Below are 72,089 nucleotides of genomic sequence, written 5' to 3'. Positions count from 1 at the left end.
AGAGGCGTGTCAACCAAGACAGCCCTACAACATCCAGAGCCTTCAGGAACTCAGGGCGAATCTCGTCCACCCCAGGGGCTCTGCCACCAAGGAGTTGTTTAACTACCTCAGTGACCTCACCCCCAGTGATGGTCAAGTCATCCCCCTCATCCCCAGACTCTGCTTCCACTACAGAAGGCGTGTCAGTGGGATTCAGAAGGTCCTCCAAGTATTCCTTCCACCGTCCGACTATAGCCTCAGTTGAAGTCAGCAGCACCCCCCCCCCCCCCCGCACTATAAACAGTGTGAGTGAAGCACTGCTTTCCCCTCCTGAGTCGCCTGACGGTTTGCCAGAATCGCTTCGATGCCATCCGAAAGTCTTTTTCCATAGCCTCACCGAACTCCTCCCACACCCGAGTTTTTGCTTTGGCCACTACCCGAGCTGCTTTCTGCTTGGCCTGTCGATACCTGTCAGCTGCCTCCGGAGTCCCACAGGCTAACCAAGCCCGATAGGACTCTTTCTTCAGCTTGATGGCTCCCTTCACCTCCGGTGACCACCATCTGGTTCGGGGGTTACCACCACGACAGGCACCAACCACCTTGCAGCCACAGCTCTGAGCAGCAGCCTCAACAATGGAGGTGCGGAACATGGTCCATTCGGACTCAATGCCCTCAGCCTCCCTCGGAATGCTGTCGAAGTTCTGCCGGAGGTGGGAGTTGAAGATCTCCCGGACTGGGGCTTCTGCCAGGCATTCCCAGCGCACCCTCACAATACGTTTAGGTGTGCCAGGTCTGTCCAGCATCTTCCCCCGCCACCTGATCCAACTCACCACTAGGTGGTGATCAGTTGACAGCTCAGCTCCTCTCTTCACCCGAGTGTCCAGAATATATGGCCGCAGCACTGATGATACGATTACAAAATCGATCATCGACCTGCGACCTAGGGTGTCCTGGTGCCATGTGCACTTATGGACATCCTTGTGTTCGAACACGGTGTTTGTTATGGACAAACTGTGGTTTGCACAGAAGTCCAATAACAAAACACCATTCGGGTTCAGATCGGGCAGGCCGTTCCTCCCAATCACGCCCCTCCAGGTCTCACTGTCATTGCCCACGTGAGCGTTGAAGTCTCCCAGCAAGACTATGGAGTCCCCAGATGGAGCACTCTCCAGCACCCCACCCAGCAACTCCAAAAAGGGTGGGTACCCTGAACTGTCATTCAGTTAAACTAAATAAACAAATAATTTTTGTGAAATTCTATATAAATAAACATGAAGATAACAGGTAGAGACAACTGTAAATACTATTAACAAAGAATTGGCATTTTTACACTTGCTATTCCAGAACACCACAAACGCCAAAGGTTGTGCCATATCAATCTGTTAAAACCTTACCGTGTCCTTGAGTCTCAGGAGCAAAGTTCTCCAGTCAATTTTTTGCATCCCACTTGTGTTCATGATACAGTTCCTTCAAGTAGGATACAATGTGATGAGGTTTAATTGCCTAACTGTGTTTATATTTTCAGGAAAATGCATCAGTACTTAGCTCTCTGATTTTAATGTTTTTTGTTGAAAGACCCTACAGTAATTACAGAGGAAACCCAACATTCAAAACAACCCTCTATAAGCAAGCACTTGGTAAGAGTAAGAAGGAAAAACTGCCTTTTAAAAGGGGAACAAACCTGGATGCAACACGGTGGTTTATAGTCTCTGCTCAGATTCATACAAATGCTGTAAAACTGATCCAAATGAGCTTCACAGTGCAAATGGATAATGACTCAAAGCAAACTGCAAAAGCCACCCTAGAGTTTCTCAAGGCAAACAAATGGGATATTCCTCAACAGTCAAGTCAGCCACTTGATCTCAACCCAATAGAGCATGCTTTGCCGTTATTAAATACAAAACTGAAGACTGGGAGACCCACAAACAAGCGGCAACTGAAGGTGGCTGCAGCAAAGGCCTAGCAGAGTATATCAATAGAGAAAACACAGCATTTGGTGATGTCAATGGGTTGTAGACTTCAGGCAGACATTTTTTAATCAAAGTATTAAATTCATTCTTATATTTGAAATTATGTTACTTTTGAGCCTTTGAAAATACACACAGGTGGCTGTAATTCCTAAATAGTTAATGGGATACTAATAATCAAAATTTTTGGTCCATACTTTAATCAGACCTTGAATCCATTATGGTGGTGGAAGACTGTTTTATTTACACTCTTCTGGCTGTGAGTTTTAAAAGCGCCAGTTGTGTGCATGTGTGTGTGTGTGGGGGGGGTCCCTCATGGTAGCCAAACCTCCAAAAAAAATTGTTGATGGTAAAAATAAAGGCCCAGTGTTTTAGTCATTCATTACCACTTGTTGCACATTTCCTTGAATTATAACTTGACCTTTGTTTCGGAACAAAATGACTTTGAGGTTTTCACTTCCACTCAGGATCATGGGCTGCCCTTTCTCTCTCCTTCAGTTTGATTGTTTTTATCAACACAATGACCAGCCTATTAAAAATGTCTCAAGAATTCTCATAGGAAAAGCCAAAGTCATAATCCTCACTGACAAACAGCTCTAAATTGTGTATCATCTATACAGTACAAGGATTCACACACGGACAAGGACTCACACACATCACACAATAATAAAGTTAATTTAGGACAATGAGTGTCAAGGGAGAGAGGAAGGAAAGGCACCAGATCACTGATGTTGGAGCCCAAATGAGTCACACGGAATGCAGTGTTTACTCCTGGGAAACATTAACATCTTTCATATAATTGTGTTCTGTGTCAAATATCTGAAGTGTAAAATGACACAATGTAGTGACTGGAATCAGTGAATATGGATGCTTTGTGAAAAAGAAATTGATGGTGGCTCAGAGCTGCCCTTCCGTTGAATTTCACCTATGACATAAAGCTTCTGAAGATAGACTGTAAAATTGATTCTCAAAGATCAAGCTGGTTTAATTTTTATCTTACAGACATTGGAATGAACTTTGAACTATTAAAATTCATACCAACTTCTAAATTTTTCTACATAATTTTTAAAGGTACAGTCAGTAATTTTTCCATCCTTCCATCCATCCATCCATCCATCCATCCATTCTCTTCTGCTTAGTCGGTGCAGAGTCGCGGGGGCAGAAGCCTAAGCAGAGAAGCCCAGGCTTCCTTCTCACCAGCCACCTCCACCAGCTCATCCGGAGGGACCCCAAGATATAATCTCTCCAGCGTGTCCTGGGTCTACCCCGAAGCCTCCTCCCCTGGACGGGCACAGCCTGAATAGATGACATGAACCTGAACCTCGTGTAGACCCACCAGCCGTAGGAGACGTTGTCGGGGGTCGGGGGCAGTGTGTGTCGGGTGGTGGCCAAGGGCAGAGGCCCTGGCAGACCGATCCCTGGCTATCGAGACTGGCTCAGAAATTTTTGAGGTTATCTAATAGAAAAAATGATATTACACTCAGATTAGTGTGTAATTTCATCTTCCAACAATTGATGCATTCTCAATAACTTATAATTAATCTATTATATTTGAACAAAATGACTGTGGCTGGAAAAGACATCTCCCTTTCAATTAATCACGTGGCTAGAGACCAGTCACATACATAGTACGCCCAATGTGGAAAAGAGAAGTTGTAGGTGTCCACCTGCTTTCCACAGCCTTTTAAATTTGTGCCTGCACCTTCAGGCTCAAGATATGAAGGATCCTACCTGTGTTTTATCGTCACCAAAGAAACCAAAACACCAAAGAACAAGTCAACTTGACTGATGTCTGGATAAAATGGCATCTTCTTCGTCCTCACCTTGAGCCTCACCTCCTAAACTGAAGACAAGACCCTAACACACAAAACTGTGAAGAAACATATTTTATTCCCAATATTGTCACAATTATTTAATGTCAGCTGATCAGACATGTGACCCTACCATCTCCAGACAGTGAATGAATCAGCTAAGGAAAAACAAAAGCTGGTTATAAGCTAATCTTGGACTTGAGTGTCCTAAAAATTACACGTTCTCTCTTGGGATAGGAGTTTATTCACTAAGCATCAGTCCAACAAAGTTATATCCCCTTCAAAGACTGTTTCACTAACAGTGGCAAAACAACCGTGCTTACTAACAGAAAAGTTTGGGATATCCTCAACAACTCACCAGAAGATCATTTTCATTAGTCAGAAGTTCTCTGACTCATCGACCCATATCAGACTGCTTTGCATTTGTGCAATATTTCTAAAATTAGAAACATCCTTTCTCAGAGTGATGCTGAAAAGCTAATTCATGAATTTATTACTTCTAGGGTGGACTACTGTAATTCATTATTATCAGGCTGTCCTAAAAGCTCCCTGAAAAGCCTTCAGCTGATTCAAAATGCTGCAGCTAGAGTACTGACAGGGACCAGAAAGAGAGCAGATTTCTCTCATATTGGCTTCTCTTCATTGGCTCCCTGTTAAATCTAGAACAGATTTTAAAATCCTTCTCCTCACATATAAGGTCTTGAATAATCAGGCCCCATCTTATCTCAAAGATCTTATAGTCCCATATCACCCAAATAGAGCACTTCACTCTCAGACTGCTGGCTTACTTGTGGTCCCTAGGATAATTAAGAGTAGAATGGGAGGCAGAGCCTTCAGCTTTCAGGCGCCTCTTCTGTGGAACCAGCTTCCAGCTTGGATTCGGGAGACAGACACCCTCTCTGTTTTTAAGATTAGGCTTAAAACTTTCCTTTTTGATCAAGCTTATAGTTGGGGCTGGATCAGGTGACCCTGAACCATCCCTTAGTTATGCTGCTATAGGCCTAGGCTGCTGGGGGGTTCCCATCATGCACTGTTTCTTTTCATTCACCTTATTTACTTTGTTTATACTCCACTCTGCATTTAATCATTAATTGATATTAATCTTTGGCTCTCTTCCACAGCATGTCTTTTTTTTTCTCTCCCCTCAGCCCAACCGCTCGCAGCAGATGACTGCCCCTCCCTGAACCTGGTTCTGCTGGAGGTTTCTTCCTGTTAAGAGTTTTTCCTGCCCACTGTCGCCAAGTGCTGCTCATAGGGGGTCGTTTTGACTGTTGGGTTTTCTCTGTATTATTGTAGGGTCTTTACCCACAATTCAAAGGGCTTTGAGGCGACTGTTTGTTGTGATTTGGCACTATATAAATAAAATTGAATTGAATTGCTTTTACAAAGTTTTACAGCCTCTTCCAGAGTTAATAAATGTGGATTATTCTCACCCTGCATTGACAGCAAAGGTAAACTGACCAGCCTTCCACAGATAGGGAAAAACTGTGGGGTTTATCTGGATTCAGTCCAAATGGTAGTAGAAAGATGCCAGCTGGCTGTAACCATTATGGGGTACAGTATAAATTTAATGTTCTTCATCTCTTTTCACTGATTAAAATACGTTTGTCCTATATGACATCTGTACATGTAGCTTATTCAATGCACATCCCATATTACCACTACTCACAGAACACTACCAATTTCTCAAGTTGAAAGTTTGGTGGAAACCTTTGTTTGACTCTGCAGATGGTCTTAGCAGTGGTCTATGGTGCTTGCTTATCACCAGTTCAACAATCCATCTCTACTCTCCTTTTATGAGCCATAAATATTCTTACGGACCTGTTTTTATGATGATGATGGTGATGATGATGCTTATTGTGAATCTCAAACCTTGCTAAAACCTTCATATTTTACAAAAGTCTGTGTGAAAGAAATTAAAATAATAATTAAGTTACATATTTTAAAGGTTAAGAATAAAATGTTAAAATCACCAGTCTTCTTGCACTTACTTTCAAAAGCTGTTCAGTGCCATGTTAAGTATTTTGGTGTGTCCCTAAAAGCTGCCAGTATATTGTATAATATGTCTGGTATTTTCATTGTTACATGGAATCCCTTAACAAACACACAGCCCTTTTAACATTGTTCCAGAGGAAAATGTGGGAGTGGAATGAAGCAAACTAAAAGTCTGAGTGCCAAAGGTTGCTTTTAAACTTGCTTATCCCAGGGCTTTGCTATTCCTGGATTGTCTTGCGCATAGTTCCTAACTTGTATCAGTACAACAACAAAAAAGGGTGGGGTCGTTTTCATTTTTTCATTTTACTAATGACTTCATGTCTGTTCTTGAAAGATTTAGTCTTCTGTTTAGTATATTTTTATTTTATTTTTTAAGAATTTTATTTTTATTTATTTATTTTTATTTATTTATTTTTTAAGAAAGAGAAAAACAGACACACAAGCAAAAAACAGCAACATTTGTCCTTTATATTTTAAATTTTAAACTACATGGTTAAATCATTAACCCTTACATACTGTTTGGGTCAAATTTGAGACATTATGACACTACAGTACAGTACAGTAGCAGAAATACCCTAAATTTAATTCTTAGCCCAAAATTTGGTAAATTTTCCTAACACAACCCAAAATTCCCCCAAAATGAAAATATTTTAAAACTTGATTCTTTTGTACAAATGCTACAAATTTTTGTACATTTTGGCTGCTCCAGATTAAATTTGACCTGTATCTACTGAGATGGATTTTAGATCCACAAGTGTGGGTCAGACAAAGGAAAATTGTGGTTTTAGGGAATTGTCTGTGTGTATTATTATTATTATTATTATTATTATTAATGTTATTATTTTTTTATTTTTTTTTATGGGACAGAGGAGACAGAGATCAACAGAGACCGTGACACTGTCATCAGAAGTGGCTCATGGTATGTGTTCCCACCAAATTTTCCCAGGTTCCTACACAGTCACATGCTGGTCTTTAAAGGGTCTTTAAAGGGTCAAGGTAAAACAACATAAGAGTGAACATACGTGGTTCACAGAAGGAACAGAAGTCATTCAGAGGTCAGAGGGTGCCTTAAGAAAGGGTACCTTGACAAGGACATGAGATTTGAATAGGGCTGCATGGTGGTTAGCACTGTTGTCTCAGGAACAGGACATAGTATTGTGTGATGTTTTTCTCCATAAATGAGTGGTATGAAACCTAAAAAAAAAAAAATCATTATCCCTGCTCTCTGAAACATTAATCAAGGATTACTCATCAATTTCATCAGTCAGGTTATTTATGCATTCTAAACTGAATTGTAGTAAACATTCATTATGAATGAACTGGCTCGAAAGGGGTCAGTTGAGGTGGCTCGGGCATCTGATTAGGATGCCTCCTGGCTGCTTCTTGGGTGAGGTGTTCCGGGCATGTCCCACCGGGAGGAGGCCCCGTGGTAGACTCAGGACACGCTGGAGAGATTATATCTCTCTGCTGGCCTGGGAACACCTTGGAGTCCCTCCGGCTGAGCTGGAGGAGGTGGCTGGGGAGAGGGAAGCCTGGGCTTCTCTGCTTAGGCTCCTGCCCCCGCGACCCGGCCCCGGATAAGCGGAAGAAAATGGATGGATAAATGGATGGATTCATTATGAAGAAATTCTTGGCCAAGTCTCAAAATTGATATGAAACATATTTTTAAGGCATAGAATATGTATCTAAGGGTTAAATATTAACACCATTTTCCATTAACAGATTTTGGAAGGGAGTAAAGCATCATGCTATAAATTAGGCAGGTACCAAGTAAAGAGTCACATCAGGGTTTTAAAATAAAATTATTATACTGAGCACAACAGCATTTTCTCAAGAATGATGTCTGAAACATTGTGAAACCTTTGGAATTTACTATACTTAATGCTTTAATGTCTAAAACCAGATCGCCAGCTACATCTTTAGTGGTGGCTCAAGATTTTAATCAGTGGGTTAATAAGGTGTAGAAAGCCTCACCTTCACAGCATGTTTGAGGAGGTGAACTATGATACACACAAGTATTGCATGTCTTTCTCTCTCTCAAAAAGAAAAGGCTTCCTTATCTGCAGTTTCTTCATGGACAAGCCAAGGGCTGTTTGAAGAAGACAAAGTAGAGCTTTTTAGTTTGTGTGATTTATTTTATTTATTTTTTTGAATAACTTTTCCAATTCATACCTGTTTTGGACTAGGTTTGATCTTTGTTTTTGTAACTTAAAAAACAAACAAACTGCCCTGTCTGGCAGCTTTAGTAAGCAAATTCACAGTCTGAATACACTGTTGTACTAAATACTTTTTAGCAGATCACCAACTGCTACATCTGTAACTAAAAACAGTTAAAAGACAAAAAAAGCACCTGAAAAAGAGAAAAAAAGACACATACACAAACATAGGATCTTGATAATGACGGTGACAAGTTGCAACAACACCTCCTGGGAACCAGAGCCAGACAGTGAAAGGCATAAGAGACTCAAGCCATCTAAATCCACGAGTCCACGCATGCCAATATTTGCACAACCTAAGTAAAGGTTTTTTTTTGCATTTTGAGCCAAACTGTGACTCTGGATTTGGGCCTCAATCCTGCATTACATAAAAATTTTCCAATGAAGGTCTGGATTTTAAAAAAAGGATGTGCAAATTCAAAGCAAAGATTATTTAGAAAACTAAGTCACAAAACACACTAACAACGCACCATGCAAAGGGCGCCTGTGGGAGACAGTTGTGAGACACAATTATATTACAACACTTGCAATACTTCCTGTTCACTGTTTGGTTAGCTCTCATGCCTTAAATTCCTGTAGTGCTAAGAAATTCTGATGCTTTTAATAGCATGTACCCCCCCCACCCCCCCACCCCCCCCACCCCCGCCCCCGCCCCGCTCAACACAGGAGGCAAGACTTTAATGTGAAACAGCTTTATTGCTGTAGGCGCTTCTCAAAAATATACACATAATTAACACAGGCTAAACTAGGACTTGAAACAGCTAATGCTTAAGTTATTCCTCGAAAACATTAAATACCAAATAATATGAAAGAATACAAAGGACACACTGCCAGGTGGGAGGAAACGACAACAAACTGAAGAGGAGTGAGGGCTTACAGGTGCTGGTCATAAAAATAGAATATCATGAAAAAGTTGATTTCTTTCAGTAATTCCATTCAAAAAGTGAAACTTGTATATTGTATTCATTATAATATTCATTCATTATACACAGACTGATATATATATCAGTCTGTGTGTAATAAATGAATATAATATACAAGTTATATCATATATCAAATGTAAATTTCAAAAGTTCGCTTAATCGCTAAAGAGATGTTGCCCTTTAATATTGTTGAAAAGCCAGCATTCCAAAAAATGTTGCAAACGCTTAACAGCCAGTACAAAACCCCTGGGAAAACATACGTATCACAAACGGCAATTGCACAACTGTACAACAGTATTATTATGTCATCATTACTAGTTTAAAACGGTCTCCAAACAATATCATTTATCGCAATAATTTCTGAGATAATTAATCATCCAGCAAAATTTGTTATCATGACAGGCCAATGTACAGCACTCAATACTTAGTTGGGGCTCCTTTTGCCTGGATTACTGCAGCAATGCGGCGTGGCATGGAGTCGATCAGTCTGTGGCACTGCTCAGGTGTTATGAGAGCCCAGGTTGCTCTGATAGTGGCCTTCGGCTCTTCTGAATTGTTGGGTCTGGCGTATCACATCTTCCTCTTCACAATAGCCCATAGATTTTCTATGGGGTTAAGGTCAGGGGTACCATGGTCCTTAAACCAGGTACTGGTAGCTTTGGCACTGTGTGCAGGTGCCAAGTCCTATTGGAAAATGAAATCTGCATCTCCATAAAGTTGGTCAGCAGCAGGAAGCATGAAGTGCTCTAAAACTTCCTGGTAGATGGCTGCGTTGACCCTTGGACCTCAGAAAACACAGTGGGTCAACACCAGCAGATGACATGGCACCACAAACCATCACTGACTATGGAAACTTTACACTGGACCTCCAAGCAACATGGATTCTGTGCCTCTCCTCTCTTCCTCCAGACTCTGGGACCTTGATTTTCAAAGGAAATGCAAAATTCACTTTGATCAGAGAACATAACTTTGGAGCACTCAGCCGCAGTCCAGTCCTTTTTGTCTTTAATCCAGGCGAAAGGCTTCTGACGCTGTCTCTTGTTCAAGAGTGGCACGAGGAATGCGACAGCTGAAACCCATGTCTGCATACGCCTGTGTGTGGTGGTTCTTGAAGCACTGACTCCAGCTGCAGTCCACTCTTGCTTATGGTGTTCTGAAAAAGAACAACATAAGCATGTTATTGGTAAAATGCACGATCTGGGCTGTGCCATCAAGTTAAATAACATAAAATGAAGCTCTACTTTGTGAGAGTACATCTAAGCTGGCATGACAGACCTTTAATCATCTTTATCTTATCCTGGTCTGGTTTATGAATTGATCTCAGCCTCAATGCACAGCATGACCACAGGGTGGTGTTGTAGTAGAGGTCACCGCAACAACTGAACCCTGTCTTGGCAGAGTAGAGCATCTGTTTGTCCTCACTTGAGCAGCAAAATATGTTTTGAAAAAATATGTAGCGTTTTTAATGGTTAATGAATGTATGTTTGTTTTGAATCACTGAGAACTGTGTTAGTCAACGTCAAGTTTACCCAATAACGGGTAAGTCAGCTGATACCAGCTATATACTGTATGTCTGTGTAGATTCTCAGTCATCCAGTTCATGGTAGTCTTAAGTGACTAAATTGAAGGCAACTATGTGTAAATCAAGCAGTGGATCATTATGGTAACTGAAACAAAGCATCACTTTTTTGTGAGACATTGCCCCATCTTGCCTTCATGTGAGTCATTAAGGTCACAGGGACTGGGAACTTGGAAATTTTGACTTTTGAGTGAAAGCATTACAAGCCTGCAACCACCTCCCCTTAGTCCCCCATCCTCCTTTGAAAGCCCCTTTTGCAACTCCTCCCCAAAAGAATACTTGGACCATGTAGCTACTGCCAGCTGTTCAGTGACCTAGGTCAGTTGCTAGATATGGGGAATCTCCACTTTATCCATTTCAGTCAATAATAGTCAAGTAGCTATACCCAGTCACATGGCACAATATGATCACATCCTTAGGCTAAACTAATCATGCATGCTAAAAAGGATGCATATCATTAGCTTTTATTATCATAGCATTAGCAGGATAAAGAACACATATAGCAAATTTCATAGCTCAACCCCTTGTGGTTTTGGAGTCTATTGACCGGAAATGTAAAATCTCATGGACGGATGCCAGGACGTACAGACAGACGGATGGCATGACAATATCCTCCTGCTTTATGTTGCATGGGAGGATAAAAGAAAGTGTCCACTGCAGCCACTGTTTGTCCTTTTCAAACTGTACTTCTGTATCTGTGATAGGGTTTTTTTGTCGTATCTCTCATTCCTGACGACCTCTGCTGTCACTCGCTTCCCTGTTCCATCAGCGTTCATCAAACACATAGTGTCAGCCATGTCAAGCAGTTGCAATTTTGTTTGAGAGCATGTTTGTGTTGGTTAAAAAACCCTCTCCATAGGCTTTCCATAGGCAAATACATACGCAGACAGACACAACATACTGTCATCTTAAGATCGATTCCCAGGCATTTCAGCCCGCATTTACACCTTGACCCATGTGACCTTAATAACTCACATGATGGCGTGGTTTTTTGTCACATCCTCCTCTTATGCCCTTTGCTCCCTCACTGAGTGTTTTCCCTTCATCTCTGAGTTTTTTGTACTTTTAGTTCCAGCCCAGCCTTGTTTTGTATTTTGTACTTTTTTAATACTAAAGTGACTTTAGTATTAAAGCTGCATTTTATTTTATTTATTTTTTTTTTTAGTTTAAGTCCTGTCTCCAGAGTCCTGCATTTTGAAATAATAAAGTGGAAGCCATGAACGGATACAAAAGCAATAGAGATAACATCAGAATTAATCAACTCTACCTGTGGCTTTTGCAGAATGGATCCGCAGCACTGTGCATCCTTCCCATGCTCGCCTAAGGATGTCAGATTGTACAGTGTTCCTGCACAGCACTTCATCTGTGGGTCTTTAATGTTGTAGGCTTTGACCCCACAGCAGTGAATGTTTTTTGATTTGGGATGTCTGGATGGAAAACAGAGGTAGCAGTTAATATCAAATAAGGAGAGTGAGATAAATATGTTTGGACACACCAAACTTTTGACTGGTACGGTATGCTCAAAACAGGATAAATTAGATGAGTCCTTATGTATTTGATTGATGTCAGCCAGGAAAATAACTTCTTCACATCTTCAACACAGTGCTTACTATGGTTGTCAAAAAAAGATTCTCATCAGTACTAAACTTGAATGATAATACTGAATATTGCTATCAAACTGTATGCTCATCTGAAACATTCTTGATACCAAGACCTCCTTGTGGACGTGCAATGTCTCCTGTCTCTTTAGAGTTTATTTGTTTAGTTGTCCCTGTGTTTTCCCTCAGTCTCCCTCCCCTGTGCTGGGGTGTTTCTTGTGCAGTGTTGTAGTCAAGACCACCTAATCTGAGACAACACCAAGGCTTTTAGGGTCCAAGACCAAGTCAAGACCAAGACCGAGGGAGGGCGAGACCGAGACAAGAACAAGACCAGTGCCTGACGCGATATGACACAATAAAATGTGAAACATGATCAAAATCACTTGTCATATTGATCTGAAAGATCCACATTCCCATAAAATCACCTAGATGTTAAACACTCAGAGCTTAAATAAATTTAACCATCTTTATTTAATACTCCTGGGTGACTTCCATCATTTATCACAGAATGTAAAACAATTATTCATAGTTCATCACAATAGTCTTAACTGTTCTCTGCCTTTCATAAACAATACATAACGTTATGTTGTTTTTAAAACCATAAATCTGTTTTTTACATATTTGTTAAAACTTTGACCATGTCAAGACAGTATGAGACAGATAATCTGTGAAAAAAAAAAAAAAAAATCAAGCTCCTCCACCTCCTCCCTGAACAACTCCTAATCAAAAACAACCAATCAGAGCCAGGATGAGGTTCAATCACTGTCAGTCACTCCTGGTGTATGTGCTGCTCAATGTAGTGGTGTACGAGACTTCAAGGTTTGGTATTGATTCTATGCCAAGTAAATACAGGGCCAGTATCGCTGATACTGATACCGATACTGATACCGATACTTTTTAATAATTATTAGAATTTTCATCAAGTTTAACTGGTTTGAGATTTTTTTTTCCTTTGGATCATTAATTAGTTAAAACCCAAGATAGAATTGGACAAAGTTTATAGGTAAGTAAAAGTTATTGTTCTGAAACAATACAACATTAACAAAGCAATTTTCCCCATATATTGATGTCTGAATATTTTTCATGAATGAAGTGTACAAAATCATCACTCAAGAACAAATGTAAACTTTTTTCTTAAATAAATAAGCTGTACAAATTTAAATTTTAAATTTGCTTTAAATGTTTTATAGGAAATTTCTTTTTTTCCTAAATAAAATATGTTATGTGTCACGTGACAGTATAACAAAACACTGTGGGGAGGGGAGGAGAAAACACAGCACACAGCCTGCTCTGTGCTGTGACAGGAGCGGCACTTAAACAGTCAGCTTGCATCTTTGATGAAACCACAGCACTGCATACAGGAGAGAAACTGAAGCTAAAGTATCGATCTCATTATACTGATATTGATCAATACCAATACCAAAGTTGCTATTGATATTATCAATATTAGGATCAATCTGCCCACCACTAGTACTAATGGCAGAGAAACAGCTTACTTATCTGCTGTCATTGGTAGCCATGGTAAGTGCAGGGTTCTAGCAAGAAATATTTTTCAGCCCAGCACTAACACTAATACTAATTAAAGCCGCAAGCGGCGTTTTACGGCCCTCGCTGCCTGCGCGACCGCCAAACCCCGCGCGAGCCGCAAGTGAGCCCCCGCGAACCCCCAGCGAGCCCCCTACGAGCTCCGCAAATCTCCAGCCCGCCACCTGCGCGCCCCGCAAACCCCACTGCATGCCGCCTGAGAGCCGCTGCTCCTGCAACCTGCGACCTGCCTTCCCTGCGAACAACCTGCCCTGCAAACAGCCTGCAACCCACCTGCGAGCCACCTGAGATCCCCCTTCAAGCTGTCAGAGAGCCACCTGTTCTGCCAAATGTAATCCCCACTGGCAAAAGATGAAAATCTTGGCAAGGATGGACATGATAACACTGTCGAATCTATCTATTTGACTGTTGCGAAGTTTTCTACCTTTTTGTCATGCATTTCAGAAAACCTAAATGTGATTCCCACCATCTAATGATTTTGTTCCATCTGTAGGGGGCACTAGTGCACTTGTTGCTCTGAATCCACAAATCTAAATTAAGTCTTGTCCAGTACATAAGGGAAAGGAAATTGCAAGCAAAGTGCAGAAAGAGTGCGTGAGTGATTGCGCAGTACGTGTGACAAGGTAGTGGTTTCTCCATAGTGACGTCATCTTGACATTGGGGTGGTGGTCACGGCTGCAGCGTGCAAAATAGGGCATAGGTCTGATTGACTTTTCTGATCAGGAGTATCTGAAGAACATGTAAAAAAATTTTCATGCATTTCAAAGAAAGTAATGCGGTGGACCTCCATACAAAATTGCAGCTTCTTCTGTAGGGGGCGCTATTGCAGCAATCGCCATTGTTTCTCCACTTATGGATTCAGTGTAGGTGTGTTCATAAATGATTCCATTTTGGGGCAGATCGGGTAAAGCACGTGCGATTGATGGCAGGAAAGAGGACGGGAATTTTTGGTCAAACGAACGCCAAAATCAGGGGCCTCATGTGACAAGCCCGTTGAATTGAATACGAAGCCTTCGATAACTTTGGATGCCCCATGTCTCTAGATGATGCAGAGCCATTTTGGTGTTAGTGCGTCAAATGCCCTAGGAGAAGTTTGAGCAAGTATGAGGTGTCCAACAGTGCAAAATTGGCAAAAACAGAATTTCAAGCCAAGCTAGCGGATTTCCTGTGGGAATGTGGGCATGGGTGTCATTGACTTTTTTGATCGTGCTGGGGTACAGAATGTTTGTCTCGAATTGCATGCATGTCTGAGAAAGTAAATTGTTGGCTCCCCATATAAACGCAAGGCACATTTGCGGTGTGGTGGCGCATGTGGCGTGCAAAATTGGGCATAGGTCTGATTGCCTTTTCTGACCAGGAGGATCTGAAGATTGTGTAAAAAAATTTTCATGCATACCAGAGAAACTAATTTTGTGGACCCCCATACAAATTTTCATTTTGTTCTGTAGGGGGCGCTATGGCATCAATCGACGTGGTTTCTGCACTTATGGATTCAGTGTAGGTGTGTTCATAAATGATTCCATTTTGGGGCAGATCGGGCAAAGCATGTGCGATTGATGGCAGGAAAGAGGACCGGAATTTTTGGTCAAACGAAGGCCAACTTCAGGGGCCTAGTGTGACAAGACCATTGAATTGAATACGAAGCCTTCGATAACTTTAGATGCCCTATGTCTCTAAATGATGCTGAGCCATTTTGGTGTTTGTGGGTCAAATGCTGTAGGAGGAGTTCGCGCAAATACAAGGTGAGCGAAATTGCTGACACGGCGAAAGCCAAATTTCAAGTGAACCTGGTGGATTTCCTGTGGGTCATGGAGGGGTGCCTCAAGAGGATTTATTGTTTGCCCAGACATGCTCTATGTGTGACGAGAATTTCATGACTCTAGGGCAAACTTGAATTTGGCCTCTCCCATAGGGGCCCCGAAAAATGAAATTTCCAGGGGGCGCAGTGTAGCCGTGTTTTGGAGTTAGTTTGTGGCGACATTAAAATACGTAATTTTTCGCCAGACCTGACCACCATGCAAAAAATGGTGACTTTTCGCGCATGTTCAGGGGGTCAAATTTGGGTTCAAAGAGAGAGAAAGTATAATAATAATAAAGAAAAATAATAATAATAATAATAATAATTAAAGCCGCAAGCGGCGATGAGCGGGCCCTCGCACCCGGCGCGCGTCGACCCCTGGCGCGCTCCAGCCAAGCCGCGCGTCGACCCGTGGCACGCTCCAGCCGAACCGCGCTCGGAGGTTCTCGCAGACGAGAGAGTAGCTGGCTCACCCGGCTGCTGACAGCTCAGCAGGCTAGCCGTACTTCGCGTCGATCGTCTCCCGCTTCCACTAGGTGGCGTCGGTGAGTGCCCACTAATTAATATGTCACAATGCTCTATGTAATGCCTGCAGCCATCAATGAAACTGTAATGACCATAGGATGATGAGTATCAGTGTCCTACTGATTTCCTGTTGCCACTAGGTGGCGTTATGAGTGTGAAACAAAGCTGATAGAGGGGTGTGTCCAGTCTCCCTTACCCTCCCATTAAGCCTGTGAAGTTTGAGGCAGATCGGACAATGTATGTCAGAGATGTAACAATTTGGTGCACTGTGGTATATGAGTAAAATCCCACATTTAGAGGGTTGCTACGGCAACACCGTTCAATATTCTACAAAACCATGAATATCTTTTGATGGGCTACTTGTGTAGATGATCTGGAGCCATTTTGGTGTGACTGGATGAAAAGCTGTAGTAGAAGATGATTCAAATAGCAGGCCTGAAAAATGTGACAAATGCTGCAAAAATGACACCTTAATTAGAACATGTCAGGCTTCCTGTTGGATTTCGGCTATCGGTCCAAGAGACTTTTTTGTACGTCTTAGGATGTTACTTCAGCATGCACGATTTCAGGTACACAGACCAAGCACTGCCCTGGGGCTGATGTTTAGAACCTATCTGGGCCTGAAATGGAAAAAAAGTCCAAATTCAGAGGGTTGCTACGGCAACACCGTTCAATATTCTACAAAACCATGAATATCTTTTGATGGGCTACTTGTGTAGATGATCTGGAGCCATTTTGGTCTCACTGGGTCAAATGCCCTAGGAGGAGTTGAGGCAAAAAGGCCTGAAAAAGGCGAAAAATGCTGCAAAAATGACACTTTAAAGTGAACGTGGCTGACTTCCTGTTGGGTTTCGGCTATCGGTCCAAGAGACTTTTTTGTAGATGTTAGCATCTTACATCAGCAGGCACATTTTCAGATACACAGAGAAAGCACAGCCCAGGGGCTGATGTTTAGAATCTCTGTGAATTTGAAATTGAAAAAAGTCCAAATTCAGAGGGTTGCCATGGAAACACCGTTCAATATTCTACAAAACCATGAATAACTTTTGATGGGCTACTTGTGTAGATGATCTGGAGCCAATTTGGTGTCAGTGGGTGAAATGCCCTAGGACAAGTTCGTTCAAATAGCAGGCGTGGAAATCGCAAAAATTGACACCTTCAATTGAAGATGGCCGACTTCCTGTAGGGTTTGGGGTATGGGTCCAAGAGACTTTTTTGTACGTCTTAGTATGTTACATGAGCCTGTACATTTTCATACATGTAGATAAAACGTAGCTCCGGGGCTACTCAAAAAACTTGCTATTTTAAGATATTCGGAGCTGCCACTAGGCGGCGCTCTAACGTTTATGGACTTTATGCATATCAGTGTATTCAGGGCAGCATGCTTATCACACCACTGAAGTTTGAGCCAGATTGGGCAAGTTGGCTTTGAGTTACAGCCATTTTTGTGTTCATGGCGAATCATCGAACTTTGCCGTCCCATAAGGGTCACGCCCTTTTGTCAAAAAGTCACAGTTTTGAAAACACAGTAAGTCCAAGTTCTTAAGGCTTTCCAGGTGAAATTTGAGATGGTTCTGCTAAACCACCTTGGAGCTGGACCTCCAAGTGTAAAATATGACATTTCCTGTTCCCACTAGGTGGCGCTGCGACTGATATTAAATATTGTCATATGTATGTGTTCAGGGGGGCACCCTCATCCTACTGGAGAAGGTTGATGCACATTGGATCATGTAGGTATGAATGAGAGGCAATCAAAATTTCATGGCGAATGATGAAAGTTCAAAGGGGCATAAGGACCCCTCCCCCTTGGCAAAAACTCACCATTTTCGAGATTTAGATTCCCCTGGGGGTGTAGGTTAGACAAACCAAATATGAAGATGATAACGTCTAAAACCTCTGAGTTATTAGAAAAAGTGTGAGGGCTGCAAATCGCCAAATTTGCATAATTAATTCAAAATGGCGGACTTCCTGTTGGGTTTAGGGCATGGCTCCAAGAGGATTTTTTGTGCGCCTGGACATGATATACATGTGTATGAAGTTTCATTCATGTACGTGAAACACAGCGGTGGGGCTCCAGTTTAGGGGGCGCTAGCGAGCCATTTGGGCGCGCCCTTGCCCGAGCCCATTAAAATACTTAAATTTTCACCAGGTGTGACGCATGTGCAAAGTTTCATGAGTTTTTGAATATGATAAAGCCCCCAAAAAGCCAATTCATTTGCCTGAATAATAAAAAAAAAAAAAAAAAAATTAAAGCCGCAAGCGGCGATGAGCGGGCCCTCGCACCCGGCGCGCGTCGACCCCTGGCGCGCTCCAGCCAAGTCGCGCGTCGACCCGTGGCACGCTCCAGCCGAACCGCGCTCGGAGGTTCTCGCAGACGAGAGAGTAGCTGGCTCACCCGGCTGCTGACGGCTCAGCAGGCTAGCCGTACTTCGCGTCGATCGTCTCCCGCTTCCACTAGGTGGCGTCGGTGAGTGCCCACTAATTAATATGTCACAATGCTCTATGTAATGCCTGCAGGCATCAATGAAACTGTAATGACCATAGGATGATGAGTATCAGTGTCCTACTGATTTCCTGTTGCCACTAGGTGGCGTTATGAGTGTGAAACAAAGCTGATAGAGGGGTGTGTCCGGTCTCCCTTACCCTCCCATTAAGCCTGTGAAGTTTGAGGCACATCGGACAATGTATGTCAGAGATGTAACAATTTGGTGCACTGTGGTATATGAGTAAAATCCCACATTTAGAGGGTTGCTACGGCAACACCGTTCAATATTCTACAAAACCATGAATATCTTTTGATGGGCTACTTGTGTAGATGATCTGGAGCCATTTTGGTGTGACTGGATGAAAAGCTGTAGTAGAAGATGATTCAAATAGCAGGCCTGAAAAATGTGAAAAATGCTGCAAAAATGACACCTTAATTAGAACATGTCAGGCTTCCTGTTGGATTTCGGCTATCGGTCCAAGAGACTTTTTTGTGCGTCTTAGGATGTTACTTCAGCATGCACGATTTCAGGTACACAGACCAAGCACTGCCCTGGGGCTGATGTTTAGAACCTATCTGGGCCTGAAATGGAGAAAAAGTCCAAATTCAGAGGGTTGCTACGGCAACACCGTTCAATATTCTACAAAACCATGAATATCTTTTGATGGGCTACTTGTGTGGATGATGTGGAGCCATTTTGGTCTCACTGGGTCAAATGCCCTAGGAGGAGTTGAGGCAAAAAGGCCTGAAAAAGGCGAAAAATGCTGCAAAAATGAAACTTTAAAGTGAACGTGGCTGACTTCCTGTTGGGTTTCGGCTATCGGTCCAAGAGACTTTTTTGTAGATGTTAGCATCTTACATCAGCAGGCACATTTTCAGATACACAGAGAAAGCACAGCCCAGGGGCTGATGTGTAGAATCTCAGTGAATTTGAAATTGAAAAAAGTCCAAATTCAGAGGGTTGCCATGGAAACACCGTTCAATATTCTACAAAACCATGAATAACTTTTGATGGGCTACTTGTGTAGATGATCTGGAGCCAATTTGGTGTCAGTGGGTGAAATGCCCTAGGACAAGTTCGTTCAAATAGCAGGCGTGGAAATCGCAAAAATTGACACATTCAATTGAAGATGGCCGACTTCCTGTAGGGTTTGGGGTATGGGTCCAAGAGACTTTTTTGTACGTCTTAGTATGTTACATGAGCATGTACATTTTCATACATGTAGATAAAACGTAGCTCCGGGGCTACTCAAAAAACTTGCTATTTTAAGATATTCCGAGCTGCCAGTAGGCGGCGCTCTAACGTTTATGGACTTTATGCATATCAGTGTGTTCAGGACAGGGTGCTTATCAGACCACTGAAGTTTGAGCCAGATTGGGCAAGTTGGCTTTGAGTTACAGCCATTTTTGTGTTCATGGCGAATCATCGAACTTGGCCGTCCCATAAGGGTCACGCCCTTTTGTCAAAAAGTCACAGTTTTGAAAACACAGTAAGTCCAACTTCTTAAGGCTTTCCAGGTGAAATTTGAGATGGTTCTGCTAAACCACCTTGGAGCTGGACCTCCAAGTGTAAAATATGACATTTCCTGTTCCCACTAGGTGGCGCTGCGACTGATATTAAATATTGTCATATGTATGTGTTCAGGGGGGCACCCTCATCCTACTGGAGAAGTTTGATGCACATTGGATCATGTAGGTATGAATGAGAGGCAATCAAAATTTCATGGCGAATGATCAAAGTTCAAAGGGGCATAAGGACCCCTCCCCCTTGGCAAAAACTCACCATTTTCGAGATTTAGATTCCCCTGGGGGTGTAGGTTAGACAAACCAAATATGAAGATGATAACGTCTAAAACCTCTGAGTTATTAGAAAAAGTGTGAGGGCTGCAAATCGCCAAATTTGCATAATTAATTCAAAATGGCGGACTTCCTGTTGGGTTTAGGGCATGGCTCCAAGAGGATTTTTTGTGCGCGTGGACATGATATACATGTGTATGAAGTTTCATTCATGTACGTGAAACACAGCGGTGGGGCTCCAGTTTAGGGGGCGCTAGCGAGCCATTTGGGCGCGCCCTTGCCCGAGCCCATTAAAATACTTAAATTTTCACCAGGTGTGACGCATGTGCAAAGTTTCATGAGTTTTTGAATATGATAAAGCCCCCAAAAAGCCAATTCATTTGCCTGAATAATAATAAAAAAAATAATAATAATAATAATAATAATTAAAGCCGCAAGCGGCGTTTTACGGCCCTCGCTGCCTGCGCGACCGCCAAACCCAGCGCGAGCCGCAAGTGAGCCCCCGCGAACCCCCAGCGAGCCACCTACGAGCTCAGCAAATCTCCAGCCAGCCACCTGCGAGCCCCGCAAACCCCACTGCATGCCGCCCGAGAGCCGCTGCTCCTGCAACCTGCGACCTGCCTTCCCTGCGAACAACCTGCCCTGCAAACAGCCTGCAACCCACCTGCGAGCCACCTGAGATCCCCCTTCAAGCTGTCAGAGAGCCACCTGTTCTGCCAAATGTAATCCCCACTGGCAAAAGATGAAAATCTTGGCAAGGATGGACATGATAACACTGGTGAATCTATCTATTTGACTGTCGCGAAGTTGTCTACCTTTTTTCATGCATTTCAGAAAACCTAAATGTGATTCCCACCATCTAATGCTTTTGTTCCATCTGTAGGGGGCACTAGTGCACTTGTTGCTCTGAATCCACAAATCTAAATTAAGTCTTGTCCAGTACATAAGGGAAAGGAAATGGCAAGCAAAGTGCAGAAAGAGTGCGTGAGTGATTGCGCAATACGTGTGACAAGGTTGTGGTTTGTCCATAGTGACGTCATGTTGACATTGGGGTGGTGGTCACGGCTGCAGCGTGCAAAAAAGGGCATAGGTCTGATTGACTTTTCTGATCAGGAGGATCTGAAGAACATGTAAAAAAATTTTCATGCATTTCAAAGAAAGTAATGCGGTGGACCTCCATACAAAATTGCAGTTTCTTCTGTAGGGGGCGCTATTGCAGCAATCGCCATTGTTTCTCCACTTATGGATTCAGTGTAGGTGTGTTCAAAAATGATTCTATTTTGGGGCAGATCGGGCAAAGCACGTGCGATTGATGGCAGGAAAGAGGACAGAAATTTTTGGTCAAACGAACGCCAAAGTCAGGGGCCTCATGTGACAAGCCCGTTGAATTGAATACGAAGCCTTCGATAACTTTGGATGCCCTATGTCTCTAGATGATGCAGAGGCATTTTGGTGTTAGCGCGTCAAATGCCCTAGGAGAAGTTCGAGCAAATATGAGGTGTCCAACAGTGCAAAATTGGCAAAAACAGAATTTCAAGCCAAGCTAGCGGATTTCCTGTGGGAATGTGGGCATGGGTCTCATTGACTTTTTTGATCGTGCTGGGGTACAGAATGTTTGTCTCGAATTGCATGCATGTCTGAGAAAGTAAATTGTTGGCTCCCCATATAAACGCAACGCACATTTGCGGTGTGGTGGCGCGTGTGGCGTGCAAAATTGGGCATAGGTCTGATTGCCTTTTCTGACCAGGAGGATCAGAAGATTGTGTAAAAAAATTTTCATGCATACCAGAGAAACTAATTTTGTGGACCCCCATACAAATTTTCATTTTGTTCTGTAGGGGGCGCTATGGCATCAATCGACGTGGTTTCTGCACTTATGGATTCAGTGTAGGTGTGTTCATAAATGATTCCATTTTGGGGCAGATCGGGCAAAGCATGTGCGATTGATGGCAGGAAAGAAGACCGGAATTTTTGGTCAAACGAAGGCCAACTTCAGGGGCCTAGTGTGACAAGACCATGGAATTGAATACGAAGCCTTCGATAACTTTAGATGCCCTATGTCTCTAAATGATGCTGAGCCGTTTTGGTGTTTGTGGGTCAAATGCTGTAGGAGAAGTTCGCGCAAATACAAGGTGAGCGAAATTGCTGACTCGGCGAAAGCCAAATTTCAAGTCAACCTGGTGGATTTCCTGTGGGTCATGGAGGGGTGCCTCAAGAGGATTTATTGTTTGCCCAGACATGCTCTATGTGTGACGAGAATTTCATGACTCTAGGGCAAACTTGAATTTGGCCTCTCCCATAAGGGCACCGAAAAATGAAATTTCCAGGGGGCGCTGTGGAGCCGTGTTTTGGAGTTAGTTTGTGGCGACATTAAAATACGTAATTTTTCGCCAGACCTGACCACCATGCAAAAAATGGTGACTTTTCGTGCACATTCAGGGGGTCAAATTTGGGTTCAAAGAGAGAGAAAGTATAATAATAATAAAGAAAAATAATAATAAAGAATAATGGAGAATTCGAGCAAAAACAATTAGGCGTTTTCCCAGTCACCCCGACGCATACCTTTTCGGAAACGTGTCGACCTGACCCACGTCACTATGAGGTCAGGGGTCACTGGCGACCGCGTCCCATGCGACCGTGGGGATTTTAACGCATTTTGGGGTATGTGGCATAGTGAATCCAATAGGCTCCTCGCCGAGACTTCGTCGGCTCGGGCCTAATAATAAAGAATAATGGAGAATTCGAGCAAAAACAATTAGGCGTTTTCCCAGTCACCCCGACGCATACCTTTTCGGAAACGTCTCGACCTGACCCACGTCCCTATGAGGTCTGGGGTCACTGGCGACCGCGTCCCATGCGACCGTGGGGATTTTAACGCATTTTGGGGTATGTGGCATAGTGAATCCAATAGGCTCCTCGCCGAGACTTCGTCGGCTCGGGCCTAATTAGTAAACTAATGCTAACCGCTAAATGCCGCTCCCGCTTGTTTCCTGAGTGACGGGCCTACGATGTAACTGGAAAGCACCTCTGAAGCCTAGGCAGTAATCACAGTCGTTGTGGATGTGTAGTTACATTTCTCGAGGTACATGTTTCAGAGAGGATTTTCAGTTATGTACAAAGGACCAATGCAGAACTCTAAATCAGGCCTTATTAGATCAATATAATGATAATTTTTGCATATAATCCAGAAAAATTACATTTATATAGTATGCATTTAATGTGTCCCAGAGTGCCATTTCCTTCCAATAATGTGTTTACAGAAATCACATAAAAGGCATACACAGCAAAAATATAATTCAGATTTTTTAACGATCAGCTGCTAAAAGCATTTCCTACATTTGAATATCAGCCACCATGTTGTGAGAATAAACTATCACGTTTTTAATGCATCAACAGGAAGTGACGTCTTGCTGGGAACTGTAGTTTTTATTCTTGTAGGCCTTTCATAGCTCCTCTGGTGTTGAAAACTAATGTTTGATTGAGGCTTTCTGAATACAAGTAGGACTGCACGTATTGATTATTTTAATAATCAAATATTGTATTTATTACCCAATCAAGTAATTGGATAAGAAATAATTTTTCATTTTAAAAATTCATCAACATATTTTAACTTCCATACTTCAGATGTTTCTCTGTGTGAAACAAACAGCGCTAGATAGAGCAGCTACAAAGTTCTCTTTTCTTCATGTTGCTGATCAGGTGGTTGATGAAGGACCTCCAGCTGTTTCCCAGTAAATGTTTTAAGGTGGTTACAGGAACAAGAGCTCCTTTTGCTCCACCTGAGCTCACCGTTGCTACTTTTCCACCGTGAAGGTGCCGATGCTCCTGCCAGTACTGGTGCTGGTTTAAATGAACCGGCAAAAGGCTTAAGAACGCACTTCGTGAACTGCTCCTTTACATAATATGAGTGTGGGAGAACACGCTCCCCTTTCTTGTGCTGCAAACACACTGTGCAAACCAAACTACTGCAGCATCTGTGTGCAGCACAGAGGTAAACACAGACAGATTACGACCAAGTCGACAAGTACGCACTTTGTGTCAACAAATTTGTGTAGAGGAATTTTACCAAAAGAATTGAGTTACTCCAAGAATTGTTGCAGCCCTAAAACTTGCATTTATTTTTCAGTTTTTGTATCAAAATATATGAAGGTTGGTATTTACCTTTCATGCTGGGATTTTTTTGTTGAACAGGAAGCCTGAAATTATCCTTTGATCTTCATTTCTTACTTCTTGTGTTCATATTGGTTGTCATTTTAATTTCTGTAGCCCACGAAATCAAGGGCACACATGACCATAGTGAGATCAAACGTGCACACTGTGAATGAAACTGTCCGTGCTCTGTGGTAGATTGCAAACTGCAGTGAAATGATGCAGGCGCAAGCGGCGATAATAGCAGCGACCTACCTGGGGCGGAGTCTGCGAGGTGCGCTCCTTTGAGAGGCAGAGGAGCGCAATCTTTGTTGGAGTTTAATCTGTACGTTTTGCATCCAATAAATGCAAGGATGTTAACAAATAAATTGGACAATATTCTGGCAATTTAGTGATATTTCCAAATAAAATCCCGAGTCTGCAATGTCCGAGTCCATGACTAAGATTAAGATTAAGATTAAGATAGTGTTTATTCATCACATGTACAGTTATACACAGTACAATGCACAGTGAAATGTATTTTGTACCTGCAACCATATATACAATATGACTAGACCGAGACCAAATGCGGTTGAGTCCATGACAAGACCGAGATCATTAAAAAGCGGTCTCGAGACCAAGACCGATCTCAAGTACTACAACACTACTCTTGTGTCTGTTATTCCTCCTGTTCTGTTAAGTCTGCGTGTGTGTCATGGTTGGTCACTTCCTGTTTTATTTTGACACTCTCATGTTCCCTGTGCCCTGTGTTTATTTTTGCTTCCTCTGTGTTAGTTTCATTTGTTTTACCTGTTGTTTCCACTCTCCCTGATTTCCTTGTGTGTATTTAAGGCCTCAGGTTTTCTCTGTTCTTTGTTGCAGTGTCGTCTGTGTTCCCATCTAGCTGTGTGTTCCCTGTTCAGTGTTTTGCCCCCCCCCCCCCTTTGTTTTATCGCATCCTCCTGTGAGGTCCTACCCTTCCCACCTCACAACCCACATATGACACCCAGATTGAAGCTGAGAAGTCTCCCAGCAACTAAACAGAAATGGTTGCAGCCCAACTTACCAACTTTATTTATTTTACGCAGTTTGGTTTTTGCACTACCTAAAAGAATCTTAAAATATATATGGCCTAGCTTACAGTTATGCAAGCTTATGTGTACATTCAATAAGGAAGCTCTGTAATCACTCATCTGCCTCATTTCCCAGGTGTTTGGCTGCTAGTCGATTGCTTACACCACATCCTCTTTCTCATGCTGTCAAAGTCACTGCTGATTTCATTACTCTAATTCAATCATCTTCTGGCTTGCCTTCTCTGAGCCAGTCAGCCTACACTCTGCATACTATAACTCTTCTTCTGTCATTCTGGCCTTCAGACTCTGCTCCTCTTCCTCCTCCTCCTCCTCCTCTCTATCTCACCGGTCACTTAAAGCTCCATCCAACTCTCCATCTTCACCACCACTGGTGTCTAGATTCTGGGGCTCCTGTCCTAATTCCTGTTACTATTGACATTCCATTCTGCTGTGTCATCAGAGTCTAATTGCCAAACAGTTCAACTGAAACATGTATCTTAATAATTCATGTTCAATTCTTCTAAATGACCTCTACTTGTTAAATGTTACTGCAGTTTTGTTTTGTTTTTCCCTTTTGGTCATGTCATTATTTGTTTTCTGCTGCTCTTCTGGTGGTCCCCTTGGCTGGGCCAATCCCCAGAACTGTTTCTTTGCTTTGGACTTTTTTGTTCTGGTCTCAGTCCCTTCATCCTGTTTCCCTCCAACAATCTGGATCTGGTAGACTTTGTTTCTGGTTGTGACACTCTTTTTGTTTTCACAGGCCGTGCACGGAAAGCAGAACATCAGAGCTGCAGCGTCAGCTTTCCGTCAGTGTCTACAAAGAATACATTCATGCCCAGTAGTGCTGTTTTGTTCCCACACTTTGGCAATTACTGCAACTGGAAACAGGCTTTATGTGAGCAACCAAGATTCAAGGAGTTCAGCTGATTCAGAGCCAACCATAAAAGAAAAACTTAGGCCTGAATACAAATACCTGCTGAGATGGGTGATTCACATAATTATTAATGACTCATTTTAACCCTCAATGTGAAATATTGATTGATGCAATAACTGTAATTCCTAAACATTTTAGCTCCGTTAAAAAGAGAAAACTGGAAAACAAGTGGCATACTTGTAAATGAATTATGCACACAGACAGACCCAGTCGGAGACCATGCAGACTGAGAAAGAGAAATTCTTTGGCACAGTTGCTCAGCACATTTTAAAGAAACCAGAAAGAAAACGAAGGCGGGACAGGATTTGTGCACAGCTGGAACATCTGCATGATGCAGAGACGTGCAACACATGAAAGAATTTTTCCATGCCCCTCCTTTCTGGGTTTTCCCTCTATCATTATCACTTACATTCCTTTCCACATACCTGACCTGACTGACAAAATGCAAACCAGTGTTACATACCAGCTGAAAGATTTAAAAAAGAGTTTGCTTCATTAGATCAGCAATACAGACATAAACACTTCTTTCAGCTGGTCCCTTTGGGAGATGCCACACTGAATCATTTGCTTTCATCTCACCCTATCTTAACAATACTCTTCTGCCACATTAATCTTCTGCATGTCCTCCTTCACTACATCCATGGATCTTCTCTGTGGTCTTCCTCTTTTCTTTCTGCCTGGCAGCTCCATATTTAATACTCTTTGTCCAATTTATCCACTGTCCCTCCTGTGCACATGTCCAAACTGTCTTAGTCTTACCTCTCCAACATTGTCTCAAAAATGTTTTACCTGAGCTCTTTATACTCTTTTCTAACAAACACACACACACACACACACACACACACACACACACACACACACACACACACACACACACACACACACACACACACACACGCACACAGACAATTACCTGTGTCGATTGCAGCAGATCTCAGCTCGAGGCCGGTAAATATCTGTCCCACAGCAGTGCTGTCCAGGGGTGCCATGAAACTGAGAATAACATATAGTCCCTTTAGCCGGGTTGTAAGGAATACCCATCTCCGAACATTCCTCTCCATCTTCTCTGTCCGTGTACAAGGTGTTATTACAAAACAGAACACCACGTTGTGCCAAACCATACGGTCTCTCTCCACAGCACTTGAAGAATCAGGAGCAATAAAGTAAATTGTGGAACAATGCAGACACAATCAAGCCCAAGTTATTTACACATTCAAATGCAAATAAGTGAACATTCAGTAATGTTGAAATATGCAACAATTCCCACACATAAAATGTGTGTGAGTTTATGTGTGGGAATCCTGTATAAGTTGCTCTTACCAGACTTATGACCCTTTTTCACAAGCGGTAACAAATACCTATGATGTTAAATGCGTTGTATAGAAAATACCCTCAGTTACTGTATAAAAGGAGTGGGGTGGAGCGCCGCACTCTCTCAATGTCTAAGAAAAACAGCACTTTTTTCTAGGACCACTGGATTCCACTGCTCTTAACTCTCTGCATCTTAATGTTCTTTGCAGAGAATTTAAACCTGAAATTTGTTGTCCAGCATTTTTACTAATTAAAGAGCTCACTAAATATCTTGCCAAGATCCCCTTTTACAGTTAACAATGCTTCAGGCTTATAGCCTTCATGGAAAATGTGGTATGATTTTCCCACCACCAACAAAAGACTCAGACAGCTGGGCAGGCCTGGAAAAAGAAAAAAATAATTCAATTAATACATTACTTGATCTATCCAAGGGTTCCACAGCGATACACATCCGTCACAGCAGACTTGCGTATGTGGGTTATACACAGTGGGTGTGCTCTTACTTTGACCTGTACAGACAAATGTGAAGGCGGTGAGGGTAGAATGAGGAGAGAGGAGGAAAAATTTATCAGACTGAACATGTTGGGATGAAAGAGGATCGGAAAAGATTACTCAAAGGATCTGAGACAAAACAAGAAGATTTGTTGAGACAAAGGAAAGAATTTGAGAAAATATGCACGCTCTCATCAGTTACTTACAGCTGCAGCTTGAAAATTTCTTTGCCAAAATACAACAGCCTCTTTGACATACAAGAGAGCCGGAATATTTTCGAATCCTTTGCACTGTCCTGAATAAAGTGAAGAAATTCAGCACAAAGGAATTTATGTCTGAAAGCAGCAGCGAGTAATCAGCCTTTAAGTTGCTTTCCAGCTTCTGGTATGGTTAAAATGTTTATATTGGCTAAACCACATCATTAAGACCCTGCAACTTTGGGCTTAGTGCCTTCATTAAATTGCTCCACTGGGAAAATAAAAACATCAGAAAAATAAGACATAAAGAATATAAAGAAAAGTGTGGACAAATTACCTGCTGCTGTTTATGTTATAGATGTTATAGTAGGAGGAGGAAGAAGAAGAACTTTATTCGTTACATACACATTTCACATAAACATGTATATCCATGCAGCAAAATTTGGTCTCTGCATTTTCCCTGTCACACATGTATCACATAAGTTTAAAAACACATGTAGCACATGTGTGGCGCACAGTACACACAGCACAACATGCAGAACAGGGGGCAGTTAGAAAGTGCTCAAGAGTCCACAGTGGTGCTGATGGGGACAGAAAGTGGCACTTCACCCTCCCCACCTCAATTTTCTATGCCAGTCCATAAGTTCTCTGAAGCCTTCTCAGATGGTTTCAGTCCATCTGAAGGTTCCAATCGAATTTTTTTTTTTTTTAAATACTCTTGGTCACAAACCTGCTACTTAACCTCTAGGTCACTACGCCCCCTCAGACTGTTATTTCAGCATCTGTTTGGCAACTCTCATCACTTGTTTTTTGAGGATTTAAAGAAGTTCTTTCACATCCAATATGATCAACTTTACAGTTTGTGATCTGCAAGTTTTCTCTGAATGTGTGTGTGTGTGTGTGTGTGTGTGTGTGTGTGTGTGTGTGTGTGTGTGTGTGTGTGTGTGTGTGTGTGTGTGTACTACTACTAGTATTTCCTTTTGTTTATCACACAGTTTAGCTTATTTCACAGTTGAGCTTGTATACTCTTGTAGTATGTGAAGACTGGAGCTGTGTGATCAGTTGCAGTGTGTTGTCTGGGCCAAAATAATCAGAGAATTTTTTTTTTTACCCAATTCAATTCCTCTAACTCATGATCAACAACAACTAGGAAAGCTCAACAGGAGTCAATAACTCAACAATCAGGAATACACAGGAAAACTCAGATTGCACATAGATTGCACATAGGTACAAGGAGGCTAGGAAAGCTCAACAGGAGCCAATATCTCATACACAGGGAAATGCAGAACCAGGAAACACACTACCTAAGTTGGACGATGTGACCAACAACAGGAAGGCAGAGACAAATTCCATGATGTTGGGTTTGGCAAGAAATACAGTATTTCACTCTGAAATTATGAAGAAACATACTTTCCTGGATTCCGATTTTGGACAGGTCACAGTAATTTAGGCTGGGCCTTGTAAGTTAATGTTTTTAATAATTATTTTTCCATTTATTACAGGTGGATACGTGTGCACATTCATATTAACATATTAAGTAAACAATACCTGATATTGTTTTTTCTGTGGGTTGTGATGACCAATAATATATAAATATTGTTATTCAAATGATTACTGCCATATAGATGAGAAAGAAAAAAGAGCGTTTTGGGTGAGATATACTGACTCATATCAACAGAGAAAGCGACACACTGCACTGTAAATTCACTCTCCTATCAGTAGAACCCTGCCTGTGATTTTTAAGGAGAAAATAATTTTTCAACTTTGAATAGAAAATGTATTTGCTGCATTAAGTGACACAATCCTCATTCTAAGCCCGTACTTGCAGTCTGGAGTGTTCTATTGAATAAAAAACAAAAAACTAAACAAAGAAAGTTCGAGGAAGTTTTCTTCATGCTCTGCTTGCTCAAATTTAACAGTAATTCCTCTGATTATTTAAATTGAAAATAAAACCTCAGAAAATGCTTCTCAGGGGCGGTTAGGGTGAGCCCATTCTGTGAATGGGTGTAGTCAGTGAAGTCAGACAAAAACAATTCTTTCCAACTTTCCAGAAACCACAGAGCATAGCAAGCATTCATACACCCAAGACAAAAATGCATCTGAACTTTGAATCAAAGCTAGGCGGAGGAGCACTGTAATTCGTAACAGACGTAGATGGATTTGGTTCATCCTTCATAAACTGGATAAAAACACTATTCAGCTCCCCAAATGCATGTGCCAGGGCAAACAGTTTTGCTTCCCAAAGCTTCAGTCTACAGAGGGGTTCCTGGCCCACTCTCTCCCTCACTTTTTTTTCATCTTTATTGAGCCACTAGCAGCAATTAGACAAAAAAAATGCAAATAATAAAGGAATTCAAAGTGAAAATACAGACCATAAGATAAGCCTCATGGCTAATGATGTGTTACTTTTCCTTGGGAACTCACAAGCTTCTCTTCCAAAGATGACCATACTTATAGATGAGTTCTCATCTATATCTGATTACTCCAGTTTTACAGTTTTGCCTCTGAATTGTAATTTTTTTTTTTACCCCACTACAGTCAGGCAACATTAGATATTTAGAAATATTTCCACCAAACTTCCACTCTTGGTACGGTTGAATCAGATTCCTCTATTAAAAATGATAGAGTATGATCTCACATGTCAGATTACTCTACCTACTGTATATTGCTCACAGGGAGAGTTGCCACCATTAAAATGATGGGTTAGGGTTATTTTTGTTCTCACTGATCTGTAATAAACCCTCTGTTGCTTTTAAGTCACTAGACTACAACATCTCAGAATTTCTATGGAAAAAGAAACCATCACAAATAAGTTTAAAAACTTTTATAAAGCCAAATGGTTGGACCTAGAACAAGCACTGTCAAGTTATTCATTTTCTTACAAAGTCTGCAAACTGCAAACCACCTCTTCACCTAGGAATGAAGGCAGTAGACTGCGAGGCTGGCAATGTCTGAATTTCCTCCCCTGGCGCAGTGTGTTCACTCATTTCCAGCTTTAGGTGTGTTGTTCAGGCAGCTATGCTAGCGCACAGTACGGGCGCTCTCGATGCACATTTGAATGTTGTTTTTTTTTTTTTATTCCTAATTAGTATACTCAATAATGTCAGCTCACACATCGTTAACACGGCAATTACGATATTATCGTAGACAATATATATCGCACACCCCTAGGTCTGCCCTGGTTGTTGTTGGTGGGGTGCTTGGGTGGGTGTTGTCTTGCAGTCTTGGAGTGTGGGGCCTGGGGCCGGGATGCTGCTGGCTCTGAGATGGGTGGCTGGCCTCTTCTGCACCTGCCCAGGTGTGGGGTCTGGGGCTCTTGGTCTCTTGGTCGGGTCTCTTCCTGCGTGGGGTGGTGTGTGTCCCCTCGGGCCACACCCCCAGGTGGGGTGGGTTGGTCCATGTCAGGACATCCTTCAGGGATTCCGGGGTGCCCACTGGCCCCTTTGGGGGGCAGGGCGGTCAGGTGAGGGAGCAGTTGTCAGTTGTGGAATAGTATAGGAGAGTTGGGAACAGCTTGTCTGAGACTTACTGTAGGCCAGGGGTCTGAGTTAGTTAGCTGGCTCTCCTTCTGGGGGTCTTATGTCTCTCCAGAGAACCTTTCACCTATAAACAGTATAAAGACTGGATGTAGCCACCATGACATCAGCCACTGGTTTGTGAAGTCCCATTCTGAAGTTTCGAGATGAGAATTTTTGCTATTGCCATCTCTATTTTTGAAACCGGATGTGACAAATAGGGGCGGCTCTGACTAATGACCATACACTCATTAGCTGATGACTTGTCATTCACAAGTCATCAGCTAATGAGCATACCCCAGATAACTCTCCTTTCAAAAACACAGTATGCATGAAATTTGTGAAGTGGGTGCAATTTTTATTTAATATATTTCAAAATGAGTGACTGAACTCAAACTCAGCAGGAGAGTGTTTACAGTGTTTGAGTCAGAGAGCTGCTTTTCCCATACATTTGACTGGATGTCTTTTTGCAATGACTGGTGACCAATAAATAGAATACAGATTTAAGGCACTTCCTCACTGGCTTCACTTTTCATTACTGGAAGTTACATCCATCTTTTGTATAATCTATGCTTTCACCTTTTAAGATGTTAGCAGTTACCATGTTCTCTTGTACAAATTCAATACTCACCACTGTATTCTACTAAATCCTGCACACTGCTCCTTTAAAAACAACTTATCAGCCAGTATGATGTCACTGTTTGTATATTATGATCATTTCGTTGTGTGCACAATGACAATGAGCTGAATCTAACATCTAACATTTACAGTACCTTCAAGATGATGTTGCAGCCCATCCATCCATACATTAATCACCACAAAAATAAATGATGTAGAGGGGAATTTTGTGCTGAAAGCTGTTCTTTGTTCTTTGACACATTCACGATTGAAAACATAGTGGAAGGAACACAGTTGGTAACACAGGGTGGTGTAATGTCCCAGGTGATAGTCACTGACAGATAACTGACAGATAAAACAGCTACATCCAAAAGCAAACAAACATGGTGACAATGATACCTGAGGTGCAGAACCAATGAGGAGTTTGCTTTCTCTCGCAGCAGCGATGTTGCTTTGGATTGTAACATGATGACCCACAGAGATGTGTGTTTGGTTCTTTACTGGGGACATGCAGACAGGCAAAAATAAAAACAAAAAGAATTCACATCACATGAACACAACCATAAATTTGAACACAAAGTATCAAAATATAATTTTTTTAGAGCATAGGCTACAGGATAGCCTAAAAAATTGTTGTGTATTCAGATTTCATTAAATTAAATTAGCACATATGGAACAACTAATTTAATAGTCCTCCAGATGACCTTTGACCTGTAGTAGTGTACAGATTGCTTTTCCTGGGAGTAGCTTCCCATGTTGCCTTTCTTGTGAATAAAATGCTGCCATTTTGTCAAAGCCACTGGCATCTCACAGATATGCATAGGGTGTTGTTTGGAATCAGTGCCATGATGCAGCATGTTTGTTCATAAGATATTAATGCTTGTGAAGGACCTCCTGACTGTAGTTTATAACTTGGAGGGTAATGTTTAGGCACATATTCTGACCGAAAAAAAGAAAGTTCTGTTGCTGCCTAATCCTAACCAGCGAGTGAAAGTGAAACAAATCCCAAAACACAAAGTTCAAACTTACTTAACTTCATAAACCTGAAATTATTGTGACTAATAACATAGCAGCCATAAAATAAATTTCAAAGAAACCCAATAGCAATGTTAAAATTTTTGAAATTTTAATCCCTGTGGCTCAACAGTTAGCTTATATTCCATGTTTGCGTTTTTACTCCCCACTAAGGCTACACGTTCCCACAAAAGGAATTGCTGAATTTCTCTCTATATAAGGCCCCGAGCTATGGAAGTGCCCCAAGTCTACTTATAAAATGTAAATGGATATTATATAAAGAAAGTCCATGAAATATTTACTGCACAGGATGACTTAATGATTGTCAGTGTTGACAATAATATGCCATGTTAGTTGGCAAACCTTCAGTTAACTTACCAGCTGGGTTGGCGCTCCAGTGTCTGAAAAATAAATTGAAATATATCAATGCAAACACACACACACACACACACACACACACATACACACGCGCACACACACACACACACACACACACACACACACACACACACACACACACACACACACACACACACACACACACACACACACCAGGAACAGTGGCCCTTTAATCACCCCGCACCCACATACACAATTGAAATCTTACATTTATTGTAGTTTGTTTCTTACCTGTTGTTGCACATCTGCAGACATAAGCACAAAGACTTTTGAGTACAAAACAAAAAAAAACAAACAAAAACCACTACCTGATTAGTATACATTTCAGCAGATTGAGAAAAAACTTGAGGTGTGACTATTCTGACAAGTTTAGACATAATACTTAATTACAATCTGACTGTGCAAGAATCAGACAAAACTAATAATGAAAAACTAATAATGCTACATCTGTCCCTCCAATATTAATAGCACTGTAGTTTTCACACAGTCATACACATTCTTCCCACTACATACACTCACATCCACCCAACACATTACCCCAAACATATTGAGAGGAAGAAGGGAGTGGGTGGGTCTTCCCACACCCTGGTTTTATGCAACCTGCCAGGGGTAGGGACTGGCTAGTAGTTCGGTGCTGGGTTGGCTGCTTCCTTGGGTTGCCGCAGGGTCTGTGCTGGTACCCGCTCACCCACATTTACTGTCCATGTAAGATCCGTGTGTGTGTGCATGAGTGCGTGACTGGCATATATGTGTCTGTACAAGTCTGAGCCTGGGTCTGTGGCTTGGCACCTCTGGGACACGGTTGCGGAGGGTGGGAGTCACCCCTCCCTACCGCTCCCCACTGACCGTCACTGCCGCCCCTGGGGTGTGGGTGCATGTGGGTCCCGGGGTGCATGGCTGGATGTCTTGGCATGGCTTTTCACCTGCTCCCTTGGTGGTTATAGCCTGGGGGTGGCTCAGGCCTCTTTGGTGTGTGTGTGTGTGTGTGTGTGTGTGTGTGTGTGTGTGTGTGTTTTGGGGGGGGTGTCACTCCTCTGGGGTGTTCATGCGGTTGCCATCAGCCCCCTGGGTGATTCCTTGTTTGCCTCTGGATCATGGGGGGCATGGTTGCAGCTTCTTGCCCTCATGCATGCGCGCGCGCACACACACACACACACACACACACACACACACACACACACACACACACATTACTACAAACCACAGCAAGATTGTGTGTATGTGCGTATATGTATATGCATGTGTATAGATATGTGTATATGTGTATGTATGTGTATCTACCTCTCCGATTATTTTTGTTTTCTCACCTTTAAAATCTCTCTTTTTCTTTATTTCTCTTCTTCTTACCCCTTTCTTCCTGCCTACCAGGCCTGGCATGAATAAATAAAATAAAAATACAAACAAACAAGAGTAGCCCATAGAAAACTTATAGAGCTGTTCTTGTAAAAGCAAATATGTTTGGTACACCAGTGCATTTGGATAATCATTCTGATTGCAAAAACTGCCAGACATGACAGGCTTTAAAAAACAAAACAAAAGACAAAACTAATAAAAATGAACAGAATATCTACTGCAATCAGAATGAGCATTGTGGTGTGGTGTGACAAGCATTGCAGTTTTTGATTTGATTTCTTTGATTTCTTTGATGTGTTCTAGGAGAACTCATCAGCTCTATATAGTTCTCATCAGGTCTATAACAGTTGGTACTAACATGCAACATGCAGTTCTGACGTCCAAATGTGACTGTTTACATCACACAGTGCCTACTTGAATGCTATTCCTCCTCTAAGCCCAAAACAAGGTTTACCACACTTGATGCCTGTAAGAGCTCCCCCTTGTGGAATGATCCTGTTAAATCTCTTTCTATACCTGTCCAGATTATTTAGAAATCAGCTGTCCATCCAGCCATTCTGTGCTTTACATCGTGGAATAAATGTAGCACATCACTATCCACTGGAATTTTGTGAAAATACAAAATGCCCTACTAAATGTCAACTGCACTCTCGCCTCAGTGGGGGAACCTTCTAGTTTTGAAGTACTAATGTGAAAACTCATTCTTGACATTACTGTGGGTTTCATATGTTTTAGACCTCTGGACCAAATAGCACATGTAAAACCCAAAGCCCTGGATCAGTGAAAATATAAAAAGCCTACAGACCGTAGAAGAACTTAAAATCAGTGGAACAATATTAAGTATATTGGCCTTAATATGAGGTAGCTGTTGTTTTCATTGAATAATCTGATAAAGACTGAGAAATGTGCATTTTTTTTTCAAAGATAGTTTAGCACGACTGAATATAAATTGGGACTTCTCTTTAATACCATCAGCAGTCTATTAAACCCTGTTCCAGCTACTGTTTGTTCCACCTAAGCTGAAAACTGTGAGAAGTTACTAAAATAATTTATTGGAAAGATTGACATATTAATTGGGTCCCACTTGTTCATTTCTATCCCAACCTGGGCACCCACCATCTATCACATGTTTAACCTCTGTACCATCTGAACAACATTCTGTCCAACATAAATATAACATGTCTATTGGCAATTATTCCACCTAAGTTTTTCAGGCAGGTTTTTGACATCACAGCTCCATCGATACTTAAATCATAGACTGGCCATGTCCCAGTCTCTTCCAAAAAGCCATGTATCCAGCCTCGCTTAAAGAAAAGAGGTTCAACAACAATCCCATACCTGCTGTCTTATCTCCAAATTACCTCTACTTTCAAACATTTTTGAAAAAAGTGGTTAGTGGGCAACTCTTTATTTGGCACATTTCAATCTGGCTTTAGAAATGACAGTAGATAAACTGCTTTAACAGGGTTATGAGCAACATTTTAATGAGTGCTGAAGCAGATTATTTTACTAGACTTGACGGCAGCATTTGATATAGTCGACCACTAGACTTAGAAACAAGATTAGCCTGGGTCCAGTGACACAGAAATGGATCACATCCTACTTATGAAACAGAGTATTCTGCTACTGTTGACAAACTGAGCTCATCATCTTTCCCTAATGACATGGAAAACTAATAATCAACCCAAAGCCATTTGTTAGAAACCTGCAAACACTGTTTTCCATCAACATCTCAGTTTCAATCAGCATTTCCAGGTCTAGCTTTGTACAAATTACAAATATTATATATTATCTTATACATTATATTATGATCCAAAACTTCTGAATAACTGAACACCTTATCCACTTTCTCATTTTCCTTATGATTAAATTATTATATTTCAACCCACTGTGTGCGTTGTCTATAATGATGAAACAGTATCCTTCTACAGCTAATACAAAACAAGGTAGCAAGAATATTCACAAACACAAATCACCCCCGTCCTCACAGAATTACATTGGTTTTTCATTCATGACACAGTCCTATTTACTGAGTACTCCATAGTATGGCATCACTTTGTAGCTAAAAACTCCTTACTCCTTATTCTGTCCTCAAAACCTTCAGATTGGGACACCCATTATTATTACAGGTGTCACAGTTCAGGTTTTAAACAAAAGGGGACTGTGTACCCCCCCCCCCCCCCCCCCTTTTTTTTTTTTTTTACTATTAGATCAGCATAATCAGTTCTACATTTAAAAATACATTCTGTGAATTACCTTGTAACTTAAATAGGTGATATAAAATTAAAGTTGGAATAAAGTACAACAATTTTACCATGACTATTACTATAGTCTTGAATTGAAGTTGACTATAAAATATGAAGAGTTTACTGTGGATTTCTAAGGCATACATGAAATGGCATTTGGCAAATTCTGACCTTTAAATAGAGATGTCTCCTCTACACAGCAATAATATTTCTTCTGCTCTATCTCAGCGGTACCATTCTTCCACCAGCAGCACTCAGTCTTGGTGTTGAACTGGCCATGATGACAGCACTGGTGATCTCTGGATTTCTTTTGCAGGATCTTCTTATCATTAAACGGACCACAGCACAGCTCATTTTCTACATCATATGCCCCTGTGGAAAAGATCCAGACACTAAAAACTGAAACATATGCAGTGTACGTTAATAATTTAATGTTGAGCTTTTTAAAGCCGGATGCCTTTACATGATTCTCATAGAGCAGGTCATTTAATTACTGTCTTTTGATTAGCCCTTCTTACCTTTATCACAACAACTGTGCTTTGGTGAAGGTTTGTCAACAACTGTTGACTCACAGCATAGATGCGTATGTTTGTCATAGGCAGGGTTATAATAGTTTTGGATTTTACATTATAGTTTAGTTTTAGTTAGTTTTTACTTTTTTTTCTCTAATTCAGTTAGTTTTAATTAGTTTTCAGAGTGGTTTTGCTCGTTTTTATTAGTTTTTATTTTTGGTTTCATGCTTAGTTTTAGTTAGTTTCAGTTAGTTTCAGTATTAGTTTTAGTATTTTCATACCTAATCAGGTGCAAGATTCAAGGCGCAAAAGTGACTATTGTGTAATGAAAACTTGACAAAAGATACAGTTTAAAGAAATATAGTCAACAACCAACTGTTCACAAGACATGCTAAATTTGTGTAATATTAAGGACACACATGAGCATAACCAGGGAGAAACAAAGAAAAACATGAACTCCCAAACTCAATAAATTCTACAATAAACTCCACAATAAACTTCAGCATCAGTGCAGCAGATTAATAACGCCTACATGTGGTGTTAAACAAAAACAAACTCTTTGAAGGAGTCAAAGCTCAAATCCAGCTGCATCCTGATGTTCTCACCACCTGAAGCTGCTTCTGTTTTGGAGCTAGCTTGGTTAGATGCTCGCTAATTAAACCTGCAGGGTCTTTGCGGCCTCTGTACACAACCTACAGAAGTTGCCGACCTCATGTCCGCATTTATGCTTGTGTAGCTGGATTGTGTGTGTTAATTACCTTGTGGTCGTGTGCAGGTGTTTGTACTCAAAGAACCTCCATACGGGACTCGGCAGACCGCAGCCATTACTTTGCGGACCAGCGCGGTGAGCGCACGCACATGCGCACTCACACAGTTGTCCTGTGGCGCTCCCAGCTTAAACTCGGAGAGCGGAAACAATGATTTCATATCAATCCACAAGGCTTAAAAAACCCCCCCAAAAAACAAGTAAATGAAAGTAAGTTTATCGATTATTTCAGTTAGTTTTAGTTAGTTTTGTAAACTCACAATTCAGTTTTAATTAGTTATCGTTTTTTCCTTTTAATTATAGTTTTTATTTATTTCAGTTAACGACAATGTTTTTTCAATTTCAGTTTTCGTTATTTCGTTCGTTTTCGTTAACTATAATAACCCTGGTCATAGGTCACATTTCCACATAAATGAGCTGTAGAGGCAAATTCAACAGTAGGGGGATCACTCACAATAATTAGCATAAACCACTTTTAACTTGAATAGTAAGTAACATAAGACAAATATAACAAATGTATTGTATTGTGTTATTATGATTGTGTGTGCGTGAGCGTGTACTGCGGAGCTTTTTGTTAGAAACTGGGCAGCCATCATACCACACTGTTACAGCTACCATATGATAACTACTGAATTTCCGTGAAGATGAAAGTTGTATAATGGAAAACAGAAAATGTAAAATTTGCTCCAAGTTAACTGAGCAGAAAAGTGATTGATTTTTAGTATGAACAATATTGTACACTGGCATATTGTAAACTACTGAATCCACTACAAGTTAGAGTCTCAATAGAACACGAACATCCAAAGTAAAGGGTGCAGGAAAAAACGAAGAATCAATGGAAAAACAGAATTCCGTACACCAGAGCGCTCTTTGACACTACAAGTTAGGACATCGATAGGGTAGATTTACTAATTTGTCTGTGACTGTCTACTTTCTAGTTAGTCCATTGGCTTTCTGTGATTAGGCTGCCTTAAGTTTGATTTGTACAATTTTGATTTGATCTGTGGTACATAGTGTTACATACAGGTTATTACTGACCTGCAGGTGCACAGCAGGATGAATTCTTCGGTTGTATCTCCAAAACATGTTCCTTATTTGAACAGCAGCACTGATTCTTGGGGTCATATTGGTTGTGACCACAGCACTGGTGGTGACTGGAATTCCTCATCAGAATCATCCTGTTATCAGTCGGACCACAGCACAACTGGCTGTCTTTATCAAAAGCCTCTGTGAAAAAGACCATGGTGATTCTACACTTATATTTCCAGCAGATGTTGGAGATAGAGTAGATGTTGTATTGTTACCCAGTGTCCCAACTTTTTTTTTGAATTGAGGTTGTAATATTTTTCATCAGTGTGTTCAACTCTACTCACCTTTACCACAACATTCAGCCATTAGTGCAGGTTTTGCTGAGATGGTTGACTCACAGCATAGATGCGTACGTTTGTCATAGGTCGCATTTCCACATAAATGAGCTGTAGAGGCAAAGGCAACAGTAGGGGGATCACTCACAGTAATTAATATAAACCACTTTTAACGAGAATGGAATAGAACAGAAAATGTAATGTCATTTTAATTAGGATACAATAAGTTTGGGAATATATATATATATATATATATATATATATATATATATATATATATATATATAATGTGTCATGGATCCGCTGTGTGGCAGGCAGGAAGGAAGACCCCAACGCAGGATACACCAGACAGGTAGGATATAAACTCGGCTTTATTTGGCAGGGCTAACAAAAGGCACGAACAAAATCAAACTCCAGAAGCACAGGGAAAACTGACAGCAGCACACAGCACGGGAAACAAAGAGCAAGAAGATGACAACAGGAACTGAAAACAAGGGACTTAAATACACAGGAGGATAACGAGGGAAGTGGAAACAGCCAGGAACACAGGTGATGCTAACTACAAGGACAAGACCAGGGGAAGCAACACTGAACACAACCGACAAAGACCGAATGACTATTAACATAAAACAGGAAGTAACTTAACATAGTACACACCGACTTGACACCTGACGATATTGACACAGAGGGATAACAGGGAACAGAACAATAGAACACAGGGAGACAGAAACAGCGAAACCATAATAAAACAGAACTATATAACAAGAACATAAAACATTGGGCCACCGGCCCAGGACCATGACATTGTATTCCCAAACTTATTGTATATATAATAGGAAACATAAGACAAATGTATTGAGTGTTATTATGACTGTGTGTGTGAGTGTGTACTGCAGCTCTATGTCCTGCGGAGCTTTTTGTTAGAAACTGAGCAGCCATCATACCACACTGTTACAGCTACCATATGATAACTACTGAATTTCCGTGAAGATGAAAGTTGTATAATGGAAAACAGAAAATGTAAAATTTGCTCCAAGTTAACTGAGCAGAAAAGTGATTGATTGTTAGTATGAGCAATACTGTACACTGGCATATTGTAAACTACTGAATCCACTACAAGTTAGAGTCTCAATAGAACACGAACATCCAAAGTAAAGGGTGCAGGAAAAAACGAAGAATCAATGGAAAAACAGAATTCCGTACACCAGAGCACTCTTTGACACTACAAGTTAGCACATCGATAGGGTAGATTTACTAATTTGTCTGTGACTGTCTACTTTCTAGTTAGTTCATTGGCTTTCTGTGATTAGGCTGCCCTAAGACTGATTTGTACAATTTTGATTTGATCTGTGGTACATAGTGTTACATACAGGTTATTACTGACCTGCAGGTGCACAGCAGGATGAATTCTTTGGTTGTATCTCCAAAACATGTTCCTTATTTGAACAGCAGCACTGATTCTTGGGGTCATATTGGTTGTGACCACAGCACTGGTGGTGACTGGAATTCCTCATCAGAATCATCCTGTTATCAGTCGGACCACAGCACAACTGGTTGTCTTTATCAAAAGCCTCTGTGAAAAAGACCATGGTGATTCTACACTTATATTTCCAGCAGATGTTGGAGATAGAGTAGATATGGTATTGTTCTACTAAATTGTCCCACTGAAGAACCAGTTGTGTTTTAGTGAGCAAGGCTGCTCTGGTGAGCAAGGCAAACAGCAGCTACTTTGAGGACTCTAAAATTAAACTTAATTAATTCCCAGATTTCCCCTGGGTCTGGTGCTGGTAACACTGTCATCAAAAAGCTAATATTTGTCTTAAAATGGTGCATTTTCTCATTTTAAACATTTGATTTGTTTTCTTTGTCCTATTGTGAATAAAATATGGCTTTATGAGGTTTGCAAATCAGTGCATTCTGTTTTTATTTACACTTTACCCAGTGTCCCAACTTTTTTTTGAATTGAGGCTGTAATATTTTTCATCAGTGTGTTCAACTCTACTCACCTTTACCACAACATTCAGCCATTAGTGCAGGTTTTGCTGAGATGGTTGACTCACAGCATAGATGCGTACGTTTGTCATAGGTCTTCAGGCCACAGCAGTTGGACACCTTTTCACTCAGACCCCATGTAACATTGGCTGTAAAAACGAGACACAGACACCAGCACCACAGTGCAACTGCTGAAAGCGTGTTATGGTAGCTGCATTAAATCACTATTAGAAGTCTGTGTAGTTGCTCAGTCAACCACTACTAGAAGGTTCACAACTCAAAGGAGAGTCCCAAAGCTCAATCTAAGAATATCATATTTTTTTTTTTTGTTTTTGTTTTTCTTGTACTAGTCATCTACAAGGGAGCCTCTTGGACCCTGGAATAAATTATGATTTTAATGGAGACTGTGGTGGTTTGAAAAAAAAATCTTACATGCCATAGGATTTCATCATGAATTGCAGCTCTGGGGAGAAGTGGAGGAGTGGGCGAATTAAGCGTCTAATTTTCTCACTGATGCTTTTCTATTTACTAAAAATAGCCCTTCCTTTACTTACTGTGCACAATGCAAGGGTGAGTAATGCACAGATTTCCTAATGCTGTGAACCTGTTCACCCTTATGGCAATAAAAACCTTCTGATTCTGATGATCACAGATCTGCAACAAAGAAGTGTTGCAAGCTTTGAATAAATGGAAACATCTAACTTCATTTACGTGCTAGTACTGTAGATATGTCGATGTGTCATGAATATTTATTGCAGGCTCATTTTTTGGATTTTGTTACAATCTTCTGTGTTTATGTTTCTATGTAATCTTCTAATGTCAGTAAAGCATTTTGTGAACCCAAAAAGTTTCAATTATTGGGTAACTGCAGACTCCAAAATGGCCAGAAAGGTGAATTAACATCTTGTTGTCATCACATTGCTACTGACTGTGGAAGCACAGCTAGGCAGTTAAACACTGAGGCGCCTGCTTTATATCTTTTAATGGTCTTCACACCATTACCTATGTAGATCATTAAATGATATATTGACCTCATTCAGACACTCCATTTCTTGTCAAAGTCAAAGTTACAACTCTAGTTAGTCTTTAGTTAACTACCTGTGATTACCTGTGATGGTGTGTCCATGTTGTACTTTACAACAAGTGGCTGTTGCGGGATTGTAAAGGTCCTTTCCACAACAAGATAGACTTGCACCTACGTGAAGTTTGGTTTCACAGCAAGTAGCCTCTTGTGTTCCATTACAGTCTTTTCTGTAAAGCACAGGTGACCAAACCCATGATATTATTTCCAGGAGTAGTAGCAGTATATATATAATGTATAAATAGAATCATTATTTTACAATCAGACCTATGCATTTCCCCCTCTCCTCTACAATACTGCTCACTGATGGATTAGTGTGATAACATCCTTACTGTACATGTGTTAAGCTAAAAATGTGACCTATTCCATTACATTTTAAAATTCCCCCAATACTCAAAAGCATGCTTTTGTCAGAGTTACTTCTCTTGGCAATTAATTAACAATTAAAATACTTTTTAAATTCTTGTCTTAAAGTGGGAAGTTCTTCTGAGGTTCTTTACACATGGGTCTTAGGATATCTACCTTCATATATTTGCAACTGGTACAAAATGTAGCAGGAAAAGTAAAACTACATTTCTCTTATTTTGGTCTCATGTCCCTGGCTTTAATATGTTTTGATCATATGATCAGACTGTGACCTCAAAGTTCCTAAATAATTTACTATTTATTTATTGCTTCTATTTATGATAGAATAGAACACACTGTTTTATAACTTTGAATTTAATAGTATAACTGTATGCACCAATGCACAATGCACAATAAATCTTATCTTATCTTTTCTTATCTTATCTTTACCCTTCAGGAACTCTGGGCAAATCTCATCCACCCCAGTGATAGACAAGTCATCCCCCTCGTCCACAGACTCTGTTTCCACTAGAGAAGGCTTGTCGGTGGAATTAAGGAGGTCCCCAAAGTATTCCTCCCATTGCCAGACTATAGCCTCAGTTGAAGTCAGCAGTGCCTGACCCACACTATTAATCGTGTGAGTAGAGCACCGCTTTCACAGTCACCACTTGTGGTTCGGGGCAGCTTTGGCCTCTTGTGTGTGTGTGTGGGGGGGGGAGGCTGGCCTCTGGGGGAAGGCTGGCTTCACATTTCCTCAGGTTTTCTGAGGTCCTTGCCCTTTGGCTGAACGGGCTTCCTCTGGGACCTCCCTCTCCCTTCTGCTGGGGTGGGCATGCAGGTGGCATTGGGGTGTGTGGCCATGGGTCTTCAGTGCTCTTGATGGGTTGCAGACAGCCGGGTGTCCTGGATCTTTCTCTATCCATCTCAAGGTTCTAGTGGGTGAAGCTGCAGCTTTCCACCCTTGTTAGTAAGTACGTTTCACGATATGAAATGGCCAAAAAAATGATTGCGTGTATTTAAACGGCTGTATTTAAATGACTTGTTGACCAATAATCTGTGAAGCATGTGTCAAACATATCTCTCATGAATGATATCAGGTCATTTTGAGCGAGAAACAGCCAAGGTAGAAGCTGCACTCAGTTTTCGGCAAAGTGACTTTTATATATTCATTTTTTATCAAGGTAAAAACTGTCATTGACATTAAAAATGTCCTTTTAAACAGAAATCTGGCTCAGAAGGCTACAGAAATTGCAACAAATATAACATCACAGTTCTATAAAGATATTTTAAGTGGCCCAAAAGCACTGGATTGATTATAATGTAGGTACAATAACAAAGACTCCTAAAGATTTTTGAAAAATAGGTTATTTTCTCATTTTCTTCATATTTCTTAATATAAGCCCTTCATAAATCATGTTGACTGCACTCTATTTACCAATATAATATCGGAATCACTTTATGGCAGATGATCACTTTTTGGCACAACACTGGCAGCTGTTGAAAGTAACTTATAAAGTAACTTGTAATCTAACTTAGTCACTTTTAAAATGAGGTAATCAGTAAAGTAGCTAAGTTACTTTTTAAAGGAGTAATCAGTAATCTACTTTTTACTACTTTTTCAATGTAACCATACCATTACTGATAGTTGGTTTGTGTAGCCATGCTTTGTTTCTATCTTGTTTTTTTTTTTCCTTATAAATTTATTTTTCCAGTTATTGTTTGTTCTTTTTTGTATGCTGTTTTATCTTTTCTTTTTTATCTTTTCTATCTTTTCTGTCTTATCTCTTCTTTCTCTTTTAAGTGCAGCAGTTGATGAACCATTGTGGTTTAATTGCTTCTGCTCTGTCCTCACTATCCCCTTTTCCTATTTTCTCCTTTTTCTCTCTCTCTCTCTTCTCTTTTAGCCTGTCAACTGGCATCACAAGGACACCGGTACGTGTATGGGAAAAATGGGACAAACATTAAAAGGAGGAGCCTATAGAGAATCTATAGAGCTCATTTTGGAAGAGTAAATATGTCTGGCACAACAGTACATTTAGATCACAATTCTGGTTGCATTATCTGCCAGACATGACGGTCTAAAAAAAAAAAAAAAAGAGCACCACTTTCTCTCTCCTGAGTTTGCCAGAATCACTTTGAGGCCATCAAAAGTCTTTTTCCATGACCTCACTGAACTCCTCCCACGCTTACATTTTTTTGCTTCAGCCACTGCCCGAGCAACCTTCTGCTTGGCCTGCCAGTACCCATCGACTTCCTCCAGAGTCCTGCAGGCTAACCAAGCCCAATAGGACTCCTCCTTCAGCTTGATGGCTCCCTTCATCTCCAGTGTCCAACATCTGGTTTGGGGATTACCACCCCAACAGGCAACAACCACCATGCAGCCGCAGGTCTGAGCAGAAGTCCCAACAATGGAGGTGCGGAACACAGTCCATTTGGACACAATGTCCTCAGTCTCCCTTGGAATGCTGTCGATGTTCTGCCGGAGGTGAGAGTTGGGGCCTCCGCCAGGCATTCCCAGTGCATCCTCACTATATGTTTAGGTGCACCAGGTCTGTCCAGCATCCTCCCCCCACCACCTGATCCAAATCTCCACCAGGTGGTGATCAGTTGACAACTCAACTCCCCTCTTCACCCAAGTGTCCAGAATATACAGCCAGAGATTTAATGATACAATTATAAAATCTTGTAAAATTACAAAAATAATTGACCTGGGACCAAGGGTGACCTAGTGTCACGTGCGCTTATGGACATTCTTGTGTTTGAATATGGTATTTGTAATAGACAAGCTATGGTTTGGACAGAAGTCCAACAACAAAACACCACCTGGGTTCAGATCAGGCAGGCTGCTTCTCCCAGGTCTCACTGTCACTGCACACATGAGTGTTGAAGTCTTCCAGTAGGACAACGGAGTCATGGATGGAGCACCCATGTGCACCTTACACAGCGTCTCCAAGAAGGCTAGGCACTTTGAGATGTCATTTGGTGCATATTCTCAGACAACAGTCAGGAACTCTTTCCCGGCCTAAAGGCGAAGAAACCTTCTCGTCCACCTGTGAAAGCTCAAACGTACAGGCAACAAGCCGAGGGGATACAACGATACCCACCCCGGCTTGCTGCCTCTCACCAAGGGCAGATTCCAGCCCCTCTCCAGCAGACTGGTTCCACAGCCCAGGCCATGAGTTGACGTGAGCCTAACTATATCTCTTAACCTCATGCACTAACTCAGGTACCTTCCTGACCATAGAGGTTTCATTCCATGTCCCAGTAGCTGGCGATCAGCCTGCCAGGGCCTCCACCCTTGGCCACCACCCAACACACATTGCACCTGACCCCTATGATGCCTCCTGCTGGTGGTGGTCTTACAGGAGGGTGGGTCCATGTCTCCTCTTTGGGCTACACCACGGGTTAAGGCCTGGCCACCAGATGCTCTTCCTTGAGCTCCCTCCCCAGGCTTGGCTCCAGGATGGGGCCCCAGTAACCCTGTCCTGGGCAGGGTGAACTGTTCCCTCAATACCTCTTCCATAAGGGTTGTTGGAATCACTATTTGTCTGGCCACTCACCGAGGACCAATTTGCCTCTGGAGACCCTACTAGGGGGCAAAAGCCCCCAGACAACATAGTTCCTGGAATCAGTGGGACACACAAACCCCTCCAACCCGATAAGGTGAAGATTCACTGAGTAAGGCTTTTAAGTGTTTTCAGTAGGGGTTGAAGTCAGTGTTTTGGGAAGGTCATTCCAGTAGCTTAATGTGAGTCTGCTTTATCATTCCAAAACCAGTTTTGATGTGTATGGGATCATTTTCCTGTTAGAACACCTAATTGTGCCCAAGGTCTTTGTACAGAAACCTCACTGGCAACCAGTGGGAGATATACAGGGTCCACAGGGAGATATAACTGAGTATCGTCAGCATAGGAATGAAAAAAGATTGAAGGCCTCATCTTTCCACCTCCAAACATACCTATTGTGATTGTCACCATGGAACTTTTCTCCAGAAGGCTTTTGGCTTGTCCATGTGGGTAGATGCTAATTTCTTGACACTTGAAGGAGTCAATTTTGGTGCAGGGGATTCTTTCTTGGTCATCACCCTCCCAGACCATGGTGATATGTAACTTAAGTGTGGACAGTGCTGGTGTTCCAGCAGTTTCCTGTTCATGACAGATTTAAAACCATGGTAGTTCCTAGTTTGTTTCCTCTAATCAGTGGGTGACAATTTGGGTCTTTTTCCAGACCTTGGCAAAGTGGTCAGAATAACTTGTACTTATGTACAACAGTTTGAACAGATGATCTTGGAATATGCAGCTGTTTAGAAATGACTCAAAGAGACCTTCACAACTTGTATTGTTTATGATTGTCATTTTTAGATCTTCATTGAGTTCTTTGGACTTTCTCCTTGTTCTGAGTATTGGCTGATCCAATGACTGCTTTCAAAAAAATATTTCAATGCTCTCAAGGAGAAACTTGGGATCACTAATGAGAAGTCAATAGGCTTTGGCTTTGTCAAGTTAAAATACATTGTAGTACCTTCAGCACCATTTATAAAAAGATTTAAATGAGTACATGTAAAGGAGCTTGTATGTGTATTTTGATTCTGTGTAGATTGGAGAATATACATTCAAACTTGTGCATCCAAATCTTGTTGTGTTTTGTTTTGGGTTTTTTTTTAAGTGATTTAAGATGTATGCTGTGCGATCACCCCACTCTGAAAAAAGAATAGTTCAAAGACCTCATTAAAAGCCCATAATTACAATGATATTCATGCCAATGATAATGTTTTAATTTAATTTAATCTTTTGTCAAAAACTGTAAAAGAAAATAGTCTGCATCATCAAGATGGGTTTTTTTTGGCAAATGTGACATGAGCCTTTGTGTTCTTTTTGATCACTAATGGTTTTCACCTTGGAAGTCTCCCATGAATGTCACTTTTGCCCAGACTCTTTCTTATTGTTGACTCATGAACAGTGACCTTAACTGAGACAATTGAGGCCTGCAGTTGTTTAGATGTTGTTCTGAGTTTTTTGTGAGCTCCTGGATGAGTCGTCAGGGGGCTCTTGGAGTAATTTTGGTAAGCTGGCCACTCCTGAGAAGGTTTACCAGGCGTTCCAAGTTTTCTACACTTGTAGATAATGGCTGTCACCATGGTCCACTGGAGTCCCAAAGCATCAGAGGTGGCTTTGTCAACCTTTCCAGACTGATGTCAATGACTATATTTCTCCTATGTTCTTGACTTTATTTTGATCATGGTATAATGTATTGCTTTTTAAGATCTCTTAGCCTACTTACAGTAATCAGAGAGATTCTATTTAAGTGATTACTTGTTTGAACATATCTGGCAGGAATCAGCCCTGAGTGTAGCTAGTGAACTTGAACTCAGCTGTCCAAAAACTGTGGTTAATTAATTTATGATTTAAGGGGAGCAATTAGTTTTTTCATAAAGGGCCAGGTAGGTTTGGATAACTTTATTCCCTTAATCAATGAAATTTAAAAACTAGATTTTGTATTCACTTGAGTTATCTTTGTCTAATAGTAAAATTCACTTGACCTAAAACATTTAAGTGCGACAAATTACCTAAAGAAAAGAAAAAAAAAAGAAAAGAAAAGAAACTGGGAAGTGGGAAGTGGGCAAATACATGTTCTCAGCACTGACAATTGGTAACCCCGACGTAATAATGGGTGATAACAGGTGATTTGTGAAGGAAGACAATTGGCAAAAGAGGACAAAAGGGAATATTTTCTGCACGACTCACCTCGAGTTCTTATCTCCTGTTGCTGTTACAAACATGGGGTCTGTTAAACACTACTCTGGTAAAAGTTGAAGTACTGGTTCAACTTCTGTATTCAAGTAAAAGTAAAAAAGTACAGGCTCTGAAATCTACTCAAAGTAAGAAAGTAAAAGTAGCTCAGTGGAGGACGTTTCTACCTCTTTCTTACATCTTTCTCCATCTGAGTGAAGTTATCGCTCATTCTTTGCTCTCCCTTAAAATACATCAGCTGTTCTTTTAGCTAGCAGACACACTGTGTGAAAAACTGCAGACACTTTTTTTGTCCTTTACATTTTCTGTCATTTATTTTTCTCACTGTTCCGGTGTGCAGCCTCTATGTAAAGGGCAACTTCCTCTGGCTCTTTCCGGTCTCCGAGTGAGCGTTGCAGGAGCCTCTCCCTCTACCGTGTGGGGTGTCTGGTCCCTCCCTCCCCCCCTGTTGTTGCGACTTCCAAGAAAAAACCACTTGCAATCAAAAGCCGGCTCCAGCACTAACCGGAAATGCAAATGTTTCTCAGATGCATTAAACCTAAAGTAACGAGCTTGTTTTGAAAATGTAAGAAGTAGAAAGTACAGATAATTGTGTAAAAATGTAGAGAGTAAAAGTAAAAAGTTGTCAGACAAAATAAATACTCAAGTAAAATACAGATACCTGAAAAATCTACTTAAGTACAGTAATGAAGTATTTGTACTTCGTTACTGTCCACCTCTGACGTTAACCATAGTGTAAGGGTACCGAGAAAGCCCAAGTCTGTGTTAAGAGGCAAGGGCACTGAGATAAGGATGCCGAGACACCTAAGTGTGTATGGGCAAAGGGTACCGAGGAGGGTGCCGAGGAAAGTCAAAGTGAGTGAATGGTAAAGGCCGCACATTGGAGTGGTTACTGGTTCGATATCAGAGGAAAGGTGATGAATGTGATACTGATGTTATAACCTTAGAAGATCTCCTAGGTGGGACAAGTATTGAGCAATAGTGGTGGGCGAATTGATCCAAATATCGATAATATTGATACCAACGCTGGCATTGATATTGATCAATACCAGTGTAATGAGATCGATACTTTAGCTTCAGTTTCTCTCCTGTATGCAGTGTTGCGGTTTCAGCAAAAATGCGACCTGTCTGTTTCAGTGCCGCTCCTGTCAAAGCACAGAGCAGGCATACTTTGCTCCTCCCCTCCCCAAAGTGTTTGGACGTTATACCGTCACGTGACACGTATCATATTTTACTTGGGGAAAAGACGGAATTTGTCAGCAGTCTCAAACTCCCAGCCCGCAGGCCCACTTGCGGCCCCGGCCCCTACTCAGTGTTAATTTCGTTGACAAAATATTCTCGTCATAGGTTTCGTCAACGACCCTTTTTTTCGTCATGAAAACGAGACGATAACTAAATTAAAACCATCTAAAAGGATAAAAACGATAAATTTAATTGACACTTTCCTCTTGACAAAAGTGTCAATTAATTTTGCAAGAAAATTAATTTACACTTTCGAAAATGGTTTCGTCTTTATCCTTTTAGGTGGTTTTAATTTAGTTATCATCCTGTTGAAATTCCCAATGAAATTAACACTGCCCCTACTTCTAGCCCACAATTTGATGTCAAAAATATAAGACAATTTGGCCCTTTAAGTTACTTTTTTGACATTTTGCTTTCCCCTCCAATTAAAAGGAGTTAGCCAAATTGTCTTATATTTTTGACATCGAATCGAGGGCCAGAAGTGTGTGTGTGTGTGTGTGGGGGGGGGGGGGGGCGTAAATGTTTTATGACATTGTGGAGTGAATTTTGTACAGCTTGTTTAGAAAAAAAACCCAGAACATTAGTGAATGAAGGGATATTTTCATTACATTTTTTTATTATACTTTCTGAACGCTCTACCTGGAAAAAAGTTGTAATTTGTTCTTGAGTGATCATTTTGTACACTTTATTTAAGAAAACAATACAGACATCCCAGTGTATGGCGAAAATTGGTTTGTTACTCTTCTAATGTTACAGAACAAAAAACTTTTATATTCATAAAGTATTTTCTATTTACGTATAAACTTTCCCCAATTCTGTCCTGGTTTTTAACTAATTAATGATCCAAAGGGAAGAAAAAAAATCACAACACACTTAAACTTAATGAAAATTCTTCATAATTATTAAAAACGTATTGGTATCGGTATCAATATGATACTGGACCTGTATTTACTTGGTATCAGAGGCCTCTTTCCCACCAACGGGGTTCTGGAGCCGGTGCCTTTAATTGTACCGTTAGGCGGGTTTTCCACCTCGGAAGCACTCGGTGCTCGGCAGAAAAACGGGTTCAACTCCGGCCCCGCAAACTAGCGGGTCTCGAACCAAGAATGCGTGACGAAAGCGGCAGAAGGGCGTGACTCTGCCATCTCAACATCAAGTTTTCTACCATATTACATGTGGATTACATGAGAACAGCGAAGCGATTTTCACGGCTGTTAATTAGGTTGCGCAGACGTGTAGGATTTTATAAACAGGCAACACTATCACACATACACACAGTGAAGGAGCGACTCACCGATTACAGTTCTTTAAGGAGGCATCATTAGGTCCCACAGCAGGATCTGTCAGCAAGCACAAGATCCAAAGTGAGAGTCATTGGTAATATAATTAGATTAAGACCTGCTAATAGTTCAACAATTTTTTTGGATTAATATTAAGTTTCCCAACCCTCATATAAAAATACAGTAACACATGGATTGGTGAAGTAATGTATAATTCAACTTGTTCTAAATCTGCCAGTCCTTCAGTCATTCATAGGTTATACATGATTCTTGACACACATCAACACAGGCGAGAGAGATCTTAAATACAGTACCGCAGTAACTGTATCAGCTGTGCGGCACAAGGGACCAAGCCCTCAATCAATCACTAAATTAATAAATAAATAAAAATATTTACCACAAGCAGTGGAGAAGCCAAATATCAACCAGGCTGAAAGAATGGACATAGAAGACTATATATTATATAATATATATTATAAAGTTAAATTAAATGAATGTTAACTGAAATTATTTTTTTAAAAATCCATTTTAGTAAAGGTGTAAAATAGCCTACCATATCCTAGAGCCCAAAGCTGAAATATCTGGAGCATTTTAGGAGAATCTAACTGCCCAATGAATCTGCGAATGAGAGGCAAACAGTCTAAATAATATTCAAAGCCACGCCTCTCTCGTGATTTGCCTAAAAATGTGGCATTTGTAAAGACACATGACCTACCTAACAATGTTACACCCAAAACACTGTTACACTCAAAAAGAAACTACATGTAGTCCTTTATTTATATAGGCTCTTTATTTTAACTTGCATATGAAAGGTTCACTAATTTCTCATGAAAACTAAAATATACTAAAATACTAAAATAGCCTGATAAAAATCTTATGAACACAGCGTTAAAATATTATTCATTCCATGTAGTCCATTTTCAGTGTGTCGACAGGGAGGGACTGAAGGAAGGAAAACGATCTAAATTGCAACAATAAAAATTATATATATAAATGACTAACAAACAAATCTTAAAAAGGAATTTTCAAAGTGTCTAGTGGCTATGTAAAAACTCAACTCACTAATACAACAAGCTTGCAAATGTGCAAGGCTAGAGACACAAAACAATTAGCTCACTTTTTTTTAAATTCAAGAGACCAGTTCGATCAAATGTTCAATTTAACACATTTATATTCAGCACGTGTGTGTGTGTGTGTGTGTGTGTGTGTCTGTGTGTGTGTGTGTGTGTGTGTGTGTGTGTGTGTGTGTGTGTGTGTGTGTGTGTGTGTGTGTGTACCTTTTTCGAGTGGCCTTGACTGTTCTCCCCCCTGCTTCCTGATCATGTCAGTTACTTTACAGCATTAAGCTCCAGGTGAAAAAAGTGAAGACTTCTTTTACTGCCAAGCGCCCGTTTCTTCAATTTACTTGTCTAATTGTTACCTGCTGGGCCGTATTGACACACACACATCTCCGTCTTGCTCAGAGGATGCTGCTGCCATAGTCACGCCTAAAGTTATCGGCTTTAAGAAATCCTTCGTCTCATCTCACAATTTTTCGTTTTGAGCAGATGCAAGTTTGTCTGGTTTCGCTCTTGATGGTATGGGTTTTTTTCATCTGTCTGTTGCACTTCTAGGTGACAAGATGGGTGGGACTGGCATCCTCCAAGGCAGCCGGAGTCACACCTGTGAATGATCTGCTCATTGATGGCGAGGTATTTAAGGGCCAATCGGGGCAGTCATTCTCCGCCAGTTCGTTCATCCTCTACGGTGAAGTGCGTGCTCATTTTAGTCTGTGCTCTAGGCCTTTGCATGTCTTTTTGTTTCTTCTAGGAGTCCTTTAGAGGAGCTCAGCTCACCGTTCGAAGAATCACCATATCTCATTTGTTGGCCGTCACCTGTTCACCATCCTGCTGCCTTCCACTTCTTGCCCACTCTCCATCAGTACCCAACAGTTCATCTTGGATCCTTCATATGTTTTCTGGACTTGTCTCCCCAGCCTACCTCATCTGCACTTAATGTAAGATCACTAAGTTTCCCAATGCCAGTCCCCAGTTATCTTACCTTCACAGTAACAGTTCATTCCCTCTGTCCATGGACATCACTCCCATTTCCTGTGCTTGTTCAGATCGGGTCTTGCCGCTTCCAGTAATTTCCTCTGTTCCCCAATTTGTACTGTAAATATACCACCTTGAGCATCTGATTGTAGTTGTTTGTCTGTTAGGTTAGGGCCACTTGATAACACCACTGTGCCAAATTTGATCCATTTTCACAAAATGTCTTAAGTACTACCCCCCCACCCCCCCCCACCCCACACACACACACACACACACATACAGTAGCTCGAGCTTTTATTTTATGAATATATATGAATGTGAATCTCTACAACGGATATGTGCCCTCCGTCACTGTGGTTGTTTATGAGCTGAGAGGTTGAGAGGGGGACTGGCCAGCGCTATGTGTGTTTGTGGCAATCAACTGAAGCAGTGGAGTGAGAGCAAGGCAGTCAGTCGGGTTCATTCATTCATGCCTGTACAGTTTTGGCGTGGTTATGGCCAACAGTAACCGCTGAATTATAAATTCCAGGTCTGGTCCGGAGCTCTGTATATTTGACTTGTTCTTTTGATGGAAAATAAATGCAATTGGAAAAACTTTTGAGCACCTCCTGTAATTTTCATTAAACAAACACACGAGTTTCATTTTTTAAACTCAACACTCTCTGTCAACAGTGGACAGCAAATAAACATTGGACAAACTGCTTTCTGTCATGAACAATGACAGACACCGATTACACACCATTATAATGAAAGCGAAATAGCTGCCCTGCACTGTGTTCAGGCAAGCATGGAGACCAGTCAGTGGTATAAATTCCTTCATCCTCCAGGAACTGCCTACATCCTCACTGTTCCTCCTTGCACAAAGGAGCAAATATCAGTCCTACTGATGGGTTAAATACCTTCTACAGCCCCGTCCATCTTTTATGGAGTAAGTCAAATGGCTCTCTCTTGTGTAGTAGTTTCTTCCCAGTGAACATCTATTGATCCTCTGTCACCTTTTTCTCCCCAGAGACTGGAAAGCTGGAGTGCGAGCCAGATAGTGGGTGAGCAGAAGAGGATTCAGGTCAAGGATCAGCTTTGAGAGACATTCTGTGTCGTGGAGCTTCCCAGGGAAGTTCTGCCCACCATTTGTCGACAATCTCTGTCTTAATGTGTGCACTGTAAACAAAAGTCCTTGAAAGTGTCACTTACAGTTTGCATCTTGAGTCCTCTCTTCACCATGACAAAAATAGAAAAGATGAGGAAGGACAAAGTGTCAGTGGGCTCCACCTGTAAAACCATTCCTGTTTTAGGGGTTGCCTCATTTCCACCGCCAAGGTGCCGATGCTCCTGCCAGTGCTGGTGTCAGTTTCAATGAACCGGCAAAACGCTCAAGAACGGGCCCGCGTTTCCACCACGCTTTCTGAACCTTTACGTATGAGTGTGGGTGGGTCCTCATCTGGACACAGAAGGCAAAGGACACAAACATGGCAGAACACGCTCCCCTTTCTTGTGCTGCGAACACATTTTACAGTCCAAATCAAACTACTGCAGCATCTGACAGACAGACAGCGATTACGAGCAAGATGACAAGTATGCACTTTGCATCCTTTTATCTGTGATATGAACCAGTGACGGCGCCAGGGGGTGCTATAGCTCCCCCGGGAAAAGTCATAGCACCCCTGTAGCACCCCCAAGAAAATAGCATGTGTCTGTCTGTGATGAGAACTGAAACAACAAATGAACCTTCATAGCACACTCAGTAAAATGCTTAGCCCCCCCTCCCTTAGCACCTGCAGAAAAATATTTCTGGAGGTGCCACTGATATGAACTGATACAAAGCAGCAATTTCAGCCTTAGAGCCCAACGTAATTCACAGCCCTTAAAATCACTTCACTTTTCTAATGTAATACACATGTAATATGGCAGAAACTTTATGTTGGGATGGCAGAGTCATGCCCTTCTGCCGCTTTCATCATGCATTCTTGGTTCGAGACCAGCTAGCTTGCAGGACCCGAGTTGAACCCGTTTTTTGGCTGAGCACCGAGTGCGTTTGCGGTGGAAAAACCGGTGAACGGTTCAAATACTGGCACCAGCACCAGAACCCCGTTCTTGGAAAAGCATCCATTGTTGCCCTTCTAGTGCACCTGTTGTTGATTAATTAACACCAAACTAGTTGAAACTGATTAAAACCCCCTCCGCTACTTACCTGACTAGAGCCCTATACCATGAAGAGAGTTCAACATACTCAAGGTATCTTTCTGTTGGATTCACTTACCCTAACACCAGCGATCAGGTTACATGGTAACACGAAGCTGGTTATCAACTCATTAAGCTGAGCACAGGATTGGAATAAGTGAAATGATTTTTGAACTATTTGAAGCTTCTGGAGGGATTTGTGAGGCAGGCCAATTAGAAGGGAATTACAATAGTCAATACGGGAGGTAACAAGACTATAAACAAGGATGGAGGTCTTATGTGGGGAGAGGGAGGGGTGGAGGCGATTTATGTTTCGTAGGTGGAACTATGCAGACCGGGTAATATTATTGATATGGAGTGAAAGGATTAGGTGCTGTCAATGATGATACCCAGACTCTTAACCTGAGGGGAGGGGAAAACTAAGGACCTGTGAGGGAGAAACTGTCAATTTTGGATAAGGTGGATTTTGTTCTGATGAGGAGGAACTCAGTTTTGTCACTGTTTAATTTAAGAAAGTTTGAGGTGAACCAGGATTTGACTTCAGATAAGCAGGTGGTGAGGGTGGGAGGGAAGAGTTAGGCTCAGTGGCTAAATAGAGCTGGGTATCATCTGCGAAACAATGGAAATGGATGTTGAATTTACAGAAAATATTGCAGAGGGGAAGGAGATAAGTGATGAAAAGGAGGGGGCCCACGACAGAGCTTTGAGGCACAGCTGAGGTTACAGGAGAGGGATGGGATTTAAATGACTTAAGCTGGATAAACTGAGTGCAGCCTGTGAGATAAGAGCGAAACCAGTCAAGAGGGGTGTGGGAGATTTCAACAGAATATAATCTGTAGAGAAGGATGGTGTGGGAGACAGTGTCAAAGGCTGCAGAGAGAGTAATCCGGAATCAGCTGCCATGAGAAGGTCATTCCTGATTTTCAATGAAGCAGTTTCTGTGCTATGGTGGAGGAGGAAACAAGACTGGATTTTTTTCATAAAGACTGTTTTGAGTTAAATGGGTGCAGGGGCGGACTGGCATACATTACTACCGGGGATTTCCCCGGTGGGCCGATGGGTTAGTGGGCCGCCGGGCCGCCGGCTGTTTAACTCAGTCCGTGGAGGAGCCATTGCCGCGCACTGCGGCCCCGGCCCATAGTCACGCTGCTGTTTAACGGTGCCTATTACCTCTCCCCCGCTCCAGTCAGGCAAATCTGCTTAGCGCGCGGCCGCGGAATGAGCCTGTAAACACATGAACGAGCATGCCGGCCAGCTGTTGCGGGCTGACGGCAGGCAGTGGAGATCAGAAAAAAAAAAAAAAACTTGTCCCAGAAAATCCGGGCCGGACTACGAAAACATACAGCAGCTGTTTCACTTATTAATACAAGTAGTCACGAACTGGAAAAGCCTTGTCCATACTAATGCCACATTAATTACATCTCCCTGTTTGTATCCCATGAGTGACAAGTCAAGAGAGAGACGCCAGTCGCACACTGACACTGCTGAGGGGGTCTAACTCATCATGTGATCCCTCCGCGACACTGTTGACACTACTGAAACGTGAAAAAATAAGTCCGCATTGCCATAAAGATGCACTAATACCAGCTACTAATATCATTAATTATTGCTTTTGTATTAGTATTATTACTGGTTGTGTAGTTGTTTTTTAGGCCTATTAATTCAATTAACAATTACTAATTATTTATAGGCTGAAAGTGAATCTGATGATTCTACAGAGAGAGATGTGACTCAAGAGGAAGGCCTAGATGCCCATCAATCAGAGATTGAGTATTTCACCAGACCCAAACCAGAGACATTAGACCTTTTTCCTCTTTCACAACAGCACCTTGAGGCTTTCATGCTCATGGCTACTCAGACAGATGTCCTAAAGATGCTGGAGAGTGATAAAATTATAGATGGTGTAGCAGAAAAGAGTCGGTTGCTGCAGGTTACTCACTGAGTGAACAATGTAGGTTTCAGTAGCTTTCCAGTTGTTTTTCCCCTGTATTTTGTCAGGGTCAAGTTGTTAAGTTTGTTAGTTATTTTGTTACGCCATACTATTGTATTATTGTAATCATATTATTGCTGGAAGTAATATTGTCCATATGACAATAAAAGTCATATACACTACGTGTCATGTATAGATTCATATACAGTATACACACACACACACACACACACACACACACACACACATACAGATATATATATATATATATATATATATATATATAGTGGGCCAGTCTGTCAGGAACTCCCGGGCCACTTTTTCTCCCCAGTCTGCCCCTGAATGGGTGTGAAGTTGAATAGCAACAGCTTTTTCAAGTATCTTGGAAATGAAGGGTAGGTTACAGAGGGGGTGAAGATTAATGTAGTCGATTGAATCGGAACCTGGCTTTTTCAGAGTTGGGGTGACAGCTGCAGTTTTGAAGAGAGTGGGTACAATTCCAGTGGCACATGGAGAATGAAGATATGGCAGATATAAAGGGGAGGAGAGAGGAGAGGCAGGATTTAACCAGAGCTGTAGAAAGGGGATCAAGAGGACATGTGAAGGGCTTGGATTTCCAGAGGTTAGTGATTTCAGAGGGAGATGGTATTTGAAAGCCAGAGAGCAGCTGACATCAGTGAGGAAGTTCTGACGAGGGGAGAGGAGGAGAAACAGGACATAGGTGTTGGTGGATTTTGTTGATTTTTTTTCACTGAAGAACAACATAAGGAAGGTAGAGGTTACAGTGGAGTAAAAATGAGAAAGATATAAGTCAGGGGGGTGGAGAATATTATTTAGCAGTGAAAACAGGGTCTTGGTGTTGTCTTCACTGGAGGAAATAAGGCTGGAGTAGTAGGCAAATTTGGTTTGGGTAACTGAGTCCTTATAATGTAACAAGTGAGATTTGTACATGTCTTTATAGACAGAGATACCTTTTTGTTTTAATGGAGATGCTCTAATTGATGCCCTTTGGTTTTCAGTGACAGTAGTTCAGGGGTAAACCAGGGTGCAGAATAAGTAAAGGAAGCAGACCGTGTTTTCATTGGGGCAAGAGGATTGAGAATGCCAGTTAAGCACGTATTATATTGAGCAGCCAGTACATCTGGGGTAAAAGAATGGTCAGGAATCTAGCAATATTTGCAGAGAGGATATCCAAGTTAATGTCCCTGATGTTCCTGCATGAGATGGGCTGTGGTGCTTTAGTTAGGGAGAGACGGAGTGAAACACTGAATGAGAGCAAGAAATTATCTGTAAAAGGAAGTTCATCTGTGAAGCAGTTGGAAGGGGTGAGGCCAGAGCAACAAATTAGGCTATCCTTTGTATGTCCTTAGTATGTCCTTTGGCATGAGTAGGGAAATTGGTGAACTGATGAAATCTGAAACTTTCAAGGCAGGTTAAAAATTCTTTGGTGAGAGGAAGATTGATATTGTCAGTGTGAATATTGAAGTCCCCCAGTAACATTACATTAGGTGAGAGAGTGAACAGATGAGAGAGGAGAATAGAAAAATCATCCAGGAAGTCACTGTGTTTTGGGGGAGGAGGGGACAATGATGTTAGGAATGGGTCCAGACAGTTTACAGACAATACACTCGAATGAGCTGTTGGTGGTCGAGCTACATCCCTACTCTTACCTATGGTCACAATCTATGAGTAGTGATTAAAAGAACGAGATCACGGATACAAGTGATGAAACTGAGGTTCCTGATGAAAACTGAGGGGTGGCAGGCCTCTCCCATAGAGGTAGGGAGAAGAATGCAGTTATTTGAGAGGGGCTCAGAGTAAAGCCGCTACTCCTTAACATCAAAAGGAGCCAGTTGAGATGGTTCGGGCATCTGACTAGGATGCCTCCTGGGTGCCTCTTGGGTGAGGTGTTCTGGTCACATCCTACCTGGAGGAGGCCCTAGGGTAGACCCAGGATACACTGGAGAGATTAGATCTCTCGCCTGGCCTGGGAATGTCTTGGTGTTACTATAGTGTTAGTGTTAAAACATAATGTTAAAAGTAACACCAGTATAGTGTTACTCACAAAACAAAATGTGGTGTTAAAAGGGTAAATAATGCGCACCACAATGTGTCAATACTAACCAAATCCAGTGGAAAAATATATAATAAATATTCAAAACATTAAATGGAAAGTTTAACTTTTATTAAACCCATTTCAATATTAAAGACCTTCAATGCACAGCTCATATAAAACAGCAGCAGGGCACAATATATGTTCTTTCATCATTATCAGCTGAAAACTGCCTGTCATAAGGCTGATAATAGATCAGAGATACAGATAACAGAAAATACATCATCCACAATCTCTATTCTGAAAGCATTCAGATGATCATCAAAATACTCTGTAATGACTTTAGCAGTCAAAAGAAATGCTTCATCATCCTTGACTATGATTTTAACAATTTTTTTGAAAAACAGGCATTTCATTTTCAATACTTGTACAGACCATCATTCCAATGAGGTACTCTGTTCCAAAGTTTTTCACCCATGAAGCTGTGGATACAGAAGGCACATTCAATCTGGGGCAAGACCTTAAGACCTCACTCCAATCTAGTTCACTTATTGGGTAATCTTTATTAAGAGGACCAAACTGAAACCTTTGAAAGTAAAAATTCTCCCAATTAAAAGCCAGCTGCCTCTGGTGCTTCTTTACCAGTGTTTTGGTTATGTTCTTAAAGTTCTTTACAGATTTCTTGAAAAATTGTGTTTACCTTCAAATCTCATACACCACACATGGATGAGTGGTCCTATTTTTCTAATGCATCTGGGGTAATGAATCATCAGATGATGTTTTGGAATCAGCTTCTTATCTGTTAATACAGACTTAAAAAGTTTATGATGGTCAGAAATTAAATTCTTTAAGAAATAAGTCATACCATATGTGATTTTTGGTGAGAACACAAACACAAGTAAACATAGCAGTCATCTGTCACTGGAACCCGAACCCATTTCTGGACTGCCTGATGATCCACTTGCACCACCATTTCTTCAGATCAAAAATGGACACAATCCAAGCTTTGACAACACATTACAGGTATTTTAAAGCACTGGTGTTGAGAATTAATGTTTGACTATAGCGTTCTGAATACAAGTAGGGCTGCAACTATTGATTATTTTTGTAATCGAGAAGTTTATTGATTACGCCATCCATTAATCAAGTAATCAGATAAGAAATTATTTTTCATAATAACAATTCATCTGCATATTTTAACTTCCATACTGCACATTTTGGTGGAGGGAGCAGCTACAAGGTTCTTTTTTTTTTTCACGATCAGGTGGTTGATGAAAAACCTCCAGGTGTGTCTCTGTAAATGTTTTAACTGTGTTTACAGGAACAAGCCTGCTGCTTTGGACTAGAAAAATGTTTCCTTTCACACCACCTGAGCTCAGCATCTCAGTAATGGCTGTGCAAGTGCAGACAGCACACAAAACAGCTGCTGAAAAAAAAAAAAAAACATTCTCTGCACAGCAAGCACAACGCACCACAGCACAACGCAGTGGGGGTGTGGAAAAACCTGTCAGCGATGATCCACTCCTGTTAAAGGGTCGTTTTTTTTTTTTTTTTACAAATGATGGAAATCTGTGCAGCAACAGAAAACTTTAATGCTGCTAATGTGAATGAAATGCTCCACTTACACAGAGACACCTAAGCTGCAGAGTTAAAAGGAAACATTGAAGCAACAAATTTGTATAGAGGATTTTTAGAATTATTTGAGTTACTCGAGGATTTGTTGCAGCCCTAAATTTTGCATTAAATGTTCAATTTGTGTATCAAAATACATGAAGGTTGGTATTTACCTTTCATGCTTTGATATTTTTTTTGAATAGAAAGCCTGAAATTTTCCTTTGATCTTCCCTTTTCCTCCAACTTCTTCCGTTTATGCCGGTTGTCATTTTGATTTCTGTAGCCCATGAAATCAAGCGCGTCCACAACCGTATCGAGATCAAACGTGCACATTGTGAATGAAACTGCCCGTGCTCTGTGGTAGATTGATATAGGCGCAAACAGTGATGATAGTTTGCTAAATGCAGTGACAGCAGAGGTCCAAAAGTAAAACGATGAAATCCTCAGCCCTGCACGAGGGCGCCTCAGCAAGGTTCAGAGCCTGGCGATCAATGGCTAGCTAGCATACTGTTGAAGGCTCATTAGCAGTCTGTATTGCTAGCTTTAAAAACGCACACATTGACAATATTTATTAAGGCCATACCACCAGACGAGTCATATTTACAGAGTAAAATGACTACAAGAACTGACCAAATATAACATTAAAATTCAAATTTACCGCTCCCTAGATTTGGCAAGATGGTGGGTCCTTGAATTTAGTGAACTTTCCATGCAAAATAGGTTAAATATAGAATATTTCTTGACGTCACAAACTAAAAAGCACATTTCCATCAAAACACTAATCATGTCTGGGCATTGAGCTTACCTTTAGGAAATAATGTTGTCTTCTGCAGGATAAAAGAAGCGGTAACCTCCGACCGAGTGACTGCCAGCAGCCGACAGAAAGCAGAATGCACTTTGCAGCCATAAAGCGAAGGTGTGGCTTAAGCAATACCAACCAATTAACGCTTGAATTTAACAACATAAATATGTCAGAAGTTACACTGGCAGTGTTATTTTACAGCTGTGTGTTGTTAATACAACACCAACACTTTTTATTTAACACTACAACTAAGATTTTAACACTGGTATTTTTACTGTATACCAAAATCAATCATATGAGGAATCTCAAACTAATTGTCATGGTTCTGGGCCTTACACCCAGCATTTTGTGTTTTTTTCTCTTATGGTTCTGTTTCATGGTGTTTCTTAGTTTATTTGTTTACAGTCTTAGTTCGTTTATTGTTCTATATTTGTTAGTTATAGTTATTTACAGTGATTCTCTGTTCCCTGTGTGGTACCCCTGTGTCTGCCCTGTCCCTCTGTCATGTCTCTGGTCTGATGTGTTTTGTTGTTATTTCCCGTGTCAAGTCTGCGTTTCTGTCTTTGGCTAGTTGTTTCCTGTTTTACTTTGACAGACCCTTGTCCCAGGTGCTTTGTGTTTAGCGTTACTTCCTCTCGTCTGTGTATTCCTTTCAACTGTGCCCTCACCTGTTGATTGTTCCCCAATTGTCCCTCTGTGTATTTATGGTTTCAGTCTTCCCTTATCTCTTGTCGGATCTTTGTTGTTTCTATGGCTGTACTCTGCTCTCTGGCTCTTTGTTCCCTAGTGATTTTAGTTTAACTCTCAGTTTAGGTTTATTTATCAGTTTGTTCTTTACTTTGGTTCTTCTGACACTTATGTTCTGCTCCAATAAATGCTCACTTCTTTTCATTCATGCCATCTCCTGAGTCCTGCATCTGGGTCCTGACCTTCACACAAGCCACATGGTCCGCTCATGCACCGTGACAGTATGATTTGACCAGAAAATAGACGCAGCGGACATCATCTACATCAACTGCGAGAAGTTTTTCAACTGGATAGCTCAGCTCCATAGGTAATGGATACTATCCTTGTCCACAGAGGGAAAAGAGACTGTTCAGTCCCAGCTGAACCAGGTGGTGTCAGCAAACTCCGGCTACATTGACAGCCTCCTGGAACACCTTAAAGACTTTGTAAAGACAACATTATCACAACAGCTGGAAGATTCCTCTTCCCTACTCCGGCCTCAGCAACCACCTGCTCAAGCAACTCCTCCATCCGAGCCTTCGGTGATCAGAATGGGTGGGCGCTGTTTGCTGCCCACCAGTGACTCATCAGTTCCACTACCTCCCAGTTCCTCGCCAGTCCCCACTTTCACTAAGGAGAGGAAGTATGGCTCCCAATGGAGACGAGAACTACTACAGAAAGATGCCATGACTTCTGTTGAACTCATCGCACTGCTTTTAAAGATACCACCCACAGACCCACTTCCTGCTTCAATAGCCCGGTGCAGTTCACTGGAGAGTGGGCTGATTTCCAGCTCACAAGTTTTCTTCTTGGCTGAGTTGTGGACAGAGGATGAGGAGTCTGCCTCAGACCCCGTTTACACAACATCGTATGCGTTTCAGCCTTCCGTTTACACGTTAGCATTTCAGAAACGATCTGCGTTTACACGGTGACAGGTGAAATGAAAATGATGTAGTTCCCATGCCAGGCCACAAGTTGGCGGTGGTTTTTTCTTTGTAAAGCTTGTTTACGCAAGACACGCATGCGTGGAGGGACACAGTAGGAAGTGCGGCAAATTGTTCATTACTTACAAAACGGCCAATCCGGTCTTTAAGTCTGACGTCACCAGTGAGGTTTCTGTCATTTCCGGGTCCAAATGGCAGAACCAGTTACTTTGTTCACCATTACATCCTTCTTTAGTGAGACACTGATTAGGGTTAAAAAGGGCCTTAATTCTTTTAACTCCAATAAAGTGGTCAGTGTATCTGTTCTCCCAGGTGGTGTCATTAAGGGTAGTGTCCACGCATCCATGAAAAAGAAGATTTACGATGTTGAGGTGAGTTAGGTGTAAGCTAGTTAGCTGACGTTTAAAGATGAAAAACCTGTACTGGCTAACGTATTTCTTAAAACACACACAGGTACAGCACAGCTAAACCGGTGTACGCAAACGGAGATGGAAATCTAAATAACAGAGAGGTTTTGGAGAGACTAAATACTAAATACACAAACCCATATAATTTATGTATCATTTATAGTGCTATAATCAGAGGTTACAGTGGGCCGGACCGAGTCTGTAAGTTGTGCTCGCGAGACAGAAACAGCTTGGCTAGCGCTACTGAAGAGGAGCGAGCATAAAGGGAGTAACGTGTGGCAGGTAAATGCAACGTTTCGAAATGCTCTGCAAATATCAGCAAACGCACAAAGTGTGTCCTCCAAAGAGGTACTTTTACTTTCTTACTTTGAGTACATTTCAGAGCCTGTACTTTTTTTATTTTTACTTAAGTAAAGAAGTTGAACCAGTACTTCGACTTTTACCAAAGTATTTTTTAGCACAAGTACTTGTACTTCTACTTAAGTACAGAATGTCAGTACTTTTGCCACCTCTGGTTATGCCTAGCTGACATTAACTGTCTTCTCTGTGGCTAACTACAGAGGTACCGGTACACACAGCAGCACTGCCAGTATTTTTTAGAATGTTTAGGGTAAGAATGAACTTGCTTTCAATATAAGTGCATGTTGAGGGTCAGTCAGTGAAGTACAGCTCCTGTGAGTGCGTGTATAGGGTGCAGTTAAAATTGAGGGGACAGTTGTGCCACAAGCACCAAAACGGAGAGGCAAGTGGTGGTGCAGCTCTCCACGTGGCCTCTCCATCCTACATCTGTGTATTCTGTGTGTGTGTGTGCGTGTTTGTGTATGGGGAGGGGGAGGGGGGAGGGGGGGGGCATATGACCAGGAAGAATCCTGGAAGAAGAGAGCCAGAGTCCGCTGGCTCAATAGGCACCCCGACCCCCCACACCCCAGCACAGGGCAGGGGGAGGTGAGCCCGGGGCCGTGGTGACAGCATCCCGGAGCACTGCAGCACCCGAGGTTGGCGCCCCTGCCCCCACTGCAGAGGGCGGCCCGCTCCCCCTAGATGCCCATTCACTCAACAATAGACACAAACAAGCGACAGGACATACTGGCCTGGGCATGGAAATGCAGTGCCCAGTCCCCCCCAAACACCCCACCGCGGCCCCATCCCTGCTCGTGACTTCTTGAAAGGGATTGGATCTTTGTGGACCAGCTTAATGAATATCTCAAAGGCAGTGTGTTTATTGTTTGTGCAGATAACCTTGGAGCACATGCTCTTGCTGGCTTTCAAGAAAGGTTTTAGTAGATAAGTTTTGTAGATTTTGTCTTGCCTCTAAAGAGGATGTGCAGAAAGCTGATGTTCAGCATGGATCCTTTCAACTAAGAACACCTGAGTTACATGATTTAGATCTCCAAGAACTCTCCACAGATGAAACTCTTGACTAATGTAAATGGTGTTAAGGCAGACTGTGTATTGAGAAAACATTTGTCGTATTTTCATCCAGTTACTGGTTTCCCTCCAGATTTGATGCATGACATTTTTGAGGGTATTGTTCCCTTTGAAATAGCTCTTTGTCTACAGAAACTTGTTTTAGAAAATATTCTGATACTGGAAGAGCTAAATAACAGGATACAGTCATTTTCCTACAATAATTCAGACAAAGTCAACAGACCACACCCAATCTCCAAAGCATTTGCTGCAAAGAAGAGTATTGGGGGTAATGCTCATGAGAACTGGACACTATTGCGGCTTCTTCCAATTATGATTGGCACCATTATTCCAGAGAATAACAGTGCCTGGAACACCTTACTGGATCTTAAAGACATTGTTGAAATTGTCACTGCTACAAGGTTTTCTGAAGAGTTGTTATGTTTCTTGGACTGCAAAGTTTCTGAACATAGAGAATTGTTCCAGGATGTGTTTCCTGGAGAGAAAATGAAACCGAAGCATCGTTTCATTGAGCACTATGCCCACCTTATTCACTGTTTTAGGCCACTGGTTGAAACCTAGACTATGAGATTTGAATCAAAGCATAGTTTTTTCAAAACTGTAGTTCGTGACAGCCACAATTCCAAAAATCTAATCAAGACTATGGGAAGTCAACATCAGCTCATATCTGCATTTTTCAAACTACAGTACAGATTGAGAAGGTCAGAATTATCAGAACCACTTCCCTTGAACCTGAGCTCCAGGCTGCTATTGAGGCAAACTTTGGGCATGAGAATACTGTGTCTTTTGCTACAACAGCATGTCTGCAAGGCATTACGTACCGAAAGGGAATGATTGTCTCTTCTGGCCAATGCGCTGGCTTACCCAAGTTCTGCAAAATACAACACATTTTAGTTGTCAGTGGTACTGTTTCATTTTTCATTGAGAGACTTGTTTCATGGTACATTGAACACTTTCGTGCCTATGAAGTCTATGGAAGCAGTTTCTCAGAACTGCATGTCATTATGCCTCAGGAACTTAATGACCACTATCCTCTGACAGCATATAGGATTGGTTCTAAGCAACTGGTGTCTCAACTGGTTTATTATTTGTTAAGAAATGTCAATACTTGGAAACCTGTTATATCCAGTGCCACTTATTTATTTTTCAGGAGGTCACATAAAGATCCAGTTATGTGGCTTTGAGTCATACTTGACTCAAACAATATTCAGAGACTCAAACTTGACAAAAAGCCATCTACTCTGGATGAACTGAAGAATATAATCAGCAACAGCTTAAAAATAGCAACTGGACTGTCACTTCAGTTTGCTGATCCAGAATTTGACAATCAACTGTGCAATTTAAATGATATTGAAGACCTCCCAAATGAGAAAGCTACTGTCAGTGTCCTGTGGGAGCTTGTATTAAATCCAGTGTTGAATGAACCTGAGCCAGCAGAGTTCTGTGCTGATGAAGGCAGCACACCTTTGTCCTCTGAGCCATCTCCCTTCCATTTTCAGCGTACAGAACAATGGCCAGTAACCTTCACTATTCCTTCATTCTCCTTTGAGCTTGACCTGCGCATAAAGAGAGGAAATGAAGAATACTACAAGAGTGGAGCTTTGCTGAATGTTACACGTGAAATTCGGGTTGCGATTTTGAGCAAACTTGCAGAAGCAATGTACTTCTACAAAGCATATCCTACTGACAATGAATTTGAAAAGGTTGCCTGTAGCCTGACTGAAAAGCATCCATGCCTAAGAGAACCAGGGCCTGGTCTGGGATATCAAGGTTGGAAAATGAGTTTGAAATTTAAAATGGGGAATTACAGACAGAAGTTGCGCTCTGCAGGGTGTGAAGAAGTCCTCATCAATAATAGGAACAGATGTGCACAAGCCAGGGGCATCAAGAGGCCAAGAAGGGCAGATTTAAATTTTCTTCCAGATTATCCTCAGAAGATTTGGCGAGGGACAGAGCATACCTTGTTCAGGAGCAAAAAAAAAAAAAGCATATCAATACAGCTATGGTAAACCTGAAAATGGGCCAAACACTCGCCCTAAGAAGAAAGGAGATTATTGAAGATGCCCAATTAGTTTCCCAGATCAAAGATAGATGGCCAGGCCTCTTTGTGGAACAGCAAGTAAGTCACTCAAAAGTTCTATTTGACCCACATGAATAAATAAGTTGAGCCAACTCAAAAGTCTGAATTTCTGAAGTTCTGTCAACTTAAGATTTTGAACTGTCAACTAAATGGCAACGTAAACTAATGTTTTTGGAGTAAATGCAAAAAAGCTGTGCAACTTGTAACTTAACTTTTTTACGTTGAACCACCAAGTTTTTTTTTACAGTGTTGGCTTTAAATCTAGAGTCTGTCAGTCAAGACATTTGACGGACTCGTTAAGAGTATGGGTTTTGTTGAAGCCGAGGACAAGCCTTTTTATGTCCTTGCATCAATGGCTGTCACTGAGGAGGAGAAAAAACAGGGGAAGCCACAGTTGGGCAGACAACGAATTCATTGTGGTAAGAAAGTACATTGATAAAAAACGTTTGTGCCCCTGCAAACAGTTCAGTGCAGCTTAAAAAAACACATGGAAATCGACTTTATTTAAATATGCTTTGTTTGGTAAAACTTGCTTGTGTTTAGTCTTTTTCATGTGTTTTCTAAAGCTGCTACAAAATAAGCTTTCAGGGCCCCTAACAAAACAAGATAAGCTTAATCAGTTTTTGGTATAAGAAAAAAATGACAAATTATCGCCACTGCTCTTGCTAACTTAGAGGGTTTGATTTAATATGCATATCTGTTAGTTACCCAAGAAATTTTAGTGAACTGCATCTTTTATTTTGTCTTTCTCTATAAAAGGTCGGCATATCGCAAGAAGTGACTCACAGCCAGCAACTTTGGTTTGGTTCTGGGTGCAGTACAGCGGCGCTCATACCCTCCTTCCTTATTCAAAACCCTGCTTGGCCAGTACAACCTCACAGAAGGATCTAACGTAAGTTGTGAGTAACAAGGGGTCTGTGCCTCTAAGAATGCATTTCAGACTAAGTTTTATTTTCACCCCCAAAGGCATGTGACTGGGGAATCCTTCACGAGCCAAAGGCCAAGCAGCTCTACACTGACTGCACTGGTGCGGCTATCAAGGAGAGAGGGCTGTTTTTATCTGACAGTGGCCTGCATGGTGGTTCTCCAGATGGGACCATCTCTGATGACTGCATCATTGAGGTGAACTGTCCATGGTCAGCCAGAGCCAAAACTCTCTTGCAGGCAGCAGAAAATAAGGACTTTTTTCTGGAAGTGGATAAAGCAAGTGGTTCCCTGGCACTCAAAAAGACTCATAACTACTGGCATCAAATACAGGGAAACCTACATCTCACAGGAGCTAGGAATTGTCACCCTATTATTTGGACTACAGTTGACTTTGTGATCTTGCCTGTTCAGAGAGACCAAACTTGGGCTGTTAACATCCAGACTTTGGAAACATTTTACCGGGATGTTTTCTTGCCCAAGATTTTATCAGAACTATAATTTGATATCTGCATTTGGGATGCACCAACCCAACTGTTTCTAGTTCATTTTAAATATTTATTCCTTTGCTTTGGATACCATTATTATTTGTAAAATATAGAAAAATGTATTCAGTTATTAAAAACCAATAAACTGCACTAATGTTATATGAATTGTTAGTGTTTACATAAATTAAATTTTGGTATTTCATAAGAAAAAGTTTTGGCCAAAAATGTTTCTGAAAATAAAGACTAACACGTTTATCTGATATTTTGTATTTTAATGAAAGTTTTCTCCAAAACAAATAGTAATCAGTCCAAAGACAAAAGGGGGTCAAAGGGCACCTGTCTCCTGCCACAGTAAAGAGTAAAGAAGCTGGAATAAAATGAATAGAACATAACAAGCCAAGGATAAGAACATCAATTAGAGCAAAATTAAATATTTTACAAACTACAATTAATTATCACCTTGAAGCTATGCAAATAAGTTGTATATGAAGAAACAGAGTATATAATTTACATTAAAGCAAACAGAACACAAGATTAGAAACTGCACTTAATAAACAGTCTTACATTAAGATCCCTATGTATTTGGACATTGACAATATTTGTGACTTTGACTTTGCCACAATGGATTTTTAAACTCAAACAAGGTGTGATTCAATTTCATGGAGAATGGGTGTCTGCAAATTTGAAAGACACACGCAGACTTTCAGTATCTTGTTAATGTTTTTTTTTAAGTGATGTAGGATGTGATCTAAAATGGAAAAGAGTTTCAGTTGACTTTGTGATCTTGCCTGTTCAGAGAGACCAAATCCTTGGTTAGTCACTTCCTGTTTTATTTTGCCAGCCTTGTTTTCTCTGTGCTTTGTGTTTTAGTTTTGCTTCCCCTGTGTTATTAGTTTAATTTGCTTCACCTGCTGTGTCCTGCTGTTTCCTCTTGCCCTGATTACCTATTGTGTATTTAAGCCCTCAGTTTTCCACTCAGTGTGCCACTTTTTGAAATGTGTTTGGAATATTAATGTGTATGAGGTCTTAGTCAAGACAAAGTCACAGTTACACCTTCAAGTAAGTGGGATACAGTTTTGTCTTTGGTCAGAGATGGGCGATCATCTTACATGGCTTAGTGCTGTGAATCCACCGCTACCCCAAAAAAGGCTGCTGTTCGATTTCATCCTGGTAGTAAAAATATTTTAGAGGTAGTAAAAATAGGTAGTAAAAGGTAGTAAATTTAACTCTAGGATTCCTGTATAAACCCTGAATAATAACAGCAACCGTAATTACTATAATCTTACACATCCTTCTGCTTTTGGAAAGTGAGGAAAGGTAAGTGCCACTGACAGCTAAAATCACCAGCTAAGGCAATCTTAACTTGGAGGCACAAAAATATGACACCAGAAACACGGGGATGTCTTTGTAGTATGAAAACACATTGAAGTCCATAGCCTATGTGTGACTTTACCACCATAAGCCAGGTATTTACTAGTGAGTGCTAATTGTTCAACGCTAGCAACATTAGCTAACTAACGTAAGAACTCACTTAAATTTTTCTTCATTCAGAAGATTTTAACATACCTTATCAACTGCAACCATTTCCTCTTCTTTTTCTCATCGCAAGGAAATCGATAAAATGACAGCTGAGTGTTTTTTTGATTCTGATCGATTAAAATAACGAGGGACACAGCATTGTGGCGTATTGAACACAGGAGAGTTTAGACCCGGAAATGCAATTCTATGTCATCACTTAACAACCGGATATGTGAGATTTTGTGTGGACTGAAGATGAGGTTGGATCGCTGCTGCACACAACGCTGAATTACAAAATGGTAAATGGACTAGTTCTTATATAGCGCTTTTCTACTCAGATATGAGCACTCAAAGTGCTTATACAACACGTTTTTACATTTACCCATGCACACCCATTCATACAAGCACTTCCATGATTAATTAATTAAGCTAAGTGCTTTAATTATGTAACATTCACTCTCATTCATACTCCCACAGAACGGTCGGAGAGCAACTTGGGGTTAAGTATCTTGCCCAAGGATACATTGGCATGCAGCCAGCAGTAGCCAGGAATTGAACCACTGACCTTCCGATCAGTAGGTGACCTGCTCTACCTACTGAGCTACAGCCACCCCAAAAAACAGTAAAACCACAAGAAAAGTACAAGAACCACTCGTGAATCCGCAAGTACTGTTTATCAATTTGCGCATGCATGGAAAACTGTGGCCATCGCAACCATAGTGCGCATGTGCGAGTCACCTGTTTTCAAATCACCCCAGTTTCAAGCCTTTACATGAGAACGCAAGCCGGTGCGTTTCTGAAACGCTCCACTTTGGACCCCATTTCCGAAACACATCGTTTTCACTCCATTGTCGTGTAAACGGAAGGGCGAAACGCATCAAAATGATGCCGTTGTCGTGTAAACGGGAGGCTGAAACGCATCGAAACATTGACCATGACGCTGTTTCATTTTGAAACAGCGTCATGGTGGAGTGGTGGCCTAGGGGAGAAGAAGAGGGTTCATCACTGAGAGGACCCTGGTTCAAATCCTCGGGCTGGCATCACTGTGGGTCCCTGAGCAAGCCCACCCCCCCCAGGTTGCTCCCCGGGCGGCCTTTGGTTGCCCCCTGCTCCATGCTGTGCTGTGTGTACTAT

The sequence above is a fragment of the Archocentrus centrarchus genome, chromosome 13 (genome assembly GCF_007364275.1).
Source record: "Archocentrus centrarchus isolate MPI-CPG fArcCen1 chromosome 13, fArcCen1, whole genome shotgun sequence".
Taxonomy (NCBI): domain Eukaryota; kingdom Metazoa; phylum Chordata; class Actinopteri; order Cichliformes; family Cichlidae; genus Archocentrus; species Archocentrus centrarchus.
This window is presented reverse-complemented; position numbering follows the sequence as displayed.